The sequence below is a fragment of the Cibotium barometz genome, chromosome 45 (genome assembly GCF_041138505.1).
Source record: "Cibotium barometz isolate CiBa-2024 chromosome 45, ASM4113850v1, whole genome shotgun sequence".
Lineage (NCBI taxonomy): Eukaryota > Viridiplantae > Streptophyta > Polypodiopsida > Cyatheales > Cibotiaceae > Cibotium > Cibotium barometz.
In genome coordinates, this window is record NC_141090.1 from 31,754,229 (window position 1) to 31,826,317 (window position 72,089).

The 72,089-nt window shown below is 42.2% G+C and overlaps 1 protein-coding gene and 1 pseudogene across 3 annotated transcripts; one reads left to right on the plus strand and one right to left on the minus strand.

Moving 5' to 3' along the window:
- Nucleotides 1–13,128: 13,128 nt before the first annotated feature.
- LOC147612647 (uncharacterized) lies at nucleotides 13,129–51,541 on the minus strand. Of its 3 annotated transcripts, none has more exons than XM_086783223.1 (9): nucleotides 51,164–51,541; nucleotides 50,609–50,953; nucleotides 42,475–42,648; nucleotides 41,208–41,306; nucleotides 41,007–41,117; nucleotides 40,274–40,399; nucleotides 34,243–34,410; nucleotides 33,838–34,155; nucleotides 13,129–13,841 (listed from the first exon to the last, which is right to left on the minus strand). In XM_086783223.1, the coding sequence occupies exons 2-9, from the start codon at nucleotides 50,873–50,875 to the stop codon at nucleotides 13,428–13,430; spliced, it is 1,677 nt and encodes a 558-aa protein (XP_086639349.1). In that variant the 5' UTR covers nucleotides 50,876–50,953; nucleotides 51,164–51,541; the 3' UTR covers nucleotides 13,129–13,427. The 3 variants fall into 3 exon arrangements, with proteins under 3 accessions (XP_086639349.1, XP_086639350.1, XP_086639351.1); XM_086783224.1 differs by having other exon boundaries at nucleotides 50,609–50,949; nucleotides 51,160–51,514; XM_086783225.1 differs by lacking the exons at nucleotides 41,007–41,117; nucleotides 41,208–41,306.
- Nucleotides 51,542–70,454: 18,913 nt separating this feature from the next.
- Nucleotides 70,455–71,395, plus strand: LOC147612648 (polyol transporter 5-like; annotated as a pseudogene).
- Nucleotides 71,396–72,089: the final 694 nt, after the last annotated feature.

Sequence of the window (72,089 nt, forward strand, 5' to 3'; positions counted from 1 at the left end):
ACCACACTGAGAAGAAATGTGCTTGCTAGCACCACTATCAAAATACCAAAACATACTAATCTATCGCTATTATGCATACATCATGGATGGAAGGGCCATAACTAGAGTGCACAATGAATGCCCAATCCAATCATCATGTGCAATGTTTGTTGCCTCCTTCTTTTTAGCACTTGGTGCTAATGACTGAGCCACCACAGCCATGTCTGACTCTTTCTTCTTCTCCTTCTCTAGCCTTTTTTGTATTCACCAATATAATGGCCTAGCTTCAGACTCATCGCGTAAGAATAGTGGGGTTACTCTTCATCATAAGCCAAAGTGTGGATGTAAAACCTTGGTATGAACGCAATGTGAGAGGGCCTTATAACACTTACGGCACATGAACACAATGTCTACCCACACCAAATTTATGACATTGTTGTAGTGCATAAAACCTAAAATCAAACAACGATAAGTTGAGCTAACACTCCCCCAAGATATCTACAAAAACCTTACATTATACAAATGGGCCACAAAACGTGATTGAAACGGTCCAAAAGTTACAAGAACTATGTTAACTCTATTAACTTTGTTAACATCACCCTATAAGGTATACCTTCTCCACCTACTAAGAGGATAGCTCAATCTGAGAAAATCAAAAGAGCAACTCAAGTAGGTGATGACAAGAGAAAATGATGGAGAGGTGAGCTAAGAGAATCTACTCTAATACCAATTATTATAGCGGAGACAAAAGAAGCACCAACAAGCACAACGTTCAAAGTGAAGCAACATGATAAGGTCACTTATCAATCATAAGAGTGTGTACACACGCTCGAGTAAAAAAAACTCCGAAGAAGGAGTGGAAAAGTACCCTGATCTATTAATAATGTGCATCGGCCCATTTTTTAGCTAATTGCAGCAAAAGCTTAGCGTAACAAACACAAGAACCGTGCTCTCAAAAAAGGAGGTAGACACGAGAACATAGCTTAGACCGTCTATACAGAACCTATGAGAAATGTCTATGGTAATTGACAGAGTGGATGGAAGAGAGCTTGAAAAGTAAGCTAAAATGGATCCACATCTTCAATTCAATATTCAAGGAATACATTCAGTTACCTTAGGTAGATTCATCAAAAAAGATACAACTCCAACATTCAGAGTGGATGGAAGAGAGCTTGAAAAGTAAGCTAAAATGGATCCACAACTTCAATTCAATATTCAAGGAATACATTCAGTTACCTTAGGCAGATTCATCAAAAAAGATACAACTCCAACATTTTCAGCATTGTGAAAATCTAAAGTTTTTCACGTTGTTATAAATAATTGGTTTTTCATGCCCATAAACATCGTCATAAAAAGGGAGGTAAAGTTCATGAGCATCTGCAAATCATACTTCTCCCCATAATCAACTCAAATCCCCCCAAAGTGATCTTCACATGAGATTTTCACGTCATGAAAATCACTTGTGTTTTCACAGCTATGAAATAACTTATTTTTCACGCCATCAAGAAAGACATAGAAATGGTGGTAACAATATTGATGTGCTAGTAGCACTATAACTCCACATCTCAATTTACCTATTTCCCCAAGAATTTAACACAATGAAAAACTTAACTATTTTTTCACACAGTGAGACACTGCCTTGGTTTTTTCATGTCAACATCAATCATGTAATAAACACAAAAGAAACTAATCTACCACTTCTATATGACTTACTAAATGTCAATCTCAATCAATAATGTAATAAACACAAAAGATACTAATCTACCACTTCTATATGACTTACTAAATGTCAATCTCAATCAATAATCAAAAAGGGAAGAAATCTTAGCAACATGAAAAATTTTAAAACTTTAGTTTTTCATGTCTTGAAAATCTACTCTGGATTTTCATGCCACACTTAAGCTTAATTTTTGTCATCCAAACTATGATAAATCATCACAAACATGTTGTAGTAAAATGGAACTATGCAAATATCACCAAAAGAAGGGAGTTGGTTTCCCATGAAAAAATCATGTTTTTCACACCTTGAAAAACTAAACTCTAGTTTTTCATATCCAAAAGGTGGTACACATTAAGCATCAAAAGTATATCTACATGCCTATCTCACTTCATCATGGTGACAAAAATCCCAAAAAGTCTTAACCTAGGCACTATGCAAAACTCTTTAGATTTTTTCACAATCATGAGAAACTCGACTAGTTTTTCATGCCACAATGAATCATGCTACATCAAGGAGGCTATGTAACTTCATAATATGTCCAAAAAAGCCCAAAAAATCTTGCCTTAAGACACCATGAAAAACTCTAGTTTTTCATGTCCGTAAAAAAGGGTCGTAAACATTCTTGTCTTAGACACCATGAAAAACTCAAGTTTTTCATGCCACAAAGAGTCACCCAAAAAAATCACCATGTTGCGTCAAGGATGCTATCTAACTTCATAATGTGTTCAAAGGAGACCAAACAAGCTTAACTTTGACATCGTTGATGACCATGAAAACTCACATGGTTTTTCACACTACAGATGTTCTTCTAAAAAATCAATATACTAACCAAGGAAAGCACTAACATCATCAAGAAACGTCCATAAGTTGTCCCCAAGTTGAAAAGATCAATATCTAACCACCACAAGATATCACCCCTGAAAATGTTTTGATTTTCACACTTGTGAAAAATTCACTTGAATGACAAGCCCACAAATAGGAAGTGAATCAAATACTCATCAAATATTCTACCAAGATCCTACATCCAAATCAATAGGCAAGATCTAATTAGCTTACCAATCTTCAATTCAACCAACTAATTTTTGTTAACCCATTCTTAGGGTTAACAAGAGCTACTACCATTATCTTATATCAAGGAGTCAAGGTAGATACACCAAAAGGTCATACATTCAAGATATGAAGCAATGGTGTCCAAATCTACAGCTTGGACAGGTGCCCGTAATGGTCCTATAGAATACTTTGTTAAAAATTTAAGGGGGAAAGAAAAGTGAGTCATTCATAATGAAAATAGACTTGATTTCATTCTCCAAGAGAGGAATTGGTTCCTTCTCTTTGAGCATAGTGACAATGTTGTTGTATTCGATAGGCATTGCTTTAAGCAAGGTGGCTATAGCATACTCATCAGCAGGCACAGGGGCCTCACGCATGGAAAAAAAAACAAACAAACAAATTTGATAAAATTTGTGAAGTCCGTTTCAAGCCTTAAAAAGGGTTCACGGCATGAAACCCTTAAGCGTCTCACGGCGTGAAACAGTCCTCGTGCCCAAAAAAAAAATCAAATTTGATAAAATCTGTGAAGTCTATTTCACACCTTAAGGGTTCATGGCATGAAACCCTTAAGTGTCTCACAGTGTGAAACAGCCCCCGCGCCAAAAAATAATAATAATAATAATAATAATCAAATTTATTTCTTTTTGTGGAGTCCATTTCACGACGTGAACTGCGCCCAGTTGTTTCACGTTGTGAGGGGGTCCATCGATTAAAAAAAATAGTCCTGTTTGGAGGCTCGTATCTCCTAAACCGTGAATCCGTTGAACGCGCTCTAGTGCTCATCAAAAAGTCGGTATTGAGCTCTTCAAAATTGGTCTCAAGGGTCCGAGGGAAAAATCCATCGTTTTAGCCTTCGATCAACAGCCTCAAAATTCAACCCGAAAATCGAGGTTAAAAAACGGTCCTAAAAGCACTAAAAATCACCCAAAACAACGCAAAAACAATTGCGAACCATATCCGAGCCAATTTTTGAGGGTCTAAATGACAAAATTATAAAAACTCAGAGAGACAAAGTTGTAGTACTTCAAAAATACTACAACTCTCTCATACAGAGTTTTTTCAAATTCCTTTTGGAACACCTTCAAAAACGAGCTGCGAAATAGGAAAAAACTTCCTGGAAAATAATTTATCTTCAGATAGTGATGGAAAATAGATTTTGAGACCTCCTCTTCTTCCATCTAGGATGCTACCATCATGCACTTTTTCCAGAAAAATATCTCTAAGAGGTCATTCACGTGTGTAGCATCTAAGATCATTTGAGCAAACGGACACTCGTTTGACCCAACGAAGGGTATGCCAGGCCTCCTAAGGCTATAACAGGCTATCATAAATCCTAAAAAGCACAAAAAAAGAGTGTGCTTGCTCATTAAGGAGCAACTGGTAACGTCAGACATGGCAATGATAGAGGGACTACGTGGACCAACACCCTCACTAAACCCAATGGCTGACATCTTCGAGTCATTGAGATCAATGCCCCAAATGCTCCTCCCAATACCATTGGCCATGCCGACAAGTAATGTGTTATCGGGTTTTGCTCCCCTGACACTTCAATCCCACTGGGGGCGTTGGTCCTTTACCTAACATTCCCACAAATCCTATAGGTACCAACCCTTTGCAACCCCTAGATACCCACACCTTAGATATATTCACTAATCTAGGAAGGGGGGTTGCCCAAGGACTAAGTGAGTCCCTACCCACAAGAGCACTCACACACGGTCTCAGTTACTTGTACAAAAACATGGCCGTACAGATTTCAAAAATCATGTGAAAATATGATGGAACAACTGATTCTATTCAATTCATTCAAATGTTCAAATAGAGATGTGAAGCCTTTGGAAATCCAAACTGTCCCACCAAGGTAAATGTGTTGAACCTATGCTTAGTGGGAAAGTCTAGTCGATGGTTCATCACATTGAAGCCGACGATCAAGACAAACTCCAGGACCTTGAAAAAAGCCTTTATCCACAGCTTTTAAAGACAAGGTAATCGGTGGAGTGCAGCGACAGAACTCTATTCAATTGAGCGAAAACAGAACGAAACAATTCGGGATTTTATCCTTCGGATAAATCTCTTGGACTCACGATGTGAGCCATGGGAGAAACTAAATGATGCTCAATTAAAGAGATGTTTCATGATGATGGGCTTAAAGAATAACAGCTTACACAACGTGATCATTGTATCCAACTCGAAAACATTCGATCAATGTTGTAAAGAAGCAATATGGTTAGATGACAACATGATGAAAGATGATCATGATACCAGATGTTTCTCATCTAAACTAAGTGAAGCAATGACTAACGAAAAAATTGATCTCGGAGTTGTTATTCCCTGAATTCTATGCAGCCTTGCTTAAAAGCTCACAACCCACATCTCTAAGACAGGATGAGATCCTTTAAAACCAAACATCCTTAATGCTTCCAACAACAAGTGATGAGCGAAATGCCTTGTGTTCAGTTCAATCACTACAACCATCCCAATCCCCATTGTGCATATAAGGCACTTGTTTTTTTGTACTACATATATTGCAAAACCTTTGATCATGACACAACCCTATGTCCCAATTCATCAACAATTAACTCAAAACCTCGACAGCACCCAACGTGGAAGATAATTCCAAAGGTTTTAAAAATAGCAGGTGGTGTTGTAATTGTAAAAGTATTTTTCACAAGTGTGTGTTCCCATGATGGCAAACACCTAGACCGGCACGGTCTTTTATGCTTTTCACATGGTCTTGGGAAGGACTCCAAGCACCAGTTATTAATGACAACATTCAATGTACAAGTTGTTCATGCTCGTAGTGCATGGTTAAGTATTTGGAAGAATTCTTTGTACTTGTATATGACATTTTGGTGTGCGGTCGCATGTCACTCTAGCTTTGACATTGTCCAATTAATGTGTGCGTAGTCACACTACTAACATCTCAAACATTGTGTGTGCATGGTCACATATGGGGGAGAGCCTAAAAGATATGAGAGAGAGATCATATTCCAGCATAGTCTAGGAATAGTTTATGGGTGACATAGCCCATCCACAACAATAGTTGGCACATTTGGGTGGACATTATGGCTTCGCAGTTGCCATTGCTCTTCCTATAGAGCTACATGCTACCCATCATAAAATCTTTGTTTTTATAAGATGTAGAAGTTGTAACAACCCACCCACTTTGTGTGGGCATACATGAACGTTAGTTTCCATTATTGGGATAATGCAAATCAATCCATTGCCCATTTTTGTCTTGCATTTTTGGGTCGTGATGTTATAGCCTAGCCCGTTGAGGCTTAGTGAATGTTGCTCATATGGTCCTAGATTCATGAGACGATCTCTTGGATGAGGATGTACTAAAGCAGTGTTGTGCTACTTCATAACCAAAGTATATTATGCTTAATCCACACACAGAGATGCAAGCGTTCATGCATGGTCTATAGAGATCAATTATTCTTAGATTTGTAATAATCTTAGAGTGGAACCGTAGTGATCTTTCAATTCAGAGTTTATCAAAACCTAGATGTTCATGATGCTAACGGTCTAATTGTTCAACGCGGCTTGTAATAGAGTACAGAGCTACTCTACCCACCTTTGGAGGATGTCATTTCTCCTTTTGTTTGATAGGATGGGAATGTCTTTGAGAGCTCTTGCTCGAGAGGTCTTGCTCTAAAAGCTACCTTGTGGTTAGTCTTTAGACCTTCCCTTGTTACTTCAGAGACTGCCTTGATTAGCAATTTATGTAATGGGCCTTTGGGACATTATTGATTATAATTCTCATAAATACTCTAGATTGAGTATCTGAGCTATGGAACTTGATATAGTTCTTAAAATTATAGCCATGTTGAACTTTGGAATCGATTATGCATGGTTTATCTAGTGCAAACACTCGAGTGCGTAGACATCCATATGCTTGAGATTTTGTTTCACAAGGAGAGGAAAAGAGTCTGCTTGTGTGTCCCGTGAGCTTCATGCTCATTTGATGGTATGGGACATAAAATGTTCATGAAGGTCATTGTGGTCTTGGTGGTATAGGACACCACGGCTGGTACACAGAGGTTGACCTTTGATTGGTTATAAACTTGTTTCATAGTGATTAAGTGTTTAGATAAGATTGAGTTTGAGACTCACTTATAGCAGCCTTCTGTTGGGAAGAAATTCAACGACAGAGTTTGGAGAAGCTCTGTGAAGCATAGCCATGATTAAATACTAGTGCTGACAGAGTGGTTTTTAGTTTAAGAATGCTATAGAACCATTGGTGAGCAGGGAGACTAGTATAGTTGGATGGTTGTGATATGTGGGGGATGCCCTACAACATTCAGGGACTGTAATCTCACCTGTATCCAAAAATGGTGTTCATTTTTTATCACATGTTTGGCTACTACTGTACAAATCATGGAAGTATGGAATGACTTTCATGTAAGGAAAGTAAATTTTTATTTTACTTAGGCTATCTAGGGTTGCAAAGTTCATGTCCTTGTAGAACCTACCAGTTGCAAAGCACTGGGAAATGAGTGGATCATTACCAGTACACGTGATGGGGTTACTACCTCATTAAAGTTTTACGGACTGAACACGATGGTTTAGAAGTAAACTCAAGGTTTGAAGCTAATCCGGAGAGAGAGATTAGAGACAAACCACACTACATTTGACTTTAATCCGGAGTGATTACGTAAATCTTGATCTTAATGCTAGTACGGAATGCCTAGCAATTATCTTGATTATTTTTTATCCTTTGGCATGGTATTGTTGTATGCACGTGCACTTTCCATTAATCATCGCCTTCCTCATTAGAAAGGAGTACTAATCCGGAGAGATTAGCCGAGGTTTCTACAAGAAGAAGTGAACCTTGATCCGAAGTGATTTGACAAATCTCTTGGGTTATGTACTGAGATGGAGCACTCATCAGGAGTGGACCCTTCATGCCCGCTCGACCTTGTGTCAATTTGGTCCTAAACCGAATTGGTAAGAGTGTTCAGTGTGTAGTTGAGTATGCGTGAAATTGTTTTCACACTATGCACAGACATGGTAGATGGCTATGAGGTGGTACTATAAAGTTTTGATTAACTTCTTTAGGGACTTTGCTATTTATTTTCACACTGAAAAGTTGAAGTCTAAGGCTACTATCACGACCTAGTAGGACTCGTGGTTCGATGTTAACTGTAGAGTGTAGATATTGACATAATTGTTGAGTAAATGTCTTTAAATCAACAACAATTGGGTGCTAGAATGGCCCATACTTTGTGCTGTAGTGCCAAAGGTTTTGAGTCAATCTAGAAATTCCATTTTGCAGTAAGTGGCTCGAGCATCTTGTTAAAGATTGCTCTGTAAATATCCCAACTTTAAAAGAGTATATTCATGGGTACAGAGTTACTCTTAGAGGAGTACGAAGTTAACCAAATCAAGGAAAAAAAATTAGTGTTTTGATAGACAGGGTAAAGTGAGTGTTGTTCCTCTTTACTTTGCTAGGAATAATAATATACACATTTGTGTTTTGTAATATGTTAATAAAGTGCGTACATGGACCCATTAATTTTTTTCGTCATCGGTTCCAGTTGGGTAGTATATTGCCACCTATACATGTAGATAGTGCATTACCACTATCATGGGGAGGCAACAAAGATTTGTTATACGCCAGACTTCATAATGGTATTGAACACAAATTGGATGTTGTGTAATTCATGTCAAGGTAGTCTAAAAGTATAGAGATTGATTTTGTTTGTCTATCAGTGTAAGGTGTGTTGGAGGCATACCTAATCCACATATCGTAGCATATGTATATACAAACTAAATAAGCGAAAAAATCTCTCATTTATTGCTTGATAGTAAATCATTTCCCATATTTGAACACAAATTGGATGTTGTGTAATTCATGTCAAGGTAGTCTAAAAGTATAGAGATTGATTTTGTTTGTCTATCAGTGTAAGGTGTGTTGGAGGCATACCTAATCCACATATCGTAGCATATGTATATACAAACTAAATAAGCGAAAAAATCTCTCATTTATTGCTTGATAGTAAATCATTTCCCATATTTGAAATGGTTTACGATATTATTTCACATAGTAGAGGTTTCCAGTGAGACCACACTTGTAGAGGTGTGTCTAGATAGTGCTATTAGATTTTGGATGGGACCATAGATAGCCCATAAACACGTTCGTAGAGACATAAACATGTATGCCCAAGCAACCAAAGCGGTTGTATAGGGGTAGACATGTGGATAGACATGCATCTACTCATGGGTTGGGCGTGGTACTCTCATTGTGCACGTAATTCTTGATTTTCTAGTAGTGTGTAGACACTATACATCACATAAATGTTGTGTATGTGGAAATCATCTTCGTTGCAAGATATATTAACGATTCTTGGAAAAATGCAAGAACTTTTGGAGAGAGGAAAGTGTAGCTTTCCTTAAACTATGTGGTCAATTGAACTTTACCACATTATAGAACAATGTGCTAAAAACTTGTAACAATTGCGCAAATTTGTTGAATTAAAGTCCATGTGGTTTCTAACTACAAGAGAAAAACATCTTTGATGTCGTAGGACACATAAAGGAATTCCTTGAATGTCGGAGCACATTTATTAGAAAGTTCTTGAGGATTTGAGAACTTCTGACATATACTAAAGGCATGATGTTATTTGATGCCTTAGTAGCAATTTGTGTTTTATTGACATCTTTCACAATTGCAAGTCGCAGCTGTAGTTTGATGTTTTAAATGAAACCAAGTGTTTCGTGTTTCCTTGGTCATAGTACTTAAGGAAAGTATGTGCTGTGTGTCTTGCTTTCCTTGTCGTAGTACTTAGGGAAGTTATAGGCGTAGATGACCATATGGTCTACACACAAACACTTGTTTACAATTTTTTGAACCATTTTCGCGAGCGAAAATCCTTCTTGAAAGGGAAGAGCAAATAGGTTGACAAGTTTTCTTCCAACTAAAAGATATGAAAACATCTGAGCTCGCTAGACTCTTTAATATCAAACATCTCTACAAACTATATGGCCTGCCTGCAGATATAGTGTTGGATAGAGATAGAAAGTGTGATAGTCATCTTTGAAATCAACCATCCGTAGATTGATGGTGGCCAAACTGAAAACCCAACGAGGTTCTAGAGCATATGCTTGTGCATAGATGAATAATCTAGTGGAGAGGAGTACCTCTAACATTTGAAATCTATTTTTTGTTGTTCGTGACTAGATTTTCTCCATTTACGTTGTTTTATGGACTCTAGTCTAGATCTCCTATGGCCGTAGAGCTATGCAAAGAGAAGAGTCAACAAGTCGATAGCATAGCATGGTAGCGTAGTCTACAAATATTTAGTAGTGTAGTATACAAATGGTTGGTAACGTAGTCTACAAACTTGAGTTGCCAGAGAGCTGTCAAGTACACACAGTTTTTCATGTCAATGGCATGTGAAAACAATGTATCACCAAGATAACGTAGTTTGTCTTAAAGTTATAGTTGATTCCTTGGAGTTACCGCACTTCCACATGAACCAAGGAGATTTCTAAGGTTCAAAGATCGGAACACGAGGTGTATTGTGTACCGATGAGAAATTGTTAAGTTGAAGGATAGGTTGACGGTCTCAACTGAGAACAAGTGTATATGCTTACCACCAACAACTTTTCCCAGTTTGTTTTCGCAGATGAAAACTCTTTGAAAGGGGGGGGGGGGATAATGTCACGTAGCCTGTAAAACAACATGCGTGAGTTGCCCGTAGCGACAACGGAGCTCGACCAGACATGGAGTCCACATGCCAGAACACATGTGGCAAGTGTGTACGGGGTTCAGGGAGCCCAGGCCGAAAGACCGTGGGCGACCGCAATAGTGTGGGCAGGCAAGACACTATATAAGCCCGCAATATAGATTCTTATCCACATTCCTCTATGGTTGGGTGGTGACCATGAACTCTTGCCCCTCTTGTGCTATGGTGGCGATTACGACGGTGTCACGCATGGGAAGGTGCTTGTGGGGCATTGTGTTCAAGCCAAATGGCATGATACAATAGGCATATGTGTTAATCTTAATGTGGAGTACCTAAAGATATGGAGCCACTCTCTAACAGAGCATGTAAATGTAAGCAAGAGGTAGAAGGAGCTTACAAGATGACCTTAGTCCTGATGAGCTAGCTTGTAGGTTTTCTAGCCAAAAAACATGTTGGATGTGCTGGTAATATTCCTAGACCAGCTAGCTGGTTTTTCAACTACATGGTTTTTTACCAAAGAAATCCTACCACAACTATAAGAATTTGGCAACTACCTCGGTACAAAGCAACAGCTCACTAAGAGAACAGGAGCCTGTTGCCTGTAGGTTGTAAGTTGTAGGTTGTAGAAAATCATCTAGTCAATGCACTCAATATTTTGAAACTAGGGAGGATCAAAGACTAGATCAAATGCAAACACATAATCCATGTTTTTAAAAAAATATACACCAAGAAAAAATCAAGCGAAATATAATCAAACAATATTCATGGGTTTTTAGTGCAAATACAATGACCAAGGGAGTAAAACTTTTCAATAACTCCTCAAATGAGCATCTTCAGCCACACCTTCCTTCTGAATTATACCGTCAATTTTATCACCTAGAACCTCTCCAATTTCTTCTCCGTAATAGTATCTACCTCTAAATGAATGTGCCTCCCTTTTAACAATTTATCAATAGCCATTGACTATACACCTTTAATTTAACAAACCTTTCAAACAAGCACTTTATGATAAGTAATGCTCCCCTCAATCTAACAATTAATAACCATTTCCTAAAAAAAATTTAATAAAAAAACCTTTTAAACATGCACTTTGTAAGTGATCTCCTCAATCTGACAATTAACAATAACCATTTCCTATAAATGTTTAATCAATAAACCTTTCAAACATGCAATTTGTGAGTAATGCTCCCCTTAAGCTATTCAAGATCATATTTGTTGATCTTGTACTCTAGTATCCTCCCAGTACTTGCCCTACAACTTAGTTACACTAAGAAGTGGAGTTTTATACACACATTCAACTCCTCCTTGAGAAGATGCATTGGAGTTTCCACCTTTCACACTTTGTTCTTTTCTTTTCTTGTTCAAGTCCTTCACAATAAGTGTGTTTTCATTATATTCGTTTCATTTCTTCTTTTAAAAATGTACTATCTATTGTTGATGATGTTTCACATTTGACTCATTCATCCTCTCTCTAATAAGTGAGCTCTCAATGCCGCTAACCACTAAGACTAGAGTTTGGTGGATTTTTTAAGGTGGTAACAACGTTGCCAAATTCTTTTAGCGTACTCTTGAAAAGCATAATAGTGCATCATCACTCTTCACATGTACACCAATACTTGAAAATTTACTGATAACCACTAACTATAAACCTTCAATAATCAAACAAACATTTCATACACACTGAGTAATGCTCACCCTTGATCTATACAAGAAAATATTTATAATGAATGCTTATACAATTAATTTCCATTATGAATATAGAGTTATGTTCATGTGTATTTTAATGAACCCACTTCTACTTCTTCTTGTTTGACTTACAACATTGAGTATTAAGAATGTTAAGTAGCTTCCATTCAATTTCTTGTAGTTCCTCTTGTTCTAATGTCTCCACTTTGACTGTTCCCAAAGGAGTGAGTGTCAATCCTTTTACGGTCCTATCATCGGGCTGTAGCTCAGTTGTTAAGGTGTTTCGCTGCCAAAACCCAGGTCATGGGTTCGAACCCTGCTGGCTACCCCGATTGATGCCTTACCCTTGTGTACCGATTGAAGCTTGCCCCTGCTTTGTGGGATAAGGGGGGTCCCATGGGTACTAAGCCCGCTTCCTAACACCCAACTTTTAAAAAAAAAAATCCTTTTACGGTCCTAACCCTTTAACTATTAGCTCCTTTTGTGCTTATATGAGGTAAATAAGAGTGATAAATCCCCATCGCTCAAATCCTTTTGCCTTGAATCCTTGTTAAACAAATCTCCATGTGGATAAAACGACTTGAACTAGTATTATTATGATACAAATATCATTTGACCATATTATATTTTCAACACTCATTATATGAAATTTCCAGACCAATTGAGAGTTCACCAAGCTTCAAGAAAACCAGAGTCCACTTCCAAAGCTTCAAATCATGGACATGCAATAAGTAACTACAATAATAACAATTACGCATATTATTAATAAAAGAGAGAGAGAGAGAGAGAGAGAGAGACTCAATCAAGGCCTCTAATTCAGTCGTGTCGTGAATGCAGATCCTCCTTGATGGAGGGAGGGATGCAAATCTCTTCCCTTTAGGCGGGAGGAAAACTAAATGTGAATAGAACCAAAAATTGGTCTCCTGCACCCCTCTATAGAGCTTATCCTACATATCCTCTTCAACTCCAATCATCTACTCCATCACCCAATCTCACATCGTAAATGATGCAAACCAGTTTGATGGCAACAATTACATGAATCACAGTTTGTGGCATGCCCGCACAAAGACCTAGACATTTTTGCAAGAGTTTCACCTCCATACATATCAAAATAAATACTCTGAAAACGATTTGAACAAGATTAAGTAACATCAGGACTGCCTTTTACAAGGCAACCCAAAAAGAAAAGCAAGCCATAAGCATCATAGCAAGCTCAAGAGTCCATTTGATCAAATCTTCTCCAAGACTTGTAGAGGCAACCAAGAGTTGCAAGCTACCTTGGAGGTTGCGAGGTAATAAATATATCACATGAGAAACAAACCTTGGCACAAGAGAAGCTCACCATTTTCAACTCTGCATCTGAACCTGATTCTTTCAAATAGAAGAGTGTCTGCATCAAGAAAGTAGTGATCCTTTTGTACTACTCTGTCATCCACTGTGAATAGCGACATGCTTGAGGATTTGCAAGCTTGAAGTTCTGAAACCAATTTGTCAGGTACTGTCTCACCACATACACCATCTTTGCCACCAAACGATGCAGCAATTAATGCAGTTTGTGACACATTGCCAAAATCAGAGGTCCTTGCAGCTGGCTTTCTTGCTGCATTTAATTTGCTGTTACCACTCCTATAAAACTGGTTGCTGCTACCGTTGAGCCGGTTGAACAAACTGCTCCCACTGCTGCTGCTACTTTTTGCAGGGATATGTTTTTTGGACGCCTGTGTCATCAATGCAAAATAAAGCATTTAAAAAGGGAAAACCCAAACGCTTTGGAAAACACTTCACCTTCCACTTTTATCATTTCAGTTCTCAATGCCTACAGCATGCCTAAACACGGTTCTCTGGTGATTGAAATATGAAAAAAATCTATGCTATTCCAGTTTAACAACAAAATGGGAACCTTAACTAGCTCTCTCTCTCTCTCTCTCTCTCTCTCTCTATGGGACACAGACCAGGCCACTGACAGAGGTACACATAGCAGTATGGAACTATAATGGTTCACTATGGGTGCAGCCTGGACGACTGGAGCATGTTATGGTGGGGAGAGACATCATACTTCTGACAGAGACACATCAGAGCCCAGAGAGAGGGCTACCTCGAGTAGAGGGATTCCAGTGGGAGTCAGCATACAGGAGGACCACACGCCAGGGTACCTCGAGAGGGTCGGGGGGAGTAGCAGTCCTATTCAGACGGGAGCTACAAGGGAGACTGAGAGTGGTAGCACAGGATCCAGAGGCCAGATACATGTGGATCAACTTACAGCTCTCACAGGACAGGGTTATATACATAGCTCTATGTTACTTTTCTCCGTCAGGATCCTCCTATGTCATTACAGAGGACATGCCACAGGAGGAGGAGACAGGAGCCTCGCCATACACTTGTCTGTCAGAGGAGATTATGCATTATTCTACACTAGGGGAAGTATTTCTTACGGGCGACTTCAATGCCCACACACAGAGCAGACAGTGTGAGGTGTATGACTATGATGACATGGAGATCCTCCACCCTGTGGATCTAGAGGAGATAGGGGCTAGTCGGGCATCAGAGGACACTGGACCAGACAGAGGACATTATGGGGACCACTTACTAGAGTTGGGAGCCAGGCATCGTCTCGTTATTTATAACGGGATGCTACAGTGGCCGGGATCAGGAGGGCTGACATGCTTCCCACATGGGGGTCATACACGGACCGGAGGCACAGTGGTAGACTACATTATGGGGTCTTTGGAGGCATCACAGCTTGTCACCTCATTCTCCATTCCACCTCGTCCTATTGGGGCAGATCATACATACTTGGCATTTTCACTAGCCGGATCACCAGTATCACCAGCCCCCCACATATCGACGCCACACACTACCATCTACTTCACACATGACATGGCAGACATATACACTGGCAGAGTAGAGGATGGGCTCCTACTCATGGATCCTCTGGCATCTATGGATACCATTACAGCCCAGCTCGCATCACTCCTACACACGGCTGCATTACAGAGCTTCCCACATCGTGTACACTCAGGAGAGCCTGCGAGACCTGGGACTATGCCCCAGAACAGATGGTATGATGACGAGTGCAGAGCCCTATACTCACGGCTCCGCATACAGAGAGCCTTGGGAGCCATCACAGAGCAAGAGTCGAGGAGAGAGATGAGGAGACTTACTCGCCGCAAAAGGCGGGCCTTCGCAGAGATACAGGAGCTAGAGTGAGAGTGAGAGTGAGAGAGGAGGAGCACACCGACACACACAGTGGAGAGAAGTCAAGAGTTTGGGGATAATGAGTATGTGTGTACCTCCCCAAGCACACAGTCAACCTTTTATATTAATGGATAAGGTTACAACACTAAGTACACCGTACTTAGTGTACGTAGCAATAAAAAAGTACTAACTGTACTTAAGTGCACTAACTGTACCAGGGTGGCATTAGTGCCTTTACCCCAACAACCTCCCACTTAAAGGCAATGTGCCCTCAAGTATAAAAAAGAGAAAAAATACAGCATATACACAATGGAGTACATGGCCCAGTAAGGCTCATCCTATACCCATCAAACATCGGCAGTGTGCAAACCGCTCTGTAGGCAAGCCTTTTGTCAACAGATCTGCTGGATTGTCATCCGTATGAATCTTGACAAGCTGAATCAGCTTATCATCTATCACCTCCCTGATGAAGTGATACTTTACATCTATGTGCTTCGTCTTTGCATGAAAGACAGGATTGTGTGCCAACTGAATAGCACTCTGACTGTCACAATGCAACAATGGGATATCTCCTGTAATGCCCAAGTCTCCCACTAGCCGAGATAGCCATAAGGCTTCCTTGCATGCCTCTGTGGCTGCAATATATTCAGCTTCTGTGGTGGACAAGGCTATGCACTGCTGCATCCTTGATACCCACGACACTGCACCTCCTGTGAATGTATAAACATAACCGGTAGTAGACTTCCGGTTATCTGGATGACCAGCATAATCTGAATCAACATAACCATGCACTTTTGCATCCTGCTTGCCAAAGCATATGCACAACTCCTGTGTGCCCTTCAGGTATCTCATAATACCTTTCACTGCATCCCAATGCTTCTTGCCTGGATTTGCCATATACCTGCTAACCACTCCCACTGCAAACGCAATATCAGGCCTGGTAGCAACCATAGCATACATGAGACTGCCACAAGCTGAAGCATACGGAATCTTGGCCATCTCAGCCCTGTCAGCATCTGACTGTGGGCTGTCCATTGCACTGAGTTTCACATATGGAGGCAATGGAGAACTAAGAGTCTTCCCCCCCTCCATGTGAAACCTTTGCAACACTTTGCCAATATATTCTGTCTGAGACAAATACAACAGACGCTGTCCCCTGTCTCTCCGTATCCGCATGCCCAGTATGTGATTTGCATCACCAAGGTCCTTCATATCAAAGGCCTCATGCAATCTCCCTTTTAGATCATCAAGCTCCTTACGAGCCTTACCGGCAATAAGCATATCATCCACATATAAAATGAGAATGATTAAGCTGCCATTTGCAGCTTTCTTTGTGTACAAGCAGTGATCAGTATCACTTCTCCTGAAACCTTGGGACCTCATGAAGGTATCAAATTTCTTATACCATTCTCTTGGTGCCTGTTTCAGCCCATAAAGGCTCTTTTTCAACTTGCATACAAGTGACTCCTTGCCCTTGACTGCAAAACCCTCTGGCTGCTGCATGTAGATCTCCTCATGAAGATCACCGTGAAGGAAAGCCGTTTTCACATCCATTTGGCATAATTCCAAATCCTCACATGCAACCAAAGCAAGTACAGTCCTGAGTGTGGTCATCTTGACCACGGGAGAAAAGATTTCATCAAAGTCTACACCGTATTCCTGCTTAAAACCCTTGGCAACTAATCTGGCTTTATACCGTGGTCTAGCTCCAGGTGTGACTTTTAGTCTGTATACCCACTTGCATGGCAATGTCTTCATGCCCTTTGGCAGCTGCACCAATTCCCAAGTGCCATTTTTATGGAGACTGTCCATTTCGGACTTCATGGCTAGTTCCCATAGCCTCTTATCATGCATTTGCACTGCCTCCTTATAACAGGAAGGCTCTCCACAGTCTGTAAGCATTATAAAATCTGCTCCTGGAACAAATCGGGCTGGCTGCCTCCTTTGTCGTGTGGACCTACGGACCCATGGGTCTTGCTGTCCAGCCTGCTGGTCACCTAAAACAGGTGGCTGTTCCATCAAATCTGGTGGCAAAATAATGCCTGGGAGATCTTCCAAAGGTGGCATGTCCTGTAGGACATCTTCTGCCACTGCTGGCTGATTATTTTGACCTGCTGCAGCATCATTTAAAGGCTGATTACGCTGCTGTAGTGGCTGATTAGCAGGCTGCCTGAATTGTACAGGGTGTTCCAAGTCATCAACATCAATGTCTGAAGCATCAGAAGACTTACTGTATGCCTTAAACATGCATGACTCGTCAAACAAGACATCATTGCTGCGTATAAGCTTCTTATTTACTGGATCCCATAGGCGGTAACCCATCTCACCTTTGTCACCATATCCAAGAAATATGCATTTTAGAGACTTAGGATCTAACTTGGTTCGTTCTTCTCTGCGTATGTGCACGTACGCAGTGCAACCAAAGACCCTTAAGTGCTTATAGGACGGAGGTTTTCCTGTCCAAAGCTCTTCTGGCACTCCGCCATCCAGTCTCTTATTCGGTGACCTATTTATGAGGTGTACTGCTGTCTTAACAGCTTCAGCCCAAAATCCATAAGATAAAGCAACATGTGACATCATAGAGCGGACCTTTTCCTGTATGGTTCTATTCATGCGCTCTGCAGTGCCATTTTGCAGTGGACTGTAAGGAGCAGGGAGTTCCCTTTGAATACCTCTAGCATCACAAAAGTCATTGAATGCTTTAGACATATACTCCCCACCATTATCTGACCGCAAAGCCTTCAGTGTTTTGCCTGTCTGGTTCTCAACCAAAGCAAGCCATTTCTGAAACACTGTAAAGACATCGCTCTTCAACCGAAGAGGGTACACCCACACCTTACGTGTGGAATCATCAATAAAGGAGACAAAATACCGTGCACCTCCAAGTGATGGACTAGGCATCTCACACACATCTGTATGTACAAGCTCAAGCTGAGCATCCTTATGTCCTATTCTCCTCTTATGAGGGCACTGTAATTGTCTACCATATATGCAATGCTCACAAAACTTAAGATCAGAAAATTTAAGAGACGGTAAATAGCCAAGACGAGCCAATTGCTCCATTCCACTTATGCTCATATGTCCCAACCGGCTATGCCACATTGAAATATTCGGCAACTCGGTGGCATGAATATCAGTATGATTACACACTTTGGCATGAAGGGTATACATTGTGTCTACCTTGGGCCCTCTGGCAATAACCAGGGCACCTTTGGTGACCTTCCAACAACCATGACCAAAGCTGGTCACAAATCCCTCATCATCCAACATACCAGTGGAAATCAGATTTTTCTTGACTTCCGGTACATGCCTGACATTATGGAGCATGAGCTGAGTACCATCAGCAAACACAAGCCTAACATCTCCAATGCCAACAATACTGCATGCATGATTATCTCCCAGAAAAACGACTCCATTACTGCCCCCTGCATACCTCACAAACAACTCTCTGTAAGGTGTGACATGAAACGAGGCACCTGAGTCAATAATCCAAGAGTGCATGTCTGCAAGACCACCTGCATGGAGAGCATGAGCATCCAAGGTAGAGAGAAATAAGACATCTCCCTCACTGTCATAACCGTGTGTAGAATGAAGTTCCTCAATCTTCACACTGCTCTTGCCCTTGCTTACTGGTACTATTGCCTTTGCATCTGCATCATTCTCCTTGGCTTTGTCCTTCTTATCATTCTTAAGCTTGAAACACTGCTTCTTGGTATGTCCCTTCTTGCCACAGTAGTAGCACTCAACATCCTTGTTGGAGCGGGACTTGCTCCTACCTTTTCCCCTTTCCTGGGATTTGCCTCTCTGCTGACTTCTGCCTCTTGCATTCAAGGCATTGTTAGGCTTCACTGCATCTTGAGCTTTCAGCTTTTGCTCCTCCTGCAAAATCAGTCCTGTGATATCTGAGAAGCCTATGAAGGCATTTGCATTCGTCACAGCTGTGGTGAAAGTATCCCAACTCTCTGGAAGAGATATCAAGAGTGCCATACCCTTGGTTTCATCATCCACCACGTACTTCTGATTCGCAAGCTGAGTAACAATAGAATTGAACTCATTAAGATGTGCATCCATGGAAGTCCCCTCCTTCATCTTCAAGTTGAAGAACTTGCGCAACCAATATATCTTAGAGGCTGCACTCTGCTGCTCATATGTGTCCCGTAGCTTTTTCCAAACACCCCAGGCGGTAGTTTCACTGTCCACATTCCAAACAACACTCTCATGGAGTGACAGTTCAATTATGGACTTCGCTGACAGATCAGCCAATGCCCAAGCATCATCAGACATGCCTTCGGGCTTTACACCTTCGTGTACTATAGGAGCATGAAACTGCCCGAGTATAAGCACATTTAGGACCATCTTCTTCCACATAGGATAATTTGCAGCACCCTGCAACTTCTTGATGTTCAAAAGTGAGGACTCCGATGATGAAGCCATTACAATCAGCAAACTGAGTAGATAACCCAAATATGGGTGCCTGACTCCCTGCAAACCAAGTGCAAGCTTGCACTTGAACTGTGCTCCTGCAGCGGAACAATTAAGATCTGCACTTGCACTGAATCTCCCACCTAAACAGAGATTTATGACTGTTTACTGCATGCAGCAGTTTCCGAACAGCAACTCTGTTTGCATCATTCAATGCACCGTTGTGCAACCAGCATAAATCTGAAATTACAGAAGCATTTGCCTGTCACGAACAGTGAAAAACAGCAGTATAAATAGCACTCTGTACCGCTGTACCTTGACTGAGTTCAGTCAACCGGTTGACTCAGAACAGTTCTGACTGTACCAGAAAGTACAGAATCAGATTTTTGACTGTTTGACCATTCAACCTTGTCAATTTCGAACTTCCAGACACCCCTAAAACTGTATACAACAGTTTAGGACAGAGATTGGGCAAAAGCCCCTTAACTGGAGATAAAGAAATCAGAATTTCGAGTGCATTACCGCTTCACTGACAACAATTAGGCATCTAAATGCTTCCCCCAGCACTGATATGCATCCACCTTGCAAAAGCCCAAATCTGATTAGCACATTCCGTGCTCCAGTCTGCAATGTGGTACTCAGTGTATCCTCCACTGTACAGTAGGTCACAAATGCATACAAATCTGCAAGAATCAAACTCCAATCGGGAGTATATAACGCAATGCGTGCGTATATAAGCCAAATCCTGGCACTGGCTACAAAAGCCCCTTGATTCTGCAAGAAATTTCTTACGCAGTAGGCATACACGCGTACTGACTATGCATCTGACCAAAATGTGCTCACAGTGAGCTCAATAGCTGTACCTGCACCTACTCCTGCAAGTACAATGGTGAAAGGATGAAGACACGACGTACCGTGATGCGAAGAAACGCAGTGACACCCGGTGTCAGATGTAGTGTCTCGAAAGACACCCTTTGAACACGAGGGCTGTCAAATGTCTGCGAAATGGGAGCTTTGGAGGGGCGTTTGTGTTGCCAGAAAGGCTACACTGGCCCCCTCCTGCTAGGCGACCTGGCTGCGAGTGCTGGGTCGCTCCTGGCGGTGGAGGAGCTGGGTGGCGGCGCTGGCTGGATGGCTGGCGTCGCTGCCTGGATGGGCGGCGATGCTGTCTGGCTGGGCGGCGCTGCTGCCTGCTCCGAGCTAAGACCCCCGTGTGGGCAACTACGCGAAGCAAAGATGCGAATGCCGAATGCCAAGCTCCAGCCGAATGGAGGGGAGAGAGGTGTGCGAGGCTCTGATACCAGTTGAGAGTGAGAGTGAGAGAGGAGGAGCACACCGACACACACAGTGGAGAGAAGTCAAGAGTTTGGGGATAATGAGTATGTGTGTACCTCCCCAAGCACACAGTCAACCTTTTATATTAATGGATAAGGTTACAACACTAAGTACACCGTACTTAGTGTACGTAGCAATAAAAAAGTACTAACTGTACTTAAGTGTACTAACTGTACCAGGGTGGCATTAGTGCCTTTACCCCAACATAGAGATCTTTCATTTCTTCATGAGTAGAGATAGCCCTGTCTCATGGCGGCACTTCAGAGAGCCCCACCTATTGCAGACCCACAGACATGGCACACATATGCAGAGGGTCTATACCATGCCCCACAGCAGCCACCTATACCTCAGCCACAGGAGCCTCGACCTACCACAGCTAGCTTCTTTACCCACTCGATGGTACAGGAAGCTATCCGCCGCCTACAGCATGGACGGGCCGCCGACCATATGGGCCTGCAGGGTGAGCATCTCATATATGCAGTAGATTCTTTAGCTCCTTTTCTTGCACACCTGTTTAACAGGGCACTAGCAGAGGGTTTGCCTGCGGAGTGGACGATGCACACCATTGTGCCGATTCACAAAACAGGGGATATGCTCGATCCGAGCAACTACAGGACAGTTATGGTTGGCCACGTGCTGGCCAAACTCTATGGTGCAGTGCTGGAGCAAGAGCTTAGCTTATATGCTGAGCGAGCAGGTTTACGCTCATCAGGGCAGGCAGGCTTCAGGAGAGCTTTCTCTACCACTGACCATGTATTCACTTTGAGATGTATGATTGATCAGGCCAGAGTGAGGAAGAGAAAGCTCTATTGCTGCTTTGTGGATTTCCGCAAGGCATTTGACACAGTACCACGAGAGAGGCTCTTTCAGCGCCTGCAGTCTCTTGGCATACCAGCAGATATGACATGGGGCATCTATGCATTATATGAGCAGGTTTTTGGGCGAGTCAGATGTCCAGGAGGTATGTCCGAGACTATTGCTAGCACCATTGGTGTGAAGCAAGGATGCCCACTTTCCCCCACGCTATTTGGGTTATACATTGATGAGGTGGTTGACTTCATTACACGGGGAGGCGGAGATGGAGTTGATTTAGCAGGTACCTCAGTACATATTATGCTCTATGCTCATGATATTGTATTAGTGTCTGAGTCCCCAGGTGGTCTACAACAGCATCTACATGCACTCGATGATTTCTGCACACAGAGGGGTCTTACTGTGAACCTTGGGAAAACCAAGGTTATGGTCTTTCATACATCGAGACAAGGTAGGAGTCAGCTGACATTCACTCTTGCAGGATGCCAGGTGGAGGTGGTGACATCATACGTGTACCTAGGGATTACCTTCTCTGCAGCAGCCACACGCTTTACCATGGGTTCAGCAGCCAGAGCTAGATTGACACGGGGATATGCAGCATTGGCTATGCTAGAGAGATAGTGCCACCAAGCGCATTTTCAGGAGCCCCGGACGAAGGGGTGGCTATTTGACACATTAGTCACACCGGCATTGATGTATGGAGCAACAATATGGGCGCCAGGCCTTGCTACCCATTGGTGGACACAGATAGAGAGACCACAGGCCCTCATGATGGCACGCATGATACGTAGCAAACCGTCAGTACCTCATGACATTATCCGAGCAGAGTTTGCTGCGCCTCCTATGATGGTAGAGGCCATATTCCAGACTATATGCCTGCTAGACAGATTCAGAGAGATGCCACAGGACAGATTATCATACAGAGCTTTTCAGGCATCTAGACAGTTGGCTGAGGCAGGAGACAGAGGATCATGGTATGCACAGGTCACACATTGGTTCTCACAGCATGGCCTAGACATGGATCATCTACCACCATTCCAGTATGACAAGGATGCACCACATATCCGTCTCTCTCATAGTGAGAGGAACAGAGTATTGAGACAGGATCTATGGCAGCTCTATACACGAGAGACATGGATATCGCCTACACAGCCTCTTCCACCGAAGATGCTATACTACAGAGATCACTTCATGAGTATCACTGATGATGGACTTATAGAGAGGCCTAGATACATGGAGGGCTTCTTACCACACGGCTCCCGAGTGGCTATTGGTCAGCTCAGAGTTTCATCACACCGATTGGAGATTGAGACTGGCAAAGCAGCAAAAATTGCTTCACCTTTACATCACCTGACCAAAAAGGATGTAAAATTTCGATGGACAAAGAAGGAAGTGGAAGCCTTCAACAAGCTTAAGGAAAAGCTAACCACTGGTCCAATTTTGGTTCTCCCAGATCTACATAAACCTTTTGCTGTCTAGTGTGATGCATGTGGGAATAGCATTGGAGCTATTCTTATGCAAGATGGACATGTTATTGCTTATGAGAGTAGAACTTTGTCACCAACAGAAAGGAATCTACAAGCATATAAGGAGCTTCTTGCGGTTATTCATGCTATTTTTCCTGGGAAGCATTACCTTCTTGGGCCTAATTTCATTGCTCAGAGTGATCATCAAACTCTACGATACTTTCTTACTCAAACGAAAAGCATATGAGATGGGCAAACTTTCTATCCATGTTTCACTTTCAGATCGTTCATGTGGATGGCAAAAAGAATGTGGTTGCGGATACCTTGTCTAGGAAACCACATGTGGCTGCTGTCTCTATTATCTTTCATCATGAACTTGATGATATGCGAGAAGAGTATACTCATGACGCAGATTTTGAGCGGATTCTTGATCGTTTGATTGAAGGAGAGCGAGTTGATCATTATTCTCTCAAGGATTGATTTTTTATGATGCATGACAAATTGTGTGTCACATCTCAGTTGAGGCAGAAGGTTTTGATAGAATGCCATGCTCCGCCTTATGCATGCCATCATGGTATTGAGGCTACAATAAAAGCTTTGGAGGCATTCTTTTATTGGCCTACTATGCGCAAGACACCTAATGCTTTTGTTCATGATTGTATCATTTGCCAAAAGGTGAAGTATGACCGTCAAAAGACTCCTGGGTTACTTCATCCTTTGCCTATTCTAGATAGACCGTGGAAGAGTATTGCTATGGATTTTATCTTTGATCTTCCTAGGACCAAGAGTGGGAATGATGGCATCTGGACTATCGTGGATCATTTCAACAAGCAAGCTCATTTCATTCCAGTCAGAAAGAAGATTAATGCAGAGCAAATGGTGAGGATATTTTTGACAAATATCTTCAAGTACCATGGGATGCCCACATCTATTATTAGTGACCGAGATCCTCGAATGACGAGTTTATTTTGGAGAGCATTGTTCGAGAACATGAAGACTTTGTCGAAGTTCTCATCGTCTTTTCATCCACAAACAGATGGGCAATCGAAAATTGCCAACTCAGTTGTATTGCATCTTCTAAAGTGTTATCTTTCGGATCATAAGGAGCAGTGGGAAAAGTATCTTCCTTTGGTGGAGTTTGCTTACAACACCATTCACACTTCGCCAGGTAAGACACCTTTCAAGATTGTGGAAGGCGGGAAGAAAGTACCTCCGATCCTACATACAAAAGATAAGATCTTCGAGGCAGATCGTTTTGTGGAGAATATGGATGAGGCTTACAAGAAGGTCAAGTTGGCTCTTCAAAGGACTCAAGAGAAACAAAGGAAAGCAGCAAACCTTCACCATCGATCATTGGTTTTTGATTTGGGTGATTGGATGCTTTTGAGATTTGAGAAGGCTAGACTCAAGAAAATGAAGGATAAACAACATTTATATCCTAAACTGAGTATGCGGTACTATGGGCCTTTTCAGGTGATTGAGAAGATTAGTGATGTTTCTTATCGTCTTCAGCTACCAGATCATTGGAGGATTCATAATGCATTCCATGTGATTCTTCTTAAACCTTTCAGAGGTGAGGTGCCTACAGATCAGGTTGATGAGCCACAACCAAAAGTCGAAGAACTAGATGAGATTCTTCAACCGGAGCAGATTTTGGCGCACACAGAAAGAGAAGTCAGAGGAAAAGTTTCAGGTCGATATCTGGTGAAGTTTGTGAACTATTCACCTATGGATTCGAAGTGGATGGAGGAGGGTGACTTGGCAGATTCACCGAGGATACTATAACTTTACCTCAAGGCTTTTGGTTTGGAGCCTACCTTAGAAAGTGCTTCAACAGGTTCAACTGTGGATTCTAGAGTACTACCTGTTACTCAAGAGGGGGGTGACTCCGCTCCCTTGTCACAGAGTTCACTTGGATGACATCTAGAGGTCGCTTGGTGTTCTGATCAACACACTCGAGATATTACACTGACAGTATATCTGGGACTTCTATGATATATGTGTACTAGTCACATAGATTGATTCATGGATATACAGATCTTTTGAGAGAATGGGAACGCCTATTCTAGACTTTCATTTGATATGCAACAGTGTTTACTCATGTTCATGATGTACTGCTGATCCTGGGTCTTGTGGGATGGCCATGAGCGGAGCAGGTAAAGCATCCAGGGAGACATGACTATTCACGAGATGGATGCTCTTGATTTATGTTATTCAGATGTTCTGTTTCAGTTGGCAGGACAGAGCTTTCTTATGGGTCTCTTAGGTTCTGTTTCAATTTGGCAAATCCTTTGAATGAACAATCGAGGACGATTGCTTTGTTTTAAGGGGGAGGTATGTTAAAAGACTTATTCCGTCATAGAGAGTTTTAAGTGTGATTAAGTTTGCTCACCGCCCGTAAAGTTTCTGAAGGCCGATTTCATTACCTATACTTAAAACCAAAGAAATTTTCCATGCCGATGACTTCGGGCAAGATATGGATACAGCTTTTGCTCAAGTCACCAACGCAATATAAAGGTCTCAAGCGAAACAAAAGAAAGCAACTGATAAGCATAGAAGAAGTCTTACTTTTGAGGAAGGAGCTTGGGTTTGGTTAAAGTTTGATAAAACTAGACTCAACAAATCCAAAGAAAAAGAGCACCAAATTCCTAAATTAGCCGTTAGTAACTATGGACCTTTTCAAGTCAACAAAAAGATTAGTGATATATACCTGGATGAATCCAAGAACATGCCCAAATTCACCTTTTAGGAACGTGCATGTTATATACTCATGGTAGTCGACCCACAAGACTAATAGTGATGTTTGTTACAAGTTGCAACTTCCCGATCATTGGAGGAATCATAATGCCTTAACCTTTTAAAACCCTATTCAAAGCCACCTCCAGAGGAATTTGTTATAGAGGAACCACCGGAAGTGGATGAATAGGAAGAGATATTGAAAGCAGAACATATTATCTTTCACATGGTTAGGAAGAAAGGAAGGAACATCACCAGAAAATTCCTCTTTAAGTTCTAAAACTATTCTCGTATGGACACTAAATGGATGCCAAGAGTATTTCAAGGATTATCCTGAAATACTCACAACTTATGAAGAAGCTGTCGAACCAAAAGCACTTCATTGATTGTCTTGAGACCAAGACATATGCTAAGGAGAAAGGATGTAACCAACCTCCTACTTTGTTCTTCAAATCGATCATTATCTTGCTCAAAACTGTTCTATATGTGAGTTGGTAATTATCACATAGCTCATGGAGCATAAATTGTGATTTGCATATCTTTTGAGTAGCTAATTAAGCTAGAATGCTTATTTCTATTTACAGGTGGACATTGGTCCGAACGCCCCAAATTTTCACTGGAGTGGTCATAGACTAGATGCCCAGATGGTTTAGCACTCAGGTGGTCCAAAACACCTAGATGAGTGACGAGTGGTTTTGAAGGCAAAACCGGACTCTCAAATTATTTGAACAAACCAAAGTTGTATTAAAAACCCGTTTTTTATTATTTAGTACTTTTTGGACTTCTAAACGTTTCAAACTTAAAAAACGTTTGTGTTTTGGTTTCTTTCCTCGTGTCCTTTTTTCTATTTATTATGTTTGATGATCACTTTGTATAGCCTCTTTGCGCTCATGGCTCATGACATCATACAGATGTGACATTGTCGTTTGATTTTGATTTATCATTTGTTTCTACAATCTACTTGAATAGTCAAATTTCAATCATAGTGTATTTGGATATGTGTAGACATTGTTTATGTTGTGAGTGCTAATTTTGAAATTCTTAGATAGGCTAAAATGCTGGAATGTGACATGTGTTGACACATCACTCCTTGTCTATCAAAGGATGTTAGATATAGACTTCGAGCTTTCTTGACCAATCTCTCTCATACATACACACATATATATGATTTTACATTGTAAAGTACATAACGTTTTTGACGTACTTTATCGATCGACAACATTCTATACCACATACCAAACTTATGTTGTTTCATACGTTTGAAACTATCTTGGAACAAACCATGAACAAGTGAATCTTTACAACGAAGCCTTCTTGTACCTAAAGCATGCAACTCCTAGAATCTAAGAGAGTTGCTATTTTTGGCAAACTCGGATAGAAATTATGTTTGCTTCAAAACCTCCGAATTTTTGCAAGGATCAAGAGTTACTAAAGCACCTTTGTCAAATTCTTTATGTGGGATATTTTTAGCATAGAAGCTTATGAAAGAATCGCCTCTTAAATTAAGACATGTGACATCTGAAATAGCACATGTGGCATCTAGAATGAGGCAAGTGTCCCTACACTTATCATTTCACCTTACACTTTCAATTTAGCTTGACACTTGTCAATTAAAGATACCCACTTTCATTTGAAGCTTGTTCTTTCCATTCTAGAGCATTGAAGTCTCAAACCTATAAATTTGAGCACTCCCTCTTCATTTGGAAGACGCATTTCTCATCATTGTAAAGATTCAAGCACTTTGCACCCATGGTTTGATTCAATAAATTCCTGCAAAGGAGAGAGGAAAGGAAGGGAGAGTCTTGCATGTCGACAAACTTGTCACTAAGGAAAAGCCCCCTCAAAGCACCGCTACAATTTTTTAGCCAACCCAACATGAGAAAATTGTAGGCAAACCAGGTGTCGAAATATTTGAGGAGAGAGAGAGAGAGAGAGAGAGAGAGAGAGAGAGAGAGGATTTCTTGCTAAACTCATGCCGAAGTCGTTGGTGTTTGAGGACAAAAGAGACCATGGTGTTAGCCTCCTCAATGAGTGGACTGATCCATGGTAGTGTCCCTATGTCCTTGAGGAGGTTGTTTAGGCACTCAGCCATACAAAAGAACACCGTGAGATAGCTCTCGCCGCCCTATTCGAAGGCTCCCCATCCGCAACAAAGCCCTCTTCATGCTCGAGACCAATGATCTCCATGGTGATAGCCTACTCCGCGCAAGCACATCCGTGCTCTTCCTGGTGCCAGATGCATTATGAGATGAGATGAAGTACATCTCTCCACGGAAATATGCAACCACGCCATGAATATTCCTCTTGCAGGTGTCACTCCATCCATCCACAATGAGAGAGACTATATTTCTCTCCCATTGCCACTTTGTGTTGTCGGCCGCTTGCCCTACAATGCGCTTCTCCTTCTCAAGCAATGTAGTGCGCAAGCTCTCGGATGAGGGGAGCGTATAGGTTAACCCATACTCCCCAATCTTCTTAACCATGACCTTGAAGTATTCCGACCTATTCAAGAAAGCAATTTACTAATGAGAAGAGGACTAGTATGATGAAAACATGAATGATAAATTGGCGATGATCGATCGCACTTACCTAGCCACTTAAAAGGCAATGTGGTCATGAAAGAAGAAGCGGGCCACCGCCATATTCATCTCCTCCTTCAACTTGGAGTTCCAATTCTCCCCAAGTGTAGATTGTCGACATGGACCGCGCAAGGATTGAGAGGCCGTGGAGATGGAGGGTACCAACGTGATGGATGAAGCAACATTTCAACTCGATGGTGAAGGTGATGGCATGCATAATCCCGATCCACCACATGACTCCATCGTAGAGGCTTGAATTTCTCTCCCCTTCGTCATGGGATCCACGGCCACTCGTAGTGTCCTTCTTGTCGCTTCGACCATCTCGTAGACGACAAGCTTGTCAAGAAGTTCCCGTCTCTTTTTAGGCATGACATTCGTGCAAAACCGCACCTCGTGCCCACTCTCATGCTGCAAGAGGTGGACTTGCACTTTATCGACGTCACCCATTCGCCGGTACGGACAAAGCTTGCATGCCCATGGCCGAGATCCATCTCCATGAGCGGATGGGGTGTAGTTAACTTCCTCCCACCATGTTCATCCCGTCGTCCTTGTACGGGAATCCCTAGCACGTGAGAAGGATGCCATGGTTGAAGATGGCTTGAGAGAGAGAGAGAGAGAGAGAGAAAGAAAGAAAGAAAGAAAGATATATTAACGTCTACGAGAGGCCAAAGTCGGCCTATGAGACAAAAAATAATACAACTGTTTTCTTCCGGTCATCGGAAGAAAAGAAACAAAAGAAAAAGTGTGCATGTGTCTGGATACAACTGTGAATCATCATGGATCGGTGGAGCCCATATACAAACAATATAAGGGGGGTGGGGATGTGGATGGAGTGCTAAGGCAAGATGCATCTCTATATGCTGAAGGGGTAGTACAAGCATGCTATGCAGATCTATGTCTAACTCCATCCAGTGCCATAAGAGGGATATAAGATATCATACATCGCCGATGCTGAGGCTGTGAATGAGAGAGGCTTGAGGGAGAGAGACTAGAGACTAGAGTGCTTGTGTGAGAGGCTTGAGGGTGCCGCGTCCCGGTTTCTCTTTTCTCTGAATCCTACTTTCTTTCATTATTTGTGATTGTTGATTAAGTGGGTTTCGCTACAAGTAGTTCTTCAATTTTGTCACTTTCACGTGCCCCTACGTTACAACATTACATACTTAGATGCTCATTTTACTACGAGATACACGGACGCTACCAATATCTCTTTAGGAAGGGGTCGGGCCCTTGTCACGGGTGATGCATTACAAAGATCAGAGATTCTTGAGACTATACCTACTGGAGTTGAGGCCCCACACAAACAAACTATTAGGGCAAGAGCACAAGAAGTGGAATACGGCACAAACATCTTTCATTGACTTCTATGGGCCTTAGTGAAGGCTGGTAACTGTTAGGGTTAGGGTTTGGAGGTACAGCAAACACAAGCGTGGAGCAGAGAGAGAGAACACGACTCTTTGTGTATTCAGATAATTATGTGAAGTACAATAGCCAGAAGTGTAACTAAACTAAACTGGGGAAAAAACCTCCACTAATTGAAGTAAAAAGTGCCCCAGTAATCTACTGATGATCACTAGCACTCCTCTGGGTGCATACACAACATAAAACCCAACAATGTGATCACTGTACATCATCCACCAAAAGGAAACAAATTCAAAGCAGTGCGGAATGCTTCGCATTTCGGACGTGGTAATGCCTTGGTGAAGATGTCTGCCACATTCTGATCTGTAGGACAGTAGATCAGACTGATATCTCCTGCCTGGAGTCTCTCCCGAACAAAATGATAGTGAATCTCAATGTGTTTCGTGCGAGCATGAAACACAGGATTCCTGGCCACAGCAATGGCACTCTGACTATCAGTATAGATAGGTGTAGGCTCCTCCACTGAAATATCCATATTAGTCATGAGACGACGCAGCCAAACACACTCAACAGTAGTAGTGTAGGCTGCTCTATACTCTGCCTCACAAGACGAAGTGGCCACTGTGGTCTGTTTCTTGCTTAGCCAAGAAATGCATGAAGAGCCAAGAAAGAAACAATTTCCACCAGTGGAATGTCTAGTATCAAAATCACCAGCCCAATCTGAATCACTGTAAGCGTATAACTGCATGTCACCCCCCTCAGGATAAAGCAATCCAAGAGACAAGGAACCCTGCAAATACCGGAATACACGCTTCACAGCTTGCCAATGTGACAACCGCAGGCTGTGCATGAATCTGCTCAACTGAGAGACTGCATACTGAATGTCTAGCCGTGTAGTACACAAGTAAATAAGACACCCAACAGCTTGAGCATATGTAGAGGCTTCAAAGGAAATACTGTCATCTTATAGTGACAGTTTCATCCCTGGCTCCATAGGAGTGCTAATAGGCTTGCAATCCTGAAATTTAAACTTCTCCAGAAGTTTAGCAACATACCGAGATTGCAACAACCCAATGCCTCTGTTATCCTGCACAAACTGTATGCCCAAATAGTAGTGTACAAGCCCCAAATCAGACATGTCAAATGTCTGTTGCAGTATCTCTTTAAAAGCTACAATTTTGTCATCATTTGATCCCATGAGCAAGAGATCATCTACATAAAGACTGATGACCAACAGATCTTCTTTCTTTCTTTACATACAAGGTGGCTTCTGATGGACTGTTCACAAATCCTTGAGTGAGTAGGAAAGCATCTATCTTTGCATACCAAGCTCGTGGAGCTTGTTTCAAACCATACAAGGCCTTTTTCAGCCTGCATACTTTCCCTTCATGACCATGTTCTGCAAAACCTATGGACTGATATACATAAACTTCCTCCTCGAGATCCCCATGTAGGAAAGCAGTCTTTATGTCCGACTGGTGAACAACCCAACCACAATGTGCAGCCAATGCAATGACACACCTAAGTGTCGACATACGGGATGTAGGAGCAAATGTCTCCTCATAATCAATGCCCTTCTTCTGTGCATAGCCCTTTGCAACTAGACGGGCTTTGTACCTGTCAATGGATCCATCTGCATGTCTTTTCAACTTATAGACCCACTTAGTACCAATTGCTTTCTTGCCTTTGGACAGATCAACCAAATCCCATGTTTGATTCCTTTTAATAGAATCAAGCTCATCCTGCATGGCTTTGTTCCAATGCACATTATCTCGTGCATCCACAAATGAATCAGGCTCATCATCATCCTGTAAACTGGCTGCCATAACCATACTCAAATCCATGATGTGTGCATGCTCATTGGTCCGTGTCTCCCTACGAGTACGACCAGCAAGAGGACCCTCTAAATGGCTGTCTTGTAATGTCCTCAAATACCATCTAGGTATGTGTCTAACCTGTGGTGCCTGCTGCCCCATATTTGGTTCAGCTTCTGGCTCAATTTGCTGCTGAATTTCTGCACCACCTTCATGATTTGCTGGCTGTCCTGTACCCTCATGAGTTGGATCACCAAATGTGGAATGAAACTCCATAGGTAGTAACCTTCAAACACATCATTTTCAGCCTGATTTGCATCATAACCAGCCATGGATAATTCTGATTTTTCATCAAAAATCACATCCCGACTAGTGAATATGTTTTTGGATAGTGGGTCATATAACCGGTAGCCCTTGCTCTCACGGCTATACCCAACAAAAATGCATTTTGTGGCTTTATCATCCAACTTCCTCCTCAACTCTTTGGGTATGTGTGCATATGCAAGACACCCAAAGATACGAAAATGTGATACCGAAGACTTGCGGCCATGCCAAGCCTCAAAAGGAGTAACGGACACCAATGCCTTTGTGGGACATCGATTCAAAATATGACAAGCACACATGACAGCTTCCACCCAAAAGATATGTGGTAGCCTCTTTGCCTTTAGCATACATCTGGCCATCTCCATGAGTGACCGATTCTTCCTTTCTGCAACCCCATTCTGCTGTGGAGTATAAGGAGTAGTAAACTGATGTTTTATACCTCTACTCTCAAGAAAGGAATTCAACATGTGTGACATATATTCCCCCCCTCGGTCAGAACGGAGAGTCTTAACCTTGCATCCTGACTCTGTTTCAGCAAGTGCTACAAAGGCCAAAAATGCATCACATACCTATGATTTCTGTGTCAAAGGATAGACCCAGCATATACGAGAGAAGTCATCAATAAATGTTGCAAAAAAGAAGCAACCTCCCAATGACTTCGTTTGCATGGGACCACAAAGATCACTGTGTATAAGCTGCAACTTTGCAGTTGCTCGTAGAGCCTGATCACGTGGGAAGGAAAACCTATGCATTTTTCCCAAAATACATCCTTCACAAATGTGATCTGGAGGCTTCTCCATGAGAGGTAGGTCTGTAAACATGTTATGTCACTGCATAAGCATAAGACCACCAAAATTTACATGCCCCATGCGAGCATGCCATAACTCCGCATCAACCATAGCTGGAGTAAGAGTGAATGCATGATGAACGAAAGGGATTGGCTAGAGTGAAAGGGGTCAAGAGTTAAGTGTGCTGGACATCCAGAAGACATTGACAGTTGTACATTGATTTGTCTCATAGGTCGAGTTCGGCCTCTAGTAGACGTTAATACAGCTTTCTTTCTTTCTTCTCTCTTTGAGCTTTCACTTTTAGTTTACCCTTTTTCTTATTTCATCCATGACAAAAATACAATTTATCCAAATCCACACAAATGATCAAGTGCCATAGAGGCAATCATGCAGTCATCGTTTACAGTGCCAAATTAAAGAAGATTAAGATTCTCAAACAGTCAAGAAAACAAGGGTACAAAGATGTGCATTGCAGAGGAATTGAAACTCAAGAAACGGAATGCAGAATTGGCCAAGATTCAAGTAGCCCACAAAGAAGGGATCTCCGCAAAACCCAACCATCCTGGGAGGATTATCTGTAATAACTACAGCCCCTCTAGCTGACCAGTAGGATTGTTTTCCTTGAAAATGTTTCCTTTTGAGTTGCAAACTTGGACTCAAGATCTCCGTCATCATAGGTCATTTTGCCCTCTTTCATAGATGACCATAGAAATCTCTCTCTCTCTCTCTCTCTCTCTCTCTCTCTCTCTCTCTCATATCAAGAGACCTACACTCCTCCCTAAAAGTCGAGCCTTTTCTAAATGAGAAAAACCACTAAAGAAAGAAATGACTAACACAAACACACTTCTTGCAAGGTTGCAAATGTAATAAAGAACGAAGTTACCTGCTTTGGGGTCTTGTCACCACCACCACCAGCCTCAGATTCCCACTGTAGCCAAGGAAGAACAACTCCATCACTCCCAATCAAAGAATCTTTTGGCTGCCTTTCTCCTTTGGAATCACTCTCAGCCAAAGGTGATTTAGCACCTTTGTCCCCATCCACCAGTCTGCCTTTTCTGTGTCTACTACTATTCTCTTTCTCATGCAAGGAGTCATCAGACTCCCCTTGACACTCAAATGATGATATAGAGACACACTCTTCAAAATACTTCTGGGCTTCATCATCTAGGCTCTTTAATACAAGTTGTTTCTCAGCACTATTCTGCAAACAGTTAGGAAGGGTCTGTATTGACTGAAAGAACATTTATACAAAGCCTTCAAAAAGACCATGTGGTGAAAAAAATCACACCTTCCTCCTCAGAGGTCTCCTTCGATTAGATGAAGCATGAGAAGTAGAGGACTGCAGGTCTGAAGGAGGTGGTGTTGGTAGAAGCTCCTTCACTATCTTAGAGAGCTCTAAGCAACGCCGTTCTTCCACAGCTATCTGTGACCAAAGCTCTCGAACCCTTTTCTCTGACTGCAACCCAGAATTCAAAAGTGATGATCTTTATGAGATGCTAGCTACATTAGCAACACAAAAAGACTATTGAGACCAAATCCCTTATAACAAGTTTTTAAAAATGGACTTGATAATCTTGCAAAAATGAATGGACTTAATTTGTGCCCCTAATTTTGGTCCCCCTCTTTTTCAGAAAATGGTTATGTTCTTTTACTGAAGTTTCCTCAGAAAATCTGGATATATTTAGCAAGGAAATCTTCAAATCTTTTCCTTCCAAGTTTCATGCAATGGCAGTTTACTTTGCTCTTCTGGTCTAGGAGTGGCAACCATCTCTCTCTCTCTCTCTCTCTCTCGCTCTCGCGCCCTGCGCCAGCCCCCTCTGCGCCCACCCCCCCCCCTTCTACGCCCTGCACCAGTCCCCCCTGTGCCAGCCCTCCCTCCCGCCCTCTCTCCAGCCAGCAACCCCCCCTGCCCTCTCTCTCTCTCTCGCCCTGCACCATCCCCCCTGTGCCAGCCCTCCCTCCCGCCCTCTCTCCAGCCAGCACCCCCCCCTGCCCTCTCTCTCTCTCTCTCTCTCTCTCTCTCTCTCTCTGCGCCTCCCCTCCTGCCCCCGCCAGCCCCTCGCTCTCTCTGCTGCGTATACCCCTCTGCCCGCTACACCCCCCCCCCCTTTTGCTGCACATCCTGCCCCCGCCTGCACACCTGACACCACCTGTGCTTTCTCCTGCACACGCAGCCCTGCCATTGCCCTACTCCCCCCAAAAAGGAGTTGGAAGCCACTTCACAAGGCAAGCTTGAGGATGGAAAATTTCAGCCCTCCTTTATTGAAGAGCTGAATACCATCAAGGAACAAATGAGGATCATTCGAGAGGAGGAGAAGCAACATAAAGAGAAGACATCTTCATGGGTGGAGGTGATCACAGAGACACAAAAGAAGATGGACGAGGCGGAGAAATGGATCGAGGTCGCCAAGAAAGGGAAAGGTAAAGAATCGCCACCCATCCCCACTCCCGCCATCATCAACATGACCCTTGAAGAGGGAAGAGGAGCAAAGGAGGAAGACCCGGGCCTTACATGTACAAGTGTCTGGTCTAAAAGACCGTGATGATGCGGAAGAGGAAACCAAGGAGCTCTTCTCTATGATGGGCATTGAAGCCACGCACACAAAGGCATGGAGAGTGGGAAAGAAGAGAGAAGGTAGTGGCGAATCTTCTAAGGAGAGAGCACTTATCATTCGTTTCCCCTCCATGGAAGCGAAGAAGGACTTCTTGAAGAGACGTCCTACACTCAAGAAGACGGATTTCTTGGAGATGACCTCACACTCGCGCAACTTGCCCACATGGAAGAAGTTATGCCCGAGATAAGGGCAGCCCGAGAGAAAGGGAAAGCGGCCTTCTATAGAGATGGTAGAGTGGTGATTATGGAGAGGCGCTCTTCATGACGGCGCGAGACCGATGGGACTACACTCAAAGTTGCTACTTGGAATTGTAATGGATCTCTACGCCTTGATGTAGGGGCTTTTGAGGATAGTTTTACTGGAAGGGACATCATCTTCTACTATGAGACGCATCAGGCTCCTCGACAGTCCATGCCACATGTTAATGGATACCGATAGGAGACAGCTTGTAGACAGGAGACTCGTTCAGAGCATAGAGGACAGGGCTAAGGAGGAGTGGCAGTATTGTTTAGAGAGGAGCTGCAGCCACCACTGATACATATAGTCCGCAGAGATGAGTAGGCTAGGTACATGTGGGTTAGACTGAGGGCAGAGACAGGCCGATATCTCTACATTGCTATATGCTATTTTGCTCCTAGTACATCAGTGTATGCATCACCTAGCGGGCAGTCTCCCTTTTCTATTTTGGATGATGACATCATTCTCCTATTGGGGGACTTCAATGCCAAGACCGCCCATAACCAAACAGTATTTTATAATACCTCAGAGGAGATGTTGAGGGAGCTTGATGTTAGGGATATGGGCCTATCTAGACTCTCACAGGATGAGGAACATACTGTGTATGGGCAGTATTTGATAGACATGGGGACTGCACATGGATTGGCCATCCTGAATGGCCTACAGAGATTCCCGACAGCGGGCGGTTTCACTAGCTTTCCACATCGGCATGGTCCTAGTACAGTGGACTATGTTATGACTCAGCCCAGTCTCATTCCCTCTTTTCAGGATTTTATGGTAGGCACTAGGCAAGTTGGAGTAACAGTGGATCATGCTATCTTGTCCTTCACTCTCACATTTCAGTTCAGCACAGCTCCATTGGGACAGGTCTCCACACACACTCGTTATACCTTTAGGAGGGAGACGAACACCGTGTACACAGATGAGATATACAGACGCTTATGTGCCGAGGAGCCGGAACGGCCATTAGATGAGCTCACTCAGATATTGATAGAGACGCTTTATGCTGCAGCATCAGAGGCATATTCCCATAGTCAGCCTACACGGAGACGATCTGGGAACATGCCCCAGAACAGCTGGTATGATGAGGAGTGCAGAGAGATGAGGATCAGATTACAAAGAGAGGTGCTCATGGGTGTTACCACTCTCAGACAATCACGGATTACCTTCCGACGCCTAGTGCGACGGAAGAAGAGGGCTTATCTTGCTCAGTTAGAGAGGGATTTGTATCAGTTATTTATGAGTCAGGACTCAAGCGAGGCATGGAGACTATTCCATGAGCATTCACCATCACCAGCCATTACCTCCACAGAGATTTGGGGTGAGAGTGCAGCATCCCTGTACACAGCACCAAGACAGCCGCCCCTGCCAGACTCATCGGAGCCATGCCCAGAGACATGTGCTTTCTTTACTGCTGAGATGGTAAGGAAGCTATTGACAAGATGAGGACTGGGAGAGCATATGATCATGATGGTTTGGTAGCAGAGCACTTTATTCATGCCAGAGATATGCTTGCAGAGCTTATTGCTATGATGTTTAAACGAGCCATGTGTGAGGGTTTTCCTGAGACTTGGAATATGTCCACGATTGTGCCTATCTTCAAGTCAGGGGATCCCATGCGTCCTGGGAATTATCGTACCATCATGATTGGTCACACATTGGCTAGATTATATGCATCTATTCTTGAGCAGGAGTTGAGTAGATGGGCAGAGAGAGAGAGGGCATACGTGCATCAGGGCAGGCAGGGTTCAGGAGAGGTTTCTCCACTCTTGACCATATCTTGACACTCAGAGCTATTATTGAGGAGGGCAGATTATATGGCAAGAGTATTTATTGTTGCTTTGTGGATTTCCGCAAAGCTTTTGCCACAGTACCGATAGCCAGACTGATGCGCAGACTACAGGAGATGGGAGTGCCCACAGAGCTGATTTGGGAAATCATGGCTTTATACAGGACAGTTGTGGGGCAGGTACGTACTACTCAGGGTATATCTAAGATGGTTCTGAAACAAGGCTGCCCCCTTTCTCCCACCTTATTTGGGATGTATGTGGATGAGGTTTCGGACTATGTAGAGCGGGAGGATGACAGAGGAGCACAGCTAGCAGGGACATGGATTCCACTGTTATTGTATGCTGATGATATTGTGTTGATCTCAGATTCTCCAGAGGGGATGCAGCGTCATTTGGATGCATTGCACACGTTTACACAGGACAGTGGATTATCTGTTAACCTTGGTAAAACCAAGGTGATGGTGTTTAACACCACAGCACAGTGGGTTTGGAGGTCAACACCCACCTTTACATATGGTCAGGAGACAGTGGAGTATACAGATGCATATACTTACCTTGGTGTGGTTTTTAGTGGCCTACTATGTTCCTTGAGAAGAGCAACGGAGACCAGATTGACCACAGCTTATGCAACATTGGGGAGACTAGAGAGGATGTGTTTGCAGGTTTAGTTTCAAGAACCTCGAACAAAGCTCTGACTCTTTGACACTTTGGTCACTTCAGCCATGCTGTATGGAGTGGAGATATGGGGACCCTCCGTGGATCACCACAGCCGAGCTCGTAGCACTGATGGATGGAGATGTATGGAGAGGCCCTTGGTTTCTATGATTTCCCAGATGATTAGGGCCAAGGCCTCCGTACTACATGATATTATCCATGCAGAGATGGCTGCCCCCCCATTGGTAGTAGAGGCACTCACTCAATCAGTCTCCTTTATACATAGCACTTGGGCACTCCCTAGAGACAGATGTGCTCGCTTAGCCCTGGAGTCTGACAAGCTACCTCCATTTCAGTACTCCCTGGATGCACCCTCCCTCTCTCTCACACGGGCAAAGATTACCAGACTTATCAAGCAGGACTTGACTCTGCTGGACACTAGGAGGACATGGATACAGCCAACACACGAGCTTGGTACGAAGATGGCTTTCTATAGAGATCATCTTCTCCAGCTCACGGAGGATGGGTTTGTGATTAGACCCAACTACATGGATACTCATCTTTCTCATGGGGTACGGTGTGCTATTGGCCAGATGCGCACATCCTCACACCAGCTAGAGATTGAGACTGGCAGATTCAGAGGAGTACCAGCTGAGGCCAGGATTTGTCAGTTGTGCCAGATGGAGCCAGAGACAGAGTTACATTAAATATGTCACTGTCCAGTGTATTATGAGATACGAGGCCGTTTTCACTGCCTGTTCAAAGAGGGTTTCGCCACTTTCCAAAGTCATGAGATACCAGGATCAGAGATGCCTCGAATTATACTTGCTGGAGCTGCGTAGACATAGAGGGTCTCTTGAGAGCGAGGGGATCAGAGAGGGAGAGACACCTACAAAGGCAGATTACAGACTTCTTTCGACCAGAGATTGAGCAGTCAAGCCAGCAGGCATTGCAACTAGCCCCAGAGTATAGCCGCACCAGAGGTACACTGATTGATCGGGCTATAGAACTGCGGCAGTCCAGGAGCCCCAAGATGAGAGGCCCATCTCGACACCGGCGGAGACTACAACAGAGGATCACGACCATACTAGCACGGCATGGGAGATGTCCAGTCAGAGTACTCACCATGGAGGACATTGAGGATATCCGCCATCGACCGATGAGAGACATCTTGGGATAGTGATGTATATGATGCTTACCTTTGTTGCTGGAGTTTTCCTTCCCAGATGTTATCCATTAGGAGCTCCTAGTACCTTACTTTTCCTCATAGTTGTTGTTTCAGTTTCAGTTAGTTGTTTAGTTTTTTTAGCTTTTCTTACACAGACATTGTATCAGAACCACCAATTGTTGTAACCTTTAAGGTCTCATAGGTCATTTTGGCCTTTTGAGGACGTTAATATATCATTTCATTTCTCTCTCTCTCTCTCTCTCTCTCTCTCTCTCTCTCTCTCTCTCTCTCTCTTTTGGTCTCATAGGTCATTATGGCCTTTTGAAGACGTTAATGTAACATTTCATTTCATTTCATTTTCTCTCTCTCTCAAGTACTCCATGTTGGGGTCACAGAAGGTAGCTGCCGTGAGGATACAAATGTTCCATGGATGGGATCCTCGTGCACAAGGAGCCTCCTGAGGGCAAGGCTGGTGTGCGCCACAGTGAGGCAAGGTGTCAATGACATGTCTGTTGAGGGCCAGATGCATCCTGTTGCAGGGTGGGCATGTACAGGAGGGCATCCATAAGGGAGGATGATAGTAAGCATGTGCTGCAGAAGGGGGGGACAAGGCTGATGAAGACAAAAAAGAGTTATTAGCTTAGGTTGACTTTTTTGGGGAATAGAATTTAACCCAAGTATAATGTAATATAAGATTTCATCTTGGTATATAAGTTTTCAGGAAGAACGTCCAATCATTCCAACATGGGGCTGAATTTCCAAAATGAGATTTGACATTCTAGACAACAGCCATTTAAAACCTTGCATCTGTAAAAGCAATCTTTGAACTCGAAAGCTTTTTAAATTCATTTTTACCTCCTCAAGTTTTGTTGAATACTCCTTTCGAATATCAGCTACAGCCTGAATAACATCCGTTCCCTGAGACTCCAATCTGTTTCCTTCATCCAATGTAGATGATAACTTGCCGTTCTTTTGCATCGACTGCTCAAAAGGAAATAAAATCAGGAGCCTGACACCATCAACTGCTTAAAAGACATAACCAGACTAGCAACATGAATAAGATTAAACTACTTAATTATGGAAAACTCAGTATAAATGAGTAGGAGCAAATTTGACTAGCCAATAAGAAAACTCACTTATTTACTAACATTAGTCAAAGATTAGGTTCGCGGCTAATTAATGGTATTCCCAAGAGGGTAGAGACCTTGGGAATACCATTAACTAGGCTTTGATCTCACCAACACCTGGATGGTGGGTTCTGATGGTAAGGGACATTGAGGTTTGGGTGAGGAGCTACAAGTTGTTAGTCTAGCCTCAGGTCCTGAGAAGGGCTATAGCTGGATGGTGAGCTAGCCAATCCCTCCCAGGTCCACAATGATAATAGTTTTGCAGGCTAAATCTGGTCGAGAGATCTTTGTTAAGCACACTCGGTGCAGGTCTAAAACCCTAATCCTGCACCTGTAAGTTTCGAAAGTGCTCATGTTTTTGAATCTGCACACTATAACCCCCACCCAGCAGCAGAACACACAGGCACCTTCACACTTGAAAGAGAAAAAATCATTTTCATTGAGTTGTTGCAATGTTTTACCTCCTCTAACTCCATCCTGATGTCAGCCACCGCACGCCTAACTTCTGCCCTCATGGCATCAAGAAAATCAGTCATCCCAACATCTCCGACAGGTGGATCAGACCGCAAAGACTGCTATGCCAAATCATCAGCTTAATCCCTGCTTAACTAAGCTTAACAAGTGGGAAGCGGCCAATGGATAGAAATTCTAAAGGCACACACCTTCATTTGAGCATACACAGCTCTAATAGTTTTCTCCTCAACCAAGTCTTCTGTGTCATCTCCTTCAGGCTTTTTGTCAAGAACTAAGACATGCTGCCTCTGAGAAATAAAGGAAAAATATGAGTGGACAGCTTCTGCAAATTGAATCAAATTATTTAATTTTTTGAAAAAGCACACATTTCACAGGTGGTGTACTCTAAGCTTGCTGCTACTATGAGCTATCCGCACTTGGAAGCAGACACGATGTAACCAGGATACCAACATGAGAATACAAAAGCAAGACCCAGAAAAAAGTTATATCCAGTTCACAGAATCTTCCACAATCAAGTATCACATGTTGGTACCACCCTTCCAAATAGTTTGCCTGTCATGGCAGCGGACAAGTCATGGGACAAGCCCCAAAAGTGACCCACCCTGCCGATTGAACACCCTTACACAGTTATTTAGTGAACCATGCATCTGAGCAGAGTCGAGATATTTGAGGTTCATGGCAGCATGGCAGCGGACAAGTCATGGGACAAGCGGCAAGCCCCAAAAGTGGCCCAAGCTGCCGATTGAATGCCCTTACACAGTTATTTAGCAAACCATGCATCTGACCAGAGTCATGAGATTCAATGTTCATGGCAGCAGTCAATGTCTCTATGCCACAAAGCTCTCAGGAGCAGGATAGCACGCTGTTTTTGTCTCACAGCAGATGAAGGTGGAGAGCATGAAGAGTTGCCAATAGCATCCATTACGTAGGAGCAGCAACCACTATGCCCACCTGCATGGGACACACGTGAACCCCTTCGTGTGAGGGGAGTGATCTCCGAGAGATTTTGAACCCACAACCACCCTATTGAGAATCATGAGCTCTACCCCCTAGGCTAATGTCTCGGGGAAACTTGCACAAGTTTTCACATGGCCAAGTGCAGTATCTGCCATGACGAAGGTTGGGAGCACAGGTGATAAAACCTCATCAAAAGTAGTTCTTAAAATATTGCGATGAGGTGCTCATGTAGGAAAGCTCCAATAACTATCTTAACTCAAACCTAAAAACAGATTTTCAAACTGCCCTACTATGACAAGAAGCAAAAACCAATCTCAATGACAACAAGAGCAGTGCAAATCATAGATTAATACCAGATATCTCGGGCTAAGTGAGTAAAATATGCCGAACAGTTTTCTTCTTCATAACATCTTCATCAAAGCATGATAATCTTATAAACCAAACCAGCATGGCACTTGAAAAAAAGTACAAGTCCACAAGGTACCAATCTACACTGACCGGCTTGCTGTTGTGCTGGGAAAGATCTTGGCTGCTTAAGGTTCTTCTCAAGCCTCTGCGTTGAGAGTCCGAAGCATTTGTCACTGAAAAGGGAGGATTTAGAGGCCTTTCATCCTCTGACTCTGCACCCCATTGCTGGTGTCGCCGGTGCACAGACAAGCATTCCATGTCACTCTGCAAGCAGAATCATTTGGTCAGCCAAGGATCAAACTCCATGAGAATAGTGTTCACTACATTAAAGAGGTGAATGTTTTCATTAGCTAATCATCTAGCTACTTCAGAAATTTTGTAAAAATAGATGTCAAGAGCTTGCCATCAAAGTAGTAAAAGCATGCTGTAGCACGACGGATATATCACATTCAATCTTTAAACGGTAAGTAAAGGTCCAAAAGGTAAAGGAACAGGGGAATGGATTGAGTATGAGTTGTGAATGAAACTATGCTTTATCATATAATCTACATTCACTTGGTCAAGGGGTGAGTCTAGGTTGTTGAGAAACGGAACGCATATCACACCCATGATCCCAAGTGTGTGTCATGTGGCTACCAATAGGGTTAGGGTTAGACCACAGGTTTTCTAGAGAATCAGCCCATGTTGTGAGCCCTAATCTAAAAAGGGACAAAGGAGGCTATGTCTAAATGTTGTTAATGCAAAACATAGATTTATGCAAGTTAACTAATGCAAAGTTGATTGGTGACGGTGCCTTTGCTGCAACAAGGACAAACAGGACAGAAAAGCGGAGGCACAACAAGCCAGATAGTCACTGGAGCTCATAGTTGCATTCCGTACCCATACTCATCCAATGAGTACCTTTCCGTACCACTCCATGCGTACCATACCTCGTACCGATAAGGTCTTCGTATCAAATATGAGGTTCAATGTACAACACTTATTTTAATTATTTTAGTGAGTGGTCATTGCTCAGTAGTTAATAGATTAGTTTTTATTTCAGTATTACCATTGTCTTTCATGATATTTTTGTATGGATGCTAGATATTTCTTATTATATATATATACATCATAGTTACGGGAAACATTGGAAACGCCCAAGTTTATGAGAGGAGACATCGTTTCTTGCAGTACAGGGGCTGAAACGCGTTTCCGTCCATTAAACGTTTCCATTTGCCAGAAACGGCGAGTTTCCGGTGTTTCTCTCCAACCCGAAACGTTTCCTAGCCAGTAAAAGGGCCGTTTCGTGGGTATCATGCCAACTCTTGTAGTGCATGGTGACAAACTGGCTCATCATCAACAGTGCAACATTTGTACAGTATTAGTTCCATTCAAGATGATAGTTGTCGTACGCCGTGACCCCATTGTATATCCTCAGTCCAAGATAAGTCAGGCATGAGCTACGTAGGTCATTCTCAGCCATAGTCAGTCAGTCAGTCAATCTAAGTCCCTTAACCCACTTAAAGAGACGCATTCATACATATACAGTCAGTAGAAACCTTAGGATTTGCATCAAAAAGCATCCTGCATATTGCACATCATTCATGCATTAACATCTAGACCATTGCAGAAACCTCAGGTAGCATCCAAGATTTATCTAGTATTTTTCTGGTAAGTTTCCCATCATTTTCACCATTTTTCACATCATTTATGCATTATTTATGGACATGAGCAGTCGGCCAGCTCTGTAGCCAGCCGACTGGCTCATGCAACCCATATAAATAGAGCCCTTGCATAATCATTTAGTCATTCATCATATTCAACAAGAGAGCCATCAAGCGCTTACTATCCTCAACCCCAGAAGCATAGGCGATTGCAGTTTTAGCCATCTCTCTTCAACGTTTGTCTCCTACAGCCCTAGGCGCCTCAAACGCATGAGCATTCAGCCATCTACATCAGTAAAACGCAGCAGTTCAGCATTCAGCCTTCAGTCCATCTTGCGTTTTTTGCATCCATACAGTTTTCAGCATTCATTCATTCATTGTTTTGCTCCAGCCACTCGGTGAAGGTAAAACGTAGCATTCTCATTCATTTACAGCATCTATATACAATCTAGAACAGTCCCAAACAGCCCCTCTCTCAGCCCTAGCTTTGCATCCCTCCCTCATACCACTGGGAAGAGTGCATAGGCTCGAGATTGGACATCTTTGGTACTTCTACAACAGTGCACAGTTCAGCCCAACACTTGGTCTTCAGAGGTCTTGCGTTTGGCTTATCGTCAATCACACCGTCAGTCTCTTTAAAGATAATAAAGCAAATACTATCTCGATAACGGGATAAGAGGGCCCTTCAATGGGTACTTCGAGACCCCATACGGTGTACAGTACAAAACGGATCCGCATTGCTTCAATTTTCCGGCGAGGTAATCACTTTAGCACAACAGTTAGGGTTATCTGCACAAGCCAAGATGGATCAATTCATTCATGGATTGGATCCTAACATTCGGTTCACTATTCGTAACTTTGAACCCAGTACATATGACCGAGCTTTGACTCTCGCTCAAAATGAAGAAATGAAGATGAACAGAGACAAGCCCAAGCAATCATCTCAGTCCAGTACCAAACCCCAACAGCAGCAATCCACTGCACAGCCAAGGAAAGGTAACGCATCTTCTAAAGATGCTACGAAGGACGGCAATAATAGCTCCAATTCAGGAGGTAAGAAAGACAGAGAATCTAAGCCTAAGAAAACCCCTGATAAAAAGGCTAAAGCAAGTATTACTGGAGGTTATCTTCCTCCCGAGGAACAAAAGAAGTATCAATCAGAAAGCAGTCATCTCAATCCAATACCAAACCCCAACAGCAACAATCCACTGCACAGCCAAGGAAAGGTAATGCATCTTCTAAAAATGCTAAGAAGGACGGCAGTAATAGCTCCAGTTCAAGGGGTAAGAAAGACAAAGAATCTAAGCCTAAGAAAACCTTCGATGAAAAGTCTAAAGCAAGCATTACTGGAGATTATCCTCCTCCAGAGGAACAAAAGAAGTATCAATCAAAAAATAGATGTTTTTTCTGTCACATCATAGGGCATGGAAAGAAGGATTGCCACAAATGGCAAGCGGAACAAGCCGCTAAAGCCCCTTCTACCACAGCCTCCCCAACTCCTCCAACCCCGCCTACTACCACCAATGCGGTTCAACTTTCACCTTCTATGCATCCTATGCCATCAGTGGTATTTGATACTACATAGGAGGGTGAGAGCGATGCTCCACAGAAGAGCCTCATCCGAGCTTATGGCTCTACCAAAGACCGACAGTTTGTAGTCCTTTTCGATATGGGTAGTTTTGAAGATGCCATCTCTTCCCAGTTGGCTAATAAATTGAACTGCATATTAGTCCCATATCATCAAGATGTGGACGAGTTTACACCTGGTCTTCGCACCCACATTTCCAAGAAGGCACAACAATTTGCCTTTGAAGTTCAAAAGGCCTCATTCCAACGAGATTTCATCGTCTCGCCTCTGTTGGGGTGTGACATGATCTTAGGAATTCAGTGGTTCCGTCACTATGAGCCTATTCCCGATTGGAGACAGGATACTTTTACTATTTGTAAAGGTTTTCCTGAGCCTGTTATGATTCGTGGGGATAGAAGCATTCTTGGCATCCCATTGATTTCGCATCTCCAGGCCAGACGAGCTATCCGCAAGGGAGCAGAAAGAGCCCTACTTTATGTTCGTGCTCAAACAGTCTCTACCTCATTGGTAGCATCCATTTCATCTTCAGTCCCTCAGTTAGCAAACCTCCTATCCAGACATCAGGACATTATGCTCAGGGACGATCTCCCGCCCAATCTTCCACCCTCTCGCCCTGAGGACCATCACATTGATTTGGTCCCTAGATCAGATCCTCCTAGCAAGTTTCCCTATCGTCTTTCTAAGACTTTAGAAGGCAAGTTAAAAAAGTAGTTATCTGAGCTTCTCCGCGCCGGATTCATTCGGTCTTCTTCCTTCCCATTTGTTGCACCTATCCTATTTGTCCAAAAGAAGGACAAGTTTGCACCCCTTTGTGTAGATTACAAGACATTAAATAAACTCACTATCAAGAATAAGCTTCCTATGCCAAGGATAGAGTACATTTTGAAGCGTTTAGATGGTGCTAAGTTTTTCACTAAGATCGACCTCAAGAGTGATTACCATTAGGTCGGCATTTTTGAAGCTGACATTCCAAAAACAGCTTTTCGAACAGAGCGTGGTCACTACGAGTTCGTAGTCATGCCTTTTGGACTTACAAATGCACCCGCAACCTTCAATAAGATGATGTCTAGGATTTTCACAATCCACATTGGGAAGTGTGTTTTCATATTCCTTAATGACATACTAGTCTTCTTAGCCATTGCGGAGCAGCATGAGAAAGATGTGGAGAAAGTCTTGCAACTTTTGCGAGATAATCAGCTCTACATAAACGCCAAAAAGTCTATCTTTGGTGTTAAGGAAGTTTAGTATTTGGGCTACATCATCGGTTCCAATGGAATTAGATTAGACTAGATCCATCAAAGATTCGGGAGATCTTAGATTGAGACATTCCTAAGACCACCCAAGAAATGCGCTCATTCGTAAGTCTTTGTCAAGCCTATAGTACCCATGTCCATCAGTTTTCCAACCTTGCAACACCTCTTACCGACTTGCTCAAGGGAATGAAGACTCGCAAGCAAAAAGTCTCAGTTACAGGGAAGGCGCTTGATGCATTCCGTGCACTCCAAAAAGCTGCCTCAGAAGCACCTGTATTAAAGTTAGCATCATGGGACAAACCTTTCAAGGTCATCATCGATGCCAACAATGTGGCCATAGGTGCACTCCTCCAGCAAGACAATAGACCGGTGGCATATTACAGTAGAAAGTTAGATGTCGCCGAAAAGAATTATTCGATATATGACAAAGAGCTTTTGGGTGTGATCACAACACTCACTCAAACATTGGAAGCCTTTTCTTTATGGATAGGTTTTCACAGTGAAAACAGACCACCAAGCACTTAAGTGGCTTCAAACTATGCCCAGTGCCCAGTGGAGTGATCGACAGGCCAAGTGGGTTAACTCTTCCAACAGTTTGGAGGAATGATTGAATATCCACACCTAGCGCTCCACAGCAGAACGTTGTGGCTGTATGCAAAAATAGAACTATCCAAGAGATGATCCATACTATGATTTCTTCTTTCGATCTTCCTCCCTCTTTTTGGAAAAAAGCTGTGACCACTGCTATCTACATCATCAACTACTCTCCCACACAGGCAATTGCTAATATGACACTGGAGGAGACTTTTAAGGCTAGAAATCATGATACAATGACTAAATGCCCTTTCCTTTGATATTTCTTTGTGATAGAAGCTTTCAAAACACTTCCCAACAACCGATATACTTCATGGAAAACCTTCAAGAGAGAGAGAAAGAGAGCAACCAACATTCGAACAACCTATAATGAAAATAGAGAGCCATAACCTTGGAGTAGAACCACCAAGAATAGAGAGGAGTTGTCACCATGATAGAGACTAGTTTGCACCAGTAGAGACTTTCCAAATGAAGAGAGGACTCCAATTTATAGATTTGGGACTCTCATGAGCTAGAATGGCAAGCACACGCTATAATGACAAGTGAAGAGCTGAGGTAACAAGTGTGAGGACACTTGTCTCACTTTGGTCCATTGTCTTGCCACATGTCCCAATTTATGAGATGGTTCCTCCCATAAACTTCACCTCTAAAAATATCTCAACTCGTAGACATTTTGTCAAAGGTGCATAAGCAAACACCCCATTTGCCTAGCTTTTAGACGTAATGACACATACAAAATTTCCATTCAAGGTAGTTCAAAAATAATAACCCTCCTAGATTTTAGGAACATGATCCTTTGTATTCCAAGATAATCCCCCATTCCCAAAGCCTGTATGTCATGTGCATGACATGCTCATGTACATTCTTAGGGCTAATCCAAAAGGAGCAACCAAGAAAAACAAATTAAAGCTAGGACATGGAGCACAGTGTGCAGTGGGGACTTGGAGATGACCTGAAGATGCTATCGACTGAGTCCAAGAGCTGTCGACTGAACCAAAGAAGAACATATGCGTTGTCGACTGAGGCGACTACAAGCGCATCTCCATTTAGGGATTTGGTATCCAGTCGGACCCGACTACTGGTCGGCCAGTTCCCCAAGGAATCCAAAGGCCTATAAATAGGCAAAGAGGCTCATCATTAGAATCATTCATTCCTTTAGGGGATGGGTCCAAGTTAGGACTAGATTTTGGTGATGTTCACTCTTTTTACAAGGCAACCTAGGGCTGTGGACAGGGTACCTTTTTGTACTATATGAATATACTGAATTTCCAGCATCTCTCTCTCTCTTCTCTCTCTTCATGTTTGCGTTTTACATCAGCATGTTTCCAGTAGTGTTTAGGGCTGAAAGAAGACTCCCAGAGCTTCCGCATGTTACATTGGTATCAAAGCATCAAGCTAAGCAAAGCTAAACACTAAATCAATCCCATATGATGGTGTACAGGTGCAAGGTACAAGAAAGTACACGGATACGAAGTCCAAGGCAAGGAACACAGAATCCAGAAGAGCTCCCAAGAGGTTTGTTGGTGGTGTTCCGCAAAGCCAAAGGGGATAGCAATCCTGTGAGCCAAATAGGTTCTCAGGCAACGGTCCCAAGGGAGGGTTATCCTGCAAGGGGTGATGTGAGAGTGCCAGACTCATTTCTCAAGAATAAACCAAGACAGTGTTCAGAGTCAGGGTAAGAATGGATTGGGGACTGGAGGAAACAGATGCATAGATCTTATTCAGAGACAAAGTGGTTTTGGAGACCGAGCCGGGATTTCAAAGAAAAGGGGTGCCAGGGATGGATGGATGACAAAGAGACTTCGGGAAAAGATTGAGATGATGACAATCATCCAAGGAACAAGTTGGAATCCCGTCATCAAGTTTAGCAGAGGGGGATGTCATGTGCATGACATGCTCATGTACATTCTCAGGGCTAATTCAAAAGGGGCAGCTAAGAAAAACAAATTAAGGCTAGGACATGGTGCACAGTGTGTAGTGGGGACTTGGAGATGACCTAAAGATGCTATCGACTGAGTACAGGAGCTATCGGCTGAACCAAAAGCCCTTTCATACTGGGAAACATCCAGGCTAGTGACATGGTACCTCCTCTAATACCTTTGCCATATAGGGGAGGAACTATGTTCTGATATCAATGTCACAATAGCACTACTGGATGCATGATTCTTCGAACTACCTTGAAGTGCAAAAGTCAAAAAATACAAAGACTAGGACGAGAGGAGAAAGAATGGCATCAAAAGACTTGTTTCCCTTAACTTAAACTTTTGTATATTGAAAGCTGAGATATTTACAAAGAATCCTACTAGTTGGCTAACTTTGCATTAATTTGTGTTTCATGTTAAAAATGCAATTTTTTTCTCTTTTTAGATTAGGGCTCGCAACATGGGCTGATTCTTTACAAAAGCCTCATTCTAATCTTGACCCTCACTAGTGGCCCCTAATCCTAACTCTAACCCTATATTGTAGCACAACGTGGCACATGCATCCAATGACCCAAGATGATGCATGTGACAATTCTTCATGCTAGGTCACGCACAAGTACTACTAGAGTCTGTCCAGCCTCAACCACAATCAGCATGAAGACAAAAGTTTAGATATTGGAGCCAGCAATGTTCGAACCTACAATCTCTGCAATCCAACCTACGTGTTCACTTTTCTCATGGATTATCAGCCAATGCATCATTCTCAAAATCTCATGGTGCATTTGGCATTGTAGGATGACAAGTGCCCCCATCTAAATCTCATGCACAACACACTCAATGTGGACCCTTTTGAGACCCTAAGCTGCCCGTTGAGATCAAGAGTGCATATGATCATAGCATGTCTCATGAATGATAGCATGTCTCACATAGATCGTCTCATGAATCATAGCATGTCTGCCAACTTTTTCCTTGACCTAAACTCCCCCCCCCCTCTCTCTCTCTCTCTCTCACTCACACACACACACACACACACAACACATACAAGCAAAACTTAAGTACCTCTAAATCACTCAGACAGACTGAATGTCTGCACACACACACACACAGCACAGCACAGCACAGCACAGCACAGCACAGACTGGAGGCCTGCGCATACATGCACGCACGCAGGGGTGCCAACACACACACACACACACACACACACAAAAGCAGAACTTAAAGTACCTCTGAATCACTAGGGCAGACTGAACGTCTGCCGCCTTTTATCCCTAAGCTTTTGTTGTAAGAGGAACGGTACTCTGACGTAGAGGAGCAGTCGGACAAGTACTTGGCTGAGAAATCTGTCATGCTGGTAGACCTTCTATGAAAGCCCCTGCCACTAGGGGAGGGGTCCCTCTTAGACCTGGGAGTTGAAGGCACGCTGGCTTCGGCTGAGCCAGGCCCCATCTGGCAGCCCCTCCTTGTGGTAGAACGGAACGCAGACATAGCCATTGTTGCAAGGAAGCAAGCACTTTAAGCTTCTACGCCCCACAAAATAAAAGGGTTTATGTCTGCTTCTTCTCTCTCTATCTGCAGCCCACAAAACAAAAAATAAACCAACAGTTAGGGTTCACAAAACTAGGGTTCTCGCACAAAGTAGACGTTTTAGAAAAAGGCAAAGTAAGTTGCAAAATCCAACTAGAGTGCAGAGAATTAGGGCTTTCTGTTTGGAGAATTGAAGGAGGAAAACACGCCCAAAGCATAATTGCTGCGCAAGCTAGCATAAAACTTAACACGTACCTCAGAACCTTAAAACAGCTTTGGGAAAGACGCCATAGTTGTAGAGGTTTAAGCTCGGAAAGGGCGATGGAGTGAAAATGACGGAGTTTGCCATAGGGATGGAACTAGAGAAAGGCCGCACGGGGCGGAGAGAGAGAGAGAGACAGGAGAGGGGGGGACGGAAGGACGGAGGGAGGACACACTGTTTTCCTCCTAGATTCGTGTGAGGACGAAGGTCACGACGAATGAGTGTCCTCGCAGACACAGCTGATCAGATGCTGCACACACTCGCAAGGCTTTTCAAACATGACGCCCATGGTTATGGGAAAATTTTGCTCGAGCCTCAGAAAGGACAAAACGCGCGCGCACCGCTCCACCGCGCCTCTGACAATTCAGATCAAATTTCCAATTGCCTCCTCTAGACCTCATCATGTCCATCCATGTGGAAAACCGGTTGTTGGAACAAGAGATCCGGTGCCATCATCCATGGTGAGGACCAATGGCCCATGTCACCCATGTCTTGATGATCATTCATGCACCACGCACACACACACAGTGGTGCATCATGTGCCATCGCATCAAAGTAGGGGCAAAATAAACATCCCACTTGCTCGTAACTTCTTGTGGGCAGCAACAACTCAATGCAGAGCTCGTCATCCATCGTAGTAACTGAAAAAAGGCATGCCACATCCAAAAAACTATGGAAGCGGGCTTAAAAACAAACCCGTCGTGCGCAATGGGTATGCACAACACATGAATGATGGTGATGGGAGATTTAATGCCATGGCACTAGCCCCATATATGATCCATGAGAGGCCAGACATACCATGTGGAGCATGGCAAAGATTCCAACCCAAGATCTCTTCATTATTGAGAGCGTGATGCACAAACTTACACTAATGCTCCACCCACCCACCCACCCACACACACACACACACAAGGGGTGGGATAAAGGTTAATTTTCTCAACACATTTAGGAGGTATTGGCATGTTTTAAAACTTTAAGATATAAACTAATAAGGTGGAAATGAGTCCAAAGTACATAGTAATATGCCCACATCCCAAATTGCTTGTCACACTCCCATGGATTGACAACAATAACACATTCCCTTGTTCTAGGCAAACTTCCCTAGTCCCATTTAATTCGCTCCTAGAAACGGTTTCCACGAGCCTTAGCAAATCGATTTTCAACCTACCATCCCATCGTTTTTTTGTGTGTGCTTGGCAATGCTTGTTGTCACTTCATCACAAGTGTGTACATAGTTGCAAGTTGGCCTTAGAGTGGTCAGGGTAGCTCTGCAAGTCTTAAAGTACCAAAGAAAGAAGTGATTTTTCTTGGGGGGGAAAAGTGCATGTTTGCAACAAATCCAACTTTTACTTGCATCAATGGATTCATCTTTTCGTGGGCAAATATTTTGATACCAAACAAGGATTTTTTCTAATAACTTGGTGTTGTTAAATCTGTAAATTTTAAAAATAGTGTGAATTCAATAGTTAAAGGCAATGATGTGCCGAAAGAAGAGCAACTACAATAAACATTTCAACCAACACATATTTGACAACTTATCAAAATTGCCCTTCTATTGGCTCATGTACTTCTTTAATAGTGGCCCTTCGATGCATTAAAGAGGGGCCTCCACACTCATTGCTCTTGGGGGGCACCTTCTTACTGGCACGTTTACCCTATGATTTATATCTACAAATTGGTGACTGTTGTGTGAGAGAGCGTGCCTAAGAGTGCCCCCCTCGAACATTTCCCTTTACGAGCATTCCCATGCAACCATGCCTCTAAACTTGACACAGCTAAATAATCAAGTGTCTTGCCAACAACCAAGCTACATGGAAAGTAAAAGACCTTTAGGATGTCAGCCCCATCCAAACACACAAGATGATTTCTAATTGTACTTTTAAGACATTAAAACAAGTTAAACCACGTGACTCACTAGCACACCCCAATGATCGTGTGAGCCAATTTATAAACTTTTTAACAATTATTTGGCTATCATAAATAGCCCAACGCTAATAACCTAGCCAAGTGTGTGAACAAGGAGTGTGAAATGCATCAAAGTACTAACTTTCTTGACAAATGCTTTAACATGTATATGTGTGATATATTATTCCAATAGCCTTGGATCATTTCCATGGTGCACATGGTTGTTTTTTACTTTTATTCTTAGTATTGTTTAGTCAAAGGTGTTATAAATGCATGTGGTTAAACTCTAGAATCAAAATTGCCACTCTTTTGTTCAAACCTCTTTCAAGTTCATGGTTGTCATCATGACATTACATCGCTAAACTATTAGCAATGGCTCATCGGTAAATATGTATCTACGTGGTAATTGTAGATTAATAGGGTACCATGTATATCTTGCCAAAAGTGTGATTGTCATTACAAACATGTTTATCATAAAGTTTTACATGATTAGAGAAACCACCCTTGCAATTATTGATGGCCAATGGTGCACAAGAAAACATAAATTGTTATGCAAGCCATTAATCAAAAAACCTAAGCTAGGAAAGTACTATAGCTTAGGAAGAAAAGCCATGAATGTTTGATGGGAAGCATGAATGAAGGAGGAGGAATTCCCTTGGTTGATATTGATATTAGCACTAATGTGCATGGCTAATTGAAAAAATCTCCCTATGTCAAATAGTTGAGAACAATGCCTTTTTTTAAAGTACATATTTATGGGTTTTATATTGTCAAAACACTCCTTCTCATTGTTATGTGTCAAATAACTAACATTTTAAAAACCCAGTTTATGATCCCACATGTATGTATTGCATGCGTAAACCCCCCTAGATGTTATGCTCCCATATGTTACATATGCAAACACATGTAACCCCCCTTGATGTTATGTTCCCACATCTTGTGTATGTATGTAAGCCCCCTTGATGTTATGCTTGCACGTGTTGCGTATGCCCCCTTGGAGGTATGAGAAAGTGTTGTAACTTTTAGAAGCAAATCTACTTTTGCTTGGTTGGTTTTTTACTTGTACCTAGGAGTACAAGCCTAAGGCTATTTAGTCCATTAAATTTAACCAAAACATACCAATTTTTTTGCATTCCTTTACATTAAGATTCTAACACTATCAAAAAAGGAAGAATGAGCTTTCCATGGAACAAAAAGGCAAATCCATTGCAACCTCAAAGGGTGACTCTCCATACATTCATCTCCATACATTCATCTAGTAATTTGCCACCCCAAAAAGGTGAATCCTACCTTTTAGAACTTAGTCCATGTAATGAGTTTAGATCTTGTATTATGAAAGACTCCCATCCATTAGGTCTCTATTCCCCATCTTTTAAATCTAAACTTATACCTTCTTCTTTTGGCCAAACGTTTGTTTCTAGACTCAAGGTTGCATTTTAGTACCACGCCAACTTCATCATGGTGAAGAAAAAGAGAAGTAAGAGAGGAAACTCCATCATTTTGATCTCACATGAGCAGTGCTTTGTATAGATTCAAATTTAATTGACATAAAATATTATTATTATGAAATAATGGTATGGTTACATTTTGGTCTCACATGAGCACAACTTTGTATAGATTTAAATTTAATTTAACATAAAAAATTTATTATGAAATAATGTCATGGTTGCAAACAAGATCTTTATAACATAAGTCTCATAATGAGCATACAAAAAAAAACCATTTTATTCAGGATTATTTTGCTTGCTCATTGTTTATAACTTAATGCCAATACAATGATGAGCATGCTCATGGTTTACATTATCATTGAGTTATTTTGAGACTATACTAATGCAAAGTAAAACAAGCCCTTGACTCTACAAGATGCTACAATATAATGATGAGCATGCTCATGGTTTACATTATCATTGAGTTATTTTGAGACTATACTAATGCAAAGTAAAACAAGTCCTTGGCTCTATGCTACAACACTCGACATGCAATCCACACACTTAACTCCAAGCTAGGGTAACCACTAGCCTTGAGCCCAGGGCTAGAGTTAATCATCAACCAACCAATCATAGCACTGTGCTAAAACTCCCATGCCCATTCCAATATAGTGTAACATCTAATTGGCTAGTATTGGGATCTAAGCTTGATAAGGTTTTGATTTCAAAAAAATCATCCCAACTAGAGACTCCCAAATAGACAGCCCTAACAAAAACATTTCTACTATTAAAATAGATCCTTCACACACCAAATGCCCTCCTAAGACTGTCACGGGAGTGAGGTTTTTGAAATATTTTATTATCCATTTTTTGTAAAAAGAAAGCTTGTAGAGCAAGCTTGGGCTAAAATAGCCATGTAATCTCTTTTTGATGGAATAAACTACTATAAAAATACTCAAGCAGGGATGCTTTTGGCACACGGTTGGGGAGAAGTTGGGACCCAATCTAGTGTTCTCTTTAGTTTTTGTATTTTTTATTGCACGCGTTTCTCGAGGTCTTGATATACCCATTTCAGTTGGTATTAGAGCCCAAAGTACACTCCGTTAGAAAGGTGTGTGATTGGGACACTCATACGGCCCAAGACCTGGTTGGTCCTCTGTGTGAAGGTGAGTAACGACAGCACGAAGCCCAAGTAACTCAGCGTGAACAACAACGTGTTAGATAGCTAGCAACACGACGGCCCGCAATAGTGAGCAAACTAGGCAGCGAGATCGGCCCACCATCACCTACGAATAAGCACCGAGAACAAGAACAACACCGACAGACCAACTGTGATAACACATGGCAACGGCACAAGGAGCACGACCGACCACATGACGGCACCGACCGGCGGCAATAGGGATTGCTACACAGTCGACGGCAACAAACGTTGACCGGTCTACCGCACGGCGTCTCCTTAAGAGACATCTATAAGGACCCTCACATTTTCCCCTTATCCTTGCGCCATGTATGGAGAAAAAGGTGCGTGGTAGCGTGAGATGAACCATGAGAGAGGAGAAGAAAGAGAAGAAGGAGGAGGAGGGAAGAAGAAGAAGAAGAAGGAAGAGGAGAGAAGAAAGAGAAGAAGGAGGAGGACATAAGAAAGAGAAGAGAAGGAGAGAGAAGAAAGAGAAGAGGAGAAGAAGAAGGAGAAGAGGAGAAGAAGAAGGAGAGAGAAAAAGAAGGTGAAGGAGAGAAGAAGAAGAAGAAAAAGGAAAAGAAGAGGAGAGAGAAGGAGAGGAAGAAGAAGAAGAGGAGAAAAGAAGAAGAAGAGGAGGAGAGAGAAGAAGAAGAAGAGGAGAGAGAAGAAGAAGAAGAGGAAAAAGAAGAATAGGAGGCGAGAGAAGAAAAAGAGAAAAGAAGAAGAAGAAGAATAGGAGGAAAAAAAAGGGGGAAAGAAATAATTATTTTTATACTCTCATCATTTAAACGTTAAACTTAATAACTCTAGATGTGCTGATAGATATGCAAGGATTCGGAACTCATGTAAACTTTTAGATTATACACCTTACCCAGACTAACATTATTTTAGGCCGTGTGATTATTACTTAAGCAGTTTATGTCGTGATCACATGAAAACGCTAGTCTTGAGTTTGTGCATAAGTGTACGTATGTTGTTTTGTGTGGTGTAAGCATGATGTGCAGGTTATACCAATGATCTCTACCATGGAGCCATGTTGAGTTTTCAACAATTATCATCTTGACTTGCACACGATAAGTCTTCATCTTTACCCAATAAGTACGTTTTTAGTTATTCACAAATTGTTTTAAATTCTCTATTTCTCTTAACCTTTTCATTTTGTAGCCAACAATACATCAAGGTAAGACTCTCTTGCTTTTGGATTTTATTTTTACGTCATCGAGTTTTATTTAATATTTGTTATTTCACTTTGACTCGACGATGATGAAGAACAAGACTACTATGATGATTACTCTAACTCTTAAGGTCACATATTCATTTGATTATCTCTATAATAAATTTTATTTAATACTTTTGCAAATTTCAAGGAGAGTTCTCATGCATCAAAAGTATAACTTCTCGGAGGAACTAGCCCTTCCATCTTGAACTATACTTTGTGAAATTTTCACTATGAATTAGTCTTGTGGTATGGGACATGAGATTAATCTTATGTGAAGTATTCCGATGCATACCTATCTCTAGATTTGTGTGGGATAATTTCTGGTGGTACGGGACACTATAATTTATCACACATAGAAGTCCTTGATACAATGTCTCTTTTACATGTCTATGATGAATACTTAGTGATATTTATTTGTGACTAATAGCTTATTACAAATTGAGTGTTGGTTGTGAGTGAATCTAATCAACTATGATGCGTGACACATGTAAGCAATGTGTGAGTTTGATTATGAGTGAATTTGATCAACTCTTTTGAAGTCCTTGATACAATGTCTCTTTTACATGTCTATGATGAATACTTAGTGATATTTATTTGTGACTAATAGCTTATTACAAATTGAGTGTTGGTTGTGAGTGAATCTAATCAACTATGATGCGTGACACATGTAAGCAATGTGTGAGTTTGATTATGAGTGAATCTGATCAACTCTTTTGAATTAATTCTTGATGAGGGTAACCCAATCCAATGTGGTATAAGAATTGAGAGTGAATCTGATTCTTTAGAGGGTGACCCTAGTTGGTTGTGAGTGAATCCAACCAGATGTGAGACGTGTGGTATACTTTGTGAATATGTGTGACGCGTATCGATCAACTCTAAGACATGTGTGACACATGTAAAGATTATGGGAGTTTGATTGTGAGTGAATTTGATCAACTCTAAGACACGTGTGACGCGTGAAAAGGTTATGTGAGTTTGATTGTGAGTGAATCCGATCAACTCCAAGGTACGTGCGACGCATGTGAGGACATTGGGAGTGAATCCAATTAATTACTGTGAGTGAATCCAATTAATTTACTGTGAGTGAATCCAATGTGGGAACGATTAATGTGTTTGATCACTCATGTGTATTGATAGTTACAACCGAGAAAGGTTGTCTCCTATATCGGGAGGATTATCACGGGAGCGAGGTTTTTGAAATATTTTACTATCCAATTTTTGTAAAAAGAAAGCTTGTAGAGCAAGCTTGGGCTAAAATAGCCATGTAATCTATTTTTGATGGAATAAAATACTATAAAAATACTCAAGCGAGGATGCTTTTGGCACACGTTTAGGGGGTAGTTGGGACCCAATCTGGCGTTTCCCAAGGTCTCGGTATTCCCGTTTCAAAGACACATCGAAACTAACCTCATTGTGGCCTTTTGGGCTTATAACATATTCCCTCCCTTGAGGTTACTAGAGCAAGGAAATCGTAAAAGTACCACTTAAGAAGTCATTTGGACTCCTAAGGCCGAATAAATGTCCTCTTACATCATCTTTAGAAAAGAAAGTTGGATTTACAATTCAACTACAAGAGGGCCACCAACAAAAACACTATCCACATTATTCCATCGAAATGTGCATACCTTCTTGAAACAATACAGACGTACCCATCAAAATGTGCATACCTTCTTGAAACAATACAGACGTACCCATTGAAATGGTAGATCTATATGCATCTTGCATAATGGTATATCGTATATGTACAAGAAGAGAGCAATACATTGTATGCACTCACTCAAGGAAATTCAAGGAAATGGTACACAAAAATAGGCTAAGTTGGCTCAAGGGTGAATTGTTGTATACGTATAAGAAGAGAGCAATACACTGTATGTACTCACTTGGAAATGGTACACAAACATAGACTAAGTTGGCCCAAGGAATTGTCTCTAGAGCAGTGTATTATGCACAATTGGTGTGGCATGAAAATCACTACCCCAAATCAATACGTGCTAATAGTCATATGCTACTAGAAGTTGGTACTTCACAATAATAAATATACGCTGCATTTTTTTTTTGCTTTTCTCTCTGCATTTTTGAACTACCCACCTCAATCATGATGCTTTTTTTATTGACACCTCAACCACCTTTCGTCACTCGTATATCTCCTTGCAAGGTAACACTGCAACGTCTATACCACCATATAGCAGCACGTCACTAGCATTAACATTATCGCCATCTTCAACACAGCGATGTCACTAGTGAGATAGTCGGTACCATTACTCCACGTCGTCATCTGTTGTGCTACACAATCCTCTCTTCTTTGCAGGTCAATGATATCAAGCATCATTGGGCCCCTTAAATGCATCTAACAACCCATCAACAACTCCTTCCAATGTAGAGGTTGCCACAAGTAGCTTCTTCCTTAGGTAATCCTCACCATTTAACTAAGTATTCCATTAATGTAGAACCTTGTTCCTAGTGCCCAAAATTGTTTCAGGCACATACTCAATCATCCCCTCCTCATTCATTGGAGGTAGCTCATCTTGCACAAGCACTTTCAACCCAAGGTAAGCCTTTAGATGTGATACATGAAACACAACATTAATCTTTGAAGTTGATGGAATCCCCAATTGATAAGAAACCTCACCAACACGTCTCAATCTTTGAAGTTGATGGAAGCCCCAATTGATAAGCAACCTCACCAACACGCCTCAATCTTTGAAGTTGATGTGGAAGCCCCAATTGATAAGCAACCTCACGCCTCAATCTTTGAAGTTGATGTGGAAGCCCCAATTGATAAGCAACCTCACCAACATGCCTAAAATTCTTGTATGGCCCATAATATCAGCTAACTTGGTGTTTGTATTGCCCTTAAGAGCACCATATCTATTCTTGGGAATTCTTAAGAAGACCCAATCTCCTTTTTTGAATTCCAATGGCCTTCTATGAGCATTTGCAAAGTGTCTCATCCTCTCTTGAGCTTGATTTGTATTAGGCTTGCATTGTTGTTGTAAGAGTCATCTTTTCCATTTCCTGTTTTGTATTTGGATTCACTCCCTCTTGCTCAATTGGCATATTCACTTCATGCCCATAGAGTTCTTCATGAGGTGACATGCCAATACTCTCATGATGTATGCTATTATAAGCAGAGTAAGGTCATATGTAAAGATCGCATCAATGACTTGGAGATCAAAGGGTTGTGCTTCAAGTGTGGTGATAAACGAAACAAGGATCATCGGAGGCTTGCAAAGACAATAAGATGACACTAAGCATGCTTCTCACTGAATCTTGTAAATGAAGTCACAAAAGAGTATGTGGATGGGTACGAGAATACTTTGAGGATGTCAATGATGTGGATCATGTAGAGAATGAGGGTGACTTTCCTTTTGATTTGGGTGGATCAAAGAAAAGGAAATATGACTATGATGATGGGTTACCATTACCTATGTGTGCTCGTGATGGCAAGGTGGCCACTTTGTGCAATATGTCTAGTGATTCCTATGCAAGTTGTAAGGGTGCAAATACATTAAGGCTTAAGGCATTCATAAATGGAAGGGTGGCACATGTTTTGGTCGATAGCAAGAGTACACATACTTTCATTGTGCAATCTCAAATTACATCCCATAGCTTTACCTTCGTGTGGCATGAAGTTCAAGTGCCTAATTAGGCAAAAATGGGTATCCAATGACGTGGATTCTCACAAAAGATTACACTTTCAAGGTTGATTTTCTTGTATTAGATATGGGTCCTAGTGACATTGTATTGGGATGTGATTGGTTGGCTACTCTTGGGCCTTTTATAACATGGGTATATGAGTTTTGTGCATGGTGATGAAAAGGTTACATTGGCCCCAAGACTCATATGCCAAGGATCAAGATAATTAATGCCATACAACTTAAGAGATAGCTCAAGAATATGGGATGCATATATATGCTATAGCTTTGCAAATAAGAAGAAAATAGTGAAGCTATGGAAAGGCATGAAGAGGTTGCTAAAGGAGTGCGAGGATATGTTTGAAATGCCAAAGTGCTTGTCTCGCCAAAGAGGGAGGTGGATCATGGAATAGAGCTTGAGCCACATACTAAGACCGCTAACAAACAATCTTATAGGTCGTCAAACCTAGAAAAGGATAAAGTGGGCAAAGCATGTATAAGAGCTTCTGGATACGGGAGGGGTTACTCCTAGACAATCACCCTTTACATCACCTATACCTCCTTGAGGAGAGACCCATGTAAGGTACCAACATAGGTTTGAATAGTTGATATGTGAACGTCATCCTTCACACCAAGGCGGTCATTCAAGATCATGACCCCATCATGGACGAACGTGGGTCTAAACTTGTATATGTAATTCCGAGGAGATGTTGTACCTTGGACATGTAATTTCCAAGGGTAAATGAAATCTCAAGAATGTGTAATTCTCAAGATGCTTGGGTGTTGGTTAATTATTAACAAGTCTTGAGATTCAATGTCTTTTTAAAGTTTGTATAATCCACTTAAATCTTGCTTATTGAAAAAACAATAGATTGAGAATCCAAAGAAGAAAGAGGGCTTTGAAAGTGACTCAACTACCCAAAAAACAAATAGCTGAACAAAAAGATCATGAGTATTACTCTGACCATGGGAGACTTGAAAATTTACCCTTTCATGATTTTATTGAGATGGTAATTTTAGATCAGCATACCCATGACCAAGAGAATAAGTTAAGTTAATTGGTCTCAATAGACCTTAAAGATGATTGGGTAATTGCTTACTTCAATCCATTAGAGTAGTTTTAAAAAGAGTATTATTATCCCTATAAAATGTGAGACTATGACTTTTGGAGGAGTTGGTTATAAGAATTGGAATTATTAATGGATACTAGATAGGAGATCTCATGAAGTTACCATACTTATGTATTAGAATAGACCAACTGAATAATTTTTCTTCTTCTTAAGATAGAGTCTAAGTCAAAGAGAATCCAAACCTGGTATGCAACAACTCCATCTCATGCATGGCATGAGTAGATGTAGTAACCACACAAGCATCAGCTCTTTTCAAAACTATTAAGATGATAGAGTCCATGGTATAGTGTCCTAAAAGTGACTATCACATAGTCCTTTTCTCATTATGCATATGTCATCCTCAAAATTGACACATGGCATGAGTTGATGTAGTAACAACACAAGCATCATCTCTTTTCAAAACTGTTAAGATGATAGAGTCCATGGTATAGTGTCCCACAAGTGAATATCACATAGTACTTTTCTTGGTCTCTCATTATGCATCTATCATCCTCGAAACTGACACAACAAACCCTCTTGGAGAAAAAGGGGACATTGATAATAAATTCTTCTTAATCCCAGGCACATAAAGTATATTTGGCAAGCATAATCTATATCAACAAATTCTTCTTAATCCCAGGCACGTAAAGTATATTTGGCAAGCATAAATCTATACGGTCAACTGCAGTGAGTATAGTCTCACCAACGCCTTTCATAGGATAAGAATGATTATTTGCACATGAGACCTTCTTACCTTCTCGGGAAACCCCTAAATTTGTGAGCAAATCCCTCCTGGAAGTGATGTGCCTAGAGGCCCCACTATCACAATACCATACAACATGTTTCTCATCCACACTGAGAGACATATGCTCTTGAGAATAATTGTAACTACATACAAGAAAAGCCAAATCATCCTACACATAATTTGTTGATGCATCATCTTTACCTACAGGAGTAGTTAAAGAGTCACCAACAACCATACCAAATTCTTCCTTCTAACAAAGTGCAGGAGTTGAGTGCGTAAAGCATGGGCATGCAAAGAATACATATGGGCACCCAAGGATCTAAAAGTGTTGTTTCACAAACTGAAAAGGAGAAAATGTGATTGATTGGGAGATGGGGTGCCCAAGGATCTAAAAGTGTTGTTTCACAAACTGAAAAGGAGAAAATGTGATTGATTGGGAGATGGGGTGCCCATCTTTGTGATGAGCCTCAAGTGGCTACCCAAGATTTTGAAAAAGTTGGGCAATAAGTGGCAATTGACTAGGATTGAAGTCGAGTGCCCACCAAGCCATTTTTTGGAACCTTATTGTGGTCACATATTCAAATTTTTTTTGTTTGGTGGGGGCACCCTCCAGTGTACCGGGCCTTAGGAATAATAAGGAACAATTTAACCTACTATAGAAGTATGTATGAGGAACAACGGAATATTTCTAGAGAAGTGTAAAATATTTGCCCTTTCTATTCAAAATATGAACCATACACATGAAAGGCACTTAAAAAACATAAGAACATATATTTTTATCATTTCTACATTCTCCATGCTTCTGGACAAGACCTATAAACGACTCCATAGTGTAGACATGACACCTAGATGGCAAAGGGACTTATGTCTACACCAACGATCATGTGATCTAGCACCGTAGGGTCTCTCATAGGCATGGGCAGATTAGTCACCCAAATCTAAAACATAGAATTCCAGTTGCTCAAGGACATCATGTCTTTAGTCAGGAATGACCCTGAGCTACAAGCTAAATCAAAAAGAGATTATCCAATACATTTTATGCATTTCTCATATCTAGCACAGTAGAGAGAAAGGCCATGCAATTCTGCGATTAGACGGCGATGAGCAGCGCAGAGATGATCCAGTGAAGGAAGATCAGAGAAGAAGAGGGGAGGCAAAGCCCTGCGTAGAAGCCATCGATACAGCATAACTCATGGTTGCAGTGATGGCGAGCTTCACTTGGATACCACAGAAACCGGTTCCAGAGACAAAGAGAAGGAGGAAAGAGAGGGATCCCATCACAACATCAAGAAATTAGTGTGGCTATCCACAGCGAGGCAGAATCCCATGACCACATAAATTTTTTTAAAGGAGCCCTCCTTAAGAGGCTGCTCACATGGGCACCATTGAAGCCGTCATCAACAAAGCTTTTAGCACATGTTCATCATGGCAATCATCAGCACTACGCTTATCGAACAAAAATAAAAAAATTTCATGGACTTTACAAAATCAATGCAAGCCAAGAATTTTGGCCATCCCATCATCATCAAAAAATTATTAAGTATGTTGTAAGTGGCCAAATGAGCAAGCAATTAAAAATCATCTCACTACCCAATTCTTAAATAAAAAATTTCTTGTTTGAAAAAAATCCTACTTCCTACAAAAAGTGCTTTTTGTAACTACCCTTTGGTACCGATGACGAAGCCAAGGTAGAAGAAATAGCCAAATATTTGTAATGCTACTCTTAGAAGAGACCTCTAGACCTCAAAGATAGGTCAAGTCTCTATCAGGGGGGGGAGAGGGAACTCACTCTTAAAGATGACCTCTAGGCCTCAAAGATATGTCAAGTCACCATCAAGGGGGGGAAGTGCTAAAGTAGCACATGGGCCAAAGTTGCTCACATCACATAGGGGAATGTAGAAAGTAAAAAGTTAAACAGTATTTTCTGACCGACATCCAACCACCTTGAGTAGCCCAAAGATTTGGCACCAAGGGGGGGGGGTGTTGAGAAATGTGGTACCAAAGAGCATAAGGAAAAGATAGGGAGTGAGTTGAGTCCAGCAAGAAGCCACGTGAGCAAACGGATTTATCCCACATTGATGTACAAGCCCAAGGGTGTACCTCCTCATATAAAAGGGGACCATTTCAATGAGAACAAGCACAATACCTCAAGTATTTTTATGAGTACAAGTTTCCATCTTGTAACCTAACTGAACTTGAGTCTAATCTATTTAACACACACTCACAATGAGTCTCCTTCATTTTTATCCACCTTAGATTAGCAATGCCATTAGTGTAGGATTAGTGTTAATTAGGTAGTTATGTTGTGTCATTAGGAGAGCTTGCTCCATGATTCTCAAACGAGGAGGAGGTTGAGATTAGTGTAGCAAATATTCTTGTGGACAAGGTTCATGTGTTGTCAAAGCCAGAGATCCATGTTGAGAAGAAGCCCAAAAGTGAAGAGTTGGACAAAGTCAAACGTGGATCAAAGATGCATCATGTGCATTAGTTCTCCAAGTTTAGCAGGAGGGGATGTCACCTGCATACCTTAATTAGGTGCCGATAGACATTCCTATTTCTTGTAGCTGCATAAAGGGAAAAGTTAGAGGCATAGTATGGCCAATTTAGAGCCATTTTAGCAGTGCTACAGGTGCCAAAGACATGGACCAATGGTTGGGACAAGTTTTGGACAAAATTTGAAGACTTTATATGACATTTTTAATGACTTTTTATAGAATTTAAGTTGATGGCCAACCTCAAAAATGCCCATCACTTCTCAAGTATAAAAGGGACACAATAGGTTCATTATCATTCATTTAGAAGTAGGGATTGTAGAGCCAACCAAGGACAAGAGGGCCAAACTAAGGGCAAAGCACTCCATGAGTCTAGATCTACATTGGATCTACGACACCCCATTGTAATTACTCATTCATTAATGCAAAGTAGAAGTAGGTTAGGTTAAGAGTCTCTCTCTTCTCCTTCTTTCTACTTCTTTATTTTGTGTCTTTGCGTTAATCTTTCATGTTTAGCATTAATACACTAGTAAGCTTGCTTTCAAGAAGTTAGCATGTCACAATAATGCCGCCTCAAGAATAGCCCACCAATCTCCTTGGCCTTGAAGCCGGTTTAGATGATCTTGAGCATGCTAGAATGGCCCTTCAGCCATGCCTTGATGGTCTAGTGCATGTCAGAAATGGCCCTAGGGCCATTTTAGCATTACCTTGGGACCACTCTAGATGTTCTTGGCGTCGAGGCCATGATAGAAGGACCCTAGGGTCATTCTAACATGCACATGAGCAGAATGGCCCAAGGGCCTTTCTAGCATGCTTAAGAGCATCTAGCATGGCCCCTGGGCTATTTTAGAGTCCTAGAGCTTCAAGAATGGCCCAATGGCCATTCTAGCATTTAGAATGACCCTCGGGATACTCCAAGAATTCAAGTTCACAATAGTGCACACCCCAGGTGCCAATCATACATTGGGTAGATTATTTATCTCGGCTTGAGTCAGGAGAAGCCCCAACCGGAGTGGCAGATGACCTACTAGATGCTGAACTATTCACACAACTGACATAGTCACCCCCATCCCCCCAGACATGGTATGAACAAATGCTAACATTTGGCATGCTCTAGAATGGCCCCAAGGCCATGCTTAAATGGCCCTAGGGCCATTCTAACATAAGAATTTCCCTAGGGCCATTCTAGCATGCTCTCATGAGAATTTAGAGTGGCCCTAGGATCTTGCTAGAATGGCCCTAGGGGTAATCTAAAATGCACAAGAGCATCAAAAATGGCCCAAGGGCCATTTGAGCATGGCCCGAAGGCCATTCTAGCATCTCAAGGGCATCTAGATTGGCCATGAGGCCATGCTAAAATGGCCCCAGGGCCATTCTAATGTGCACAAGAGCATGAAGAATGGCCCAAGGGCCTTTCTAGCATGCTTAAGAGCATCGAGAGTGGCCCCAAGGCCATGCTAGAAAGGATTTAGGGCCATTCCAACATGCACAACAACCCTAGGTTATCAAGAATAGTTCAAGAGCATTTAAGGTGCTCCAGTGTATACTAGAATAGGCTTAGAGAATCAGGAATATCCGAAGGGCCATTCTACATGCTTTAGAATGACCCCAGAACCATGCTTGAATGCATGTAGGGCCATTCTAGCATGCAAAAGAGTATCAAGGGCCCAAGGGCCTTTCTAGCTTTTGCTTAGGGCCATCCTAGCATGCTCAAGAGTAGCTAGAGTGGCCCCTTGGCCATGATAGAATAGCCCTAGGGCCATTCTTGCATGCACAAGAGCATCAAGAATGGCCCAAGGGCCTTTCTAGCATGCTTAAGAGCATCTAGAGTGGCCCCAAGGCCATTCCAACATGAAAAAGTGGCCTAGGTTATCAAGAATAACTCAAGAGCATCTAGACTGTTACAGTGCATGTTAGAATATGCATAGAGCATTAAGAATATCCCAAGGACCATCCTAGCATGCACAAGAGCATCAAGGGCCCAAGGGCCTTTCTAGCATGGCATTAGGGCCATCCTAGCATGCTCAAGAGCATCTTGAGGGGCCCCAAGGCTATCCAAGAATGGCCCTAGAGCCAATCTAAAATGCACAAGAGCATCAAGAATGGCCCAAGGGCCAATTCTAGCATACTCCAGGGCATCTAGAGTGGCCTTGGGGCTACGCTAGAATGGCACAAGGGCCATTCTGACATGCACAAAAACATCAAGAATGACCCAAGGGCCTTTCTAGCATGCTCAAGAGCATCTAGAGTGTCCATGCTAGAATGGCTTTAGGGCCATCCTAGCATGCAAAAGATCCCTAGGTTATCAAAAATAGCTCAAGAGCATCTAGAGTGCCCTAGTGCATGCCCTAGTGCATGCTAGAGTAGGCCTAGAGCATCAAGAATATCCCAAGGGCCATTATAGCATGCTCAAGAATGGCCCAAGGGCCATGCTTAAATGGCCCTAGGGCTATTCTAGCATGCATAGGAGCATCATGGGCCCAAGGGACTTTCTAACGTGGACTTGGGGCCAACTATCCTAGCATGTTCGAGAGCATCTAGAGTGGCCCTGGGGCCATGCTAGAATGAGCATCAAGAATGGACCAAGGGCCTTTCTAGCATGCCCAAGAGAATCTAGAGTGGTCCCAAGGCCATGCTAGGATGGCTTTAGGGCCATTCTAACATGTACAAGAGCTTTAGGTTATCAAGAATAGCTCAAGAGCATCTAGAATTCAAAATCCAAAGCTTAAGGCAAGAAATACCTTACTCCTCAATCCCCAGTGATTTGTCACATACATCTTTACATACGCAAGCATGCATGTTCTAGGCTGAGACATAGAAGATGATAGTACTGATAGTGTAGAGATAATGTTAACACAATTAGATTTTCAAGTACCCGTGAGCAACACAAGTAGATTATGTCACCATGGCATTTGTATGGTGGAGATAGCACATGGTGTACAAAAATTAGTGCATCAAGTACATACATGTACAAAAAGATGGAACATGGTGTACGATAGTTAGTACATCAAGTACAGGTACAAAAATATGGACAAACAGAATCTACAGGTGTATGGGCTAGCTTGTATAAGCAAGTTTATGGACAACTAATCAGTAAATGATATGCTTCATTTTCTTCTTCTACTACAAGATGTGTAATAACAAGGGAATTGGTGGGATTTCTTTATAAAGATTTGGTTGGGTTTTTGCCCGGGTACCGAGGAAAAGAGTTCCCAAGCCCCTAGCCGGTGATTCATGCAAAAAAATCAAGGTAGGCATACCACGCACACACCCAATATGAACTTGCCATTTATAACAGATTCGACTCGCTTTAAAAACAATCCTTCAATAGAAATCATAATATTTATGATTATCATTTTCTAAAATTCTGAGTCCATTGTATTACAAAAATGTAACCTCTGAACTCTCCGTTGAAGACCAGCTGGCCAACCAACGAGATCCAGTATCAAAATTTGGTTCTCAAAAATCTTTCCTTTTTGTCCATCCGAAATCTTTCTCGATGTACACATGGGTGTCCTAGCAACCGCGAGCCCATGCATCGCCTGGTTAAACCCTCTAGGATCCCCCTTAGGTGTCCTAGCACTTCACTCAGGGACCGCTTCGTCGGTCCTCGCCCATCGTACTGGAAGCACACCATTTTAACCGTACCGAGGCTGGTGTAGACCTCGGGAGGCTTTGCCACGAGCAACATCCCTTTTGACGACTCCTCGCCCAGCTGTTCCAACGAACCTCCTCTTAGAAAAACATAAGCCAAATGCTTCCTCCAGCATTCTGGCATAAAACAGTCCTTTGAATGAAAAAACAGAGGTTCCAATGCAAGTAAAATTCCAGTTTGAGATCAGTTCCAACAACCCTTTTTCCATAATTCCCAGTTTCATAATGAGGATCCTTGATCTCTCATGAGGGTAATCTACCCATCATTTTGTCCATTTGTCCAACTAGATTCTTGGTGAGTTTGGTCATCAAGGAAAAACTAGATTAGTTTTTGTCCATTTGTCCAACTAGATTCTTGGTGAGTTTGGTCATCAAGGAAAAACTAGATTAGTTTCGGTAGTCTATTCTTTGGATTTAGTAACTGGAATTGGTCACGAAGTTGTCTGATTCAGATCGAGAGAAGAAGGACAATTAGGTTTACTGTCCGTCCCTCACGTAGTCTAACCAAATTCATTCGGTTTAGTTCTACAAGGATTCCCTTCAACTAAACATCTAGATTTTTGGGTAAATATCAATTTAGTGATTTTACCAATTAAAATATCCAAAGATATTCTTTATGCCACATAATTTCTCAGCCTTAATTCATTAGGTAGAATTATGGTGGAAATTCATCTTTTGACACTAAAATTTAATTCAAATCCATCTTTTCTTAAATATCATAAAAATTCTTCTTTTAACTAAAATATCAATACCTATTTTTTTTAAATAAACTTGAAATCCTTCTTTTTCTAATTTCAATGAGTGCAATCCAATTATCATGGGAATTCCTCTTTTACCATAAATTAAATCTACTTAAAATTCTTCTTAAAAATTACATAAAAATATCCATTAATTTCATTAAGTTAAAAAATCCACTTTTCTCATTTAAACATTTGAATTCCAATATGGTGGAAATTCCTCTTTCATCATTTAATCTTATCTATACAAAAAGATAAATTTAACTAAATTTTCTCTTAAAATTTAAATAAAAATCTTCATTAATTCCTTTACACTAGAAATTACACTTTCCTCATTTAAATATTTAGATTCCAATATAGTGAAAATTCTTCTTTCATCATTTAAAATTTATCTATTCAAAAAGATAAATTTAACTAAAATCTTTTTTTAATTTTTAAATAAAATATGTATTATTTTAGCATCATAATTTTTCTCTTACTTCATTGGAGTACATGGATTTCCATTGTCATGGGGATTACTCTTTTAAAATAAAAATGGATTACTAGAAATTTCTCTTTTTTGTAATTAACTATTTATGCATAAACATAAAAATCAATTTTTCATGATTATAATGAGAATCATTCAATTAATCTAGGATGATTAATCCTAGAATATGGTAGAAAGTCCTCTTTTCATATTATGAATGAAAATGATTTATGTGTCAATTTTACAGAAATTTTACCATAGCTCCGTTGCTATTACTGGTAATTCTCAATAAATTTGAAAGAATAAAGTTTAGTATTTTTTATGTGATTAGAATAACCACTAATTGGATCATTATCCAATTATGGCTTGATTCTTAATTTTACCATAAATTTAATAGCATAAAAGTATTAAAAAGCCATTATTTTGGCCTCCAATTAGACAAGCATAGAAATTACTTTTAGGTTAGAGAAATGCTTCATGAGAAGCTTCATTCGAATTGAGAATAGGTCATAGGAATGACCATTCTTTGGGGGAGAGAGAGAAATACTTAAAAACCATGATAAATCCAGATTCTCGTGAATCGTGTACTGCAACAAGAACTCAAACGCCCGGCGGCACCTGCCGTGGCGCCATAGTCCGCCGCTAGTTAACGAGAAGAAGAGCCTACGTTTGTTCACGCGGTGCTGTGTTCTGCTCAGCAGGGTACATCAGGATCATGAGCGGCGCTATCCTGTTCATCAGGGATCCCACCCCCGCGAACAGGTTAAGCGAGCCCCCGATCACCTCCTCCTGTAGCAGGCTGCGCTTCAGCTGGTCCGTGGCTTCCAGGTTCGTCGCCAACTGGCTGCGCGGGCGCCTCACTCTTATGGTGTCGTCCGCCCTGTTCCTCGTCGGTGCCCTCGTACTTGCGGCTCGCCTCCGTCAATTTCGCATGGCTAGTGGCTGACCGCCTGCTGACGGGGATTGGGCTTCGCTGTAATGATCGCGCCCCTCTACTCGGCGGAGATATCCCCGGCCAGCGTGCGAGGATTCCTGGTGTCCTTCACGGAGGTGTTCGTCAACGTCAGCATCGTGCTAGGCTACGTTGTGGGCTTCGCCTTCCAGTTTCTCAACCCGACCTTCAATTGGAGGCTGATGCTGGGGATGGGAGCGTTGCCTGCCGTGGTGCTGGCGCTTGGGGCGTTGTTTGTGCTGCCAAAGTCGCCGAGGTGGCTGGTGCTGCAGGGCCTAAACGATAAGGCCAGGCAGATTCTGACGGACGTGGTGTGGAGGCGCAACAGCGGCTGGAAGAGATCATGGCGCCAACGAGGTGGAAGGAGCAGGAGAATGCTCGTGCACTGCCGCCCTGGAGCTATGTCAGCTACGTCGTCTGGTTTAACATCCAATGTCAGGAGCTGCCTGTCGTCACCAATTGCCCGCATGTACGTGGTAGCCCTTGGCGTTAACCTCTTCCAGCAGGCGTCCGGCATCGACGCCATAGTGTACTACAGCCCCGTGCTGTTCAAGCAGGCCGGGGTCACCAGCAAGATGGGCATGCTGGGCGCCACAGTGGGCATGGGTGTGGTGAAGCTCGGCTTCGACCTGGAGGAAGAAGCTTCTTTGTGTGAGCGTTGCCGTGAGCGGCACAGTGGCCTATTTCCCTATCTTTCCACCTAATTTTAATTTCAGGGATTAGTCAACTACAAAGTTTCCTTTCCCTGAATTTAAGTACCTTATCAGGTTCATGTTGTGGAACATAGGATAAATCTTTGACTTCAACGAGTTCTTGAGGAGTAACTATGGTATCCTCACCTCCTTGTTTCCCTTTCAATCTATTGATATGAAAGACTGGATGAACTCTAACAATTGGAGGTAGTTTTAGTTCATACACAAACGTGCCAATCCGATGTATAACTCGAAATGGACCACATTCTCTAGGAGATAAATTCGAGTCTTTTTCTATTGACAAAGTCTGAGAATCTTTAGGAACATTAAAATAAACCAACGCTCCTGGTTCAAAAGTCCGAGATGAGTGTCCCCTATCAGCATAAAACTGTGTTCTATCCTGAGCACTCCTGATAGAACCCCGAGCTTCGGTTAGCATTTCCTGCATATCACGCAAGAAATCCCTCGATGCATCAAGCTCAATATCCTAAAGACCGACATCCCAGCTGCTCCCTTGCCACCTACATAGGAATCTCTTTAGGAAGTACCACGCCCTACTTTGCCATTACCTAATTGGCAAACTTCTTTCTTTGGCAAACTGGGCATGCAATCACTACAAAACCCACAATGGGGTGCTGGCAGCATAACCTCTGTGTACAAAATCTGTTACAGGGTACACAAAAAGAAAAATTTCCCACGGCCGTTC

Excerpts from the sequence above, each read along its gene's own strand:
- LOC147612647 (XM_086783223.1), bottom strand. The coding sequence starts at position 50,875 with ATGGCTATGTCTGCGTTCCGTTCTACCACAAGGAGGGGCTGCCAGATG. Across the intron at positions 41,118-41,207 it reads CTGTGTATGCTCAAATGAAG|TCTTTGCGGTCTGATCCACC; the intron begins GTGTGTGCCTTT and ends TTGGCATAGCAG. Across the intron at positions 34,156-34,242 it reads GGAGACCTCTGAGGAGGAAG|AATAGTGCTGAGAAACAACT; the intron begins GTGTGATTTTTT and ends AACTGTTTGCAG.